Consider the following 72,089-nt stretch of genomic DNA (forward strand, 5'->3'; position numbering starts at 1 on the left):
GCTTTGCCATTGGGAGCTTATTTAGTCAACTGAAATCAACCTTTTCTCTAAGGAGCCCTGGTTCCTTTTATTAAGGAATGACACCAGAGACCAAAGATTTGGGACCAGTTGTGCTTATTGCTATTAGAATGTCATTGCTTTTAGACTCTCTCAGTTGACAAAGCATGGAAATGTGTATGTATACTAGTACATGTATATGCATATATCTATTAATATTTCTCTATGCAACTTTCTGTATCTTAGTTAAATGTGTAGTCTTACTGATTTCTCCAACTCTAGCTCATTACCACATGGATCATTCTAACATTTTCTCTTTGCTAATATATAAATGCCCAGTCCAAGAGTAAGAAAACTGCCTCCCACTTTTCACCATCCATTTACATAATTGTTCGATTGTAATATACATGTGTAGGAGCATGAGTGGGGGTGGGCAGAGAGCAGTACAAGCACTGCAGGTTCTTTCAGTTTGATGAATGCCTAATACCATATATACCCTATTACTGTATCCAACAGAATAGTTTCACCATTCTAGAAGTTCCCCATGTTTCACCTGTTCATCACTTTCTTAATCCCTAAATCCCTGGCAACCACTGGTCTTTTTAATACCTTGGTAGTTTTCCCTAACCCAGAAAGTCATGTAATTTTAATTATGTAGTATATAGACTTTTCAGTCTGGCTTCCTTTACTTAGTGATATACATTTAAAGTTCCTCCGTGTCTTTTTAAGTTTAATATCTCATTTCTTGTTATCATTGAATAATGTGCCATTATAGTGATATACATACCTGTGTATCCATTTACCTATTGAAGGACATCTTGATTGTTTCCATTTTTTATGATTATGAATAAAATGACCATAAGAATTCAGGTGCAAGGGATACAGGGGTGGCTCAGCCAGTTAAGTATCTAACTCTTGATTTTCGGCTCAAGTCATAATGTTAAGGTCATAAGATCGAGCCTTGTGTCAGGCTCTATGTTAAGTGTGGAGCCAACTTAAGATTCTCTCTCCCTCTGCCCACCCCTACTCATGCATTCTCTCTCTTAAAAAAGAAAAAAGAATTCATGTGAAAAGTTTTGTATAGATATGTTTTTTACTCAACTGGGTCAAAACCCAGTAACAATTGGAACAGGATGACTGCACTGTCTAGTAAGATCTTGCTTGGCTTTATAAGAAACTGACAAACTGTCTGTATTCAAATGTGGCTCTCCCATTTTACATTCCCATCAACAATAAATTAAAGATCCTGTTGCTCTGTAACCTCACAGACATTTCATTTTGTTCATTTTTAGATTTTAGACATTATAATAAGAATGTGGTGGTATCTTGTTGTTTTGTAATTTCTTAATGATGGATGATGTTGAGTACCTCTTTATGTGCTTATTTGTTATCTGTATGCCTTTATGATGGGAAATCTGTTCATATCTTTTGCTCATTTTTTAGGTTGTCTGCTTTGTTACTATTGAGATTCAAAAGCTCTGTGTGTATTTTCTAGCAGATGTGTCCTTTGCAAATATTTTCTCTCAGTCTGTGACTTGCCTTTTCATTCTCTTAGTAGTATCTTTTGCAGGGTAGAAGATTTTAATTTTAATATAGTCCAACTTACCAATTTTTCTTTCCTGTGTTGGTGTTGTATCTAAAAATTGATTATAAAACCCAAAGTTACCTAGATTTTTCTCCTACCATTTCTTCTGAAAGTTTTATCATTTTCATTTTATATTTAGGTCTATGATCCATTTTGAATTAGCTTTATGAAACACATAAAGTCTGTATCTAGATTTATTTTTTCTTTGCATGTGGATGTCCAGTTGTACCAACACTGTTAGAAAGACTATCCTTTCTCAACTGAATTGCCTTTGCTCCTTTGACAAAGACCAGCTAAATACTTTGGTGCAGAGCTATTTATGGGCATTTTATTCTGTTTCATTGATCTATCTGTCTATTCTTTCCCCAATACTAATGCTGTTTTGATTACTGTAGCTTTGTAGTAAGTATTGTGAAACTGAGTAATGTTAGTTCTCTAACTTTGTTCTTCAGCATGCATTGGTCATTCTTGGTTTTTGGCTTTCTATAAAACTTTAGAATCGGTTCGTTGATAGCCATGAAATATTTTCCTGGGATTTTGATTAAAATTACATTAAATCTATAGGCCACTTTAGGAAGAACTTATATCTTAACAATATTGAGTCTCCAAATACATGAACATGAAATATTTCTCCATTTATTTAGATATTCTTTGATTTTTTTCATCAGAGTTTATAGTTCTTCACATATAGATCCTCTGCATATTTTGTTAGATTTATAGTTAAGATTTTATTTTGGTGTTGATATAAATGCTATTATATATTTAATTTCAAATTCCAATTATTCATTGCTGATATACTAGAGAGCATTTGACTTTTGTATACTAACCTTGTATTCTGTTGAGATAATCACTTATTAGTTATAGGAACTTTGTTTTGTTTTTGTTTATTCTTTGGAATTTTCTACATTTTCAGTTATGTTATCTGTGAACATGGACAGTATTATTTCTTTCTATACAATATGTACACTTTTTATTTCTTGTATTACTACAAAGTTATGGCTTCCAATAAAATATTAAATAAGAGTGATGACTGGGGAGATCCTTTCCTAGTTCTGGATTGTAGAGAAAAAGCATGTAATTTCTTACCATTAAGGATTTGGTGGTAGTATATAATCCTTTCCATGTTTTGCTGAATTCAGTTTGGTAGTTTTGGTTGAGAATTATTATATCTATATATGAAATGGACATTGACTTGTAGTTTTCTAGTAACATCTCAGTTTGGTTTTGTTTCAAGATAACACTGACCTCATTGAATGATTTGGAAACTATCCCCTTCTCTTTTATTTTTTGTAAGAGTTTTGAAGGCTTGGTGTTAATTCTTCCTTAAACATTTCCTTCACTTTACCAGTGAAACAATTTACTCCTGGGCTTAGTCTTGTGGAAAAAAATGATTGCTATTACAACATCTTTATTTGTTATGTATCTTTTCTGATTTTCTCCTTCTTCCTTTCTTTCAGCTTTGTTGAAGTATAATTGACAAATATCTTACTATTTTAGTAAGTTATTTACAGTGCAGTGTGATGATTTGATGTACATATACACTACAAAAGGATTCTCCTATCAAGTTAATTAACACATCCATCACTTCACATATTTACCTCTTTTGTGCCTATGTGAGAACATTTAATAAGATGAATAAGGTCTGAGGATCTGATGTATAATGTGGTGGCTATAGTTTTAATTCTTCATGAGTCAGTTATGGTACTTCACATTTTTCTAGAAATTTGTGCCTTTCATCTAAGATGTCTGATTTGGTGGCATACAGTTGCTCAAAGTATTCCTTATAATCCCTTTAATTTCTATGATAGCAGTATTAATGTATTCTCTTTTATTCCCAATTTTAGTAAATAGATTGTTCTCTCTTTATCTTGGTCAATCTACCTCAAGGTTGCCAATTTTGGTGGTATTTTCAAAGAAGAAACTTTTGATTTTGTTCAAATTGTATCTTATATAAGGTTTCTACCTATATTATTTTAATTTTGCTCTAATCCCTGTTATATATTTGCTTCTGCTTGCTTTGGGGTAATTTGCCGTTTTATTCTAGTTTGTTAAGGTGAAAGGTTAGGGAATGATTTGAAATCAATCATCTTTTTTTTATTTTAAAAATTTATTTATTTATTCTTTTTAAGAGAATGATAGAATGGAAAGAGAGCCCTAAGACAGGGCTCAATCTTATAACCCTGAGATCATGACCTGAGCTGAAATCAAGAGTTACATGGTTAACTGACTAAGCCACCCAGGTGCCTTGAGATCATCTTTTTTTTTTTTTTTTTTTTTAATTTATTTACTTGACAGAAAGAGATCACAAGTAGGCAGAGAGACAGGCAGAGAGAGAGGAGGAAGCAGGCTCCTGGCTGAGCAGAGAGCCCGACGCGGGGCTCGATCCCAGGACCCTGGGATCATGACCTGAACCGAAGGCAGAGGCATTAACCCACTGAGCCACTCAGGGGCCCCTTGAGATCATCTTTTAACACAGGCTTCTATAGTCATAATTTTCCTTCTAAGCACTGCTACAGCTGAATCTCATAGATTTTGTTATATTATACTTCCCTTTTCATTCATCTCAGTGTATTTTCTTATTTGCTTTGTGATTTCTTCTCTGACCATTGATTATTTAGGAGTTACTGTCTAACCTCTAAATATCTGTGAGTTTCCTAAATTTCCTTCTGTTACTGATTTCTGATTTCATACTTTTTATAAATTGAACACTTTTAAATAAATTGACATTTCATATGGTATGTCCTGGAGAATGTTTTGTGTGTACTTGAGAAGAATGTGTATTCTATGGTTTGGGGTCAGTTATGCTATAGATACCCTTTAGGCCTAGTCGGCTTATTGTGTTATTCAATCTTATATTTCCTTGTTCGTTTTCTCTGTAGTTGTTCTATCACTTACTGAACGTTGGATGTTGTAGTCTACAATTATTATTGTTGAATATATATTCCTTCAGTCTGTCAATTTGCTTCACGTATTTTGAGGTTCTGTAGTTAGTTATATAAAAGAATAAATGACTTACAGACAACATCCATTGTGTGGGTTTTTTTTTTTTTTGTTAAATATTGAGTTTTGAGAGCTCTTTATATATTGTAGAAATAATACCTTTATCAGATATATGCTTTACAAATATGTTCTCCTAATCTGTAACTCATCTTTTTATTCTTTTAACTGAGCCTTTGAAAGCACAAAAGTTTTAGTTTTGATAATATCTAATTACATTTGTTCTTTTATGGATTATGGTTTTGATGTTATATCTCAGAAATTCTTGTGCAATACACCTCTTATTTTTCAAATTAGAATTTTCATGTTTTTAGTTATGGTTGAGATAGAAGACTCAGAAGACTAAGCTCAACCTTTTATTTCAAGTGAGTAAAGTGAATGAATGAATGAGTGAATCTACCTAGTCCCGTCCTCCAAGACAGTGCAAATTAAATTTCAATGTGTAAGGTTGCATTGTCTATAAAGCCTTACACATTGAAATTTAATTTGCACTGAACCAATGGGTAACCATTAGTTGGAACATATACACAAGTTGCCATTAATTCATTTTTTATGTTTATGGTTCAAGCTTAACTAGTGATGAAATTGGTATTAAAACTTTAGGAATCTGTGAAACACATGCTTTATACATATACACATAGATACATGCATATTTGCTTTTATAGGTATATGCATACATACATAACACTTAATTGAACAGGGGTAATCAAAAATCAATTATACTTGGTTAATCTCTGCTCAACTGTGTTGAACATGTGTGGGTAAGTTACTGGTATCAGTTAATAATAGTTCTTGAATGTTTAACTTAACTGATTAATGCATTCTACATCTTCCACTTGAGATTCTTTGTGAAATGATTTGCTGTGTTTGGGATTATTATTTAACATAAATAGAATATTAACCTGATTGGAGTCCTTTTACATTGCTTGTAGTTAAATATTTCTAGCTTCTTTAAAGCTCTGAGTGGTTTATATATTACTTGTTTTCTCAAGGTCTTAAAGACAAAATATGTTAGAATTATTAAACTAGAGGCAAAGAAGTTGGTAGTAAAGTGGATAATTATAACAACACTGTGTAGTAAAAGGACTGTGGTAAAGCCACAGAATCTTTACCAATGCTGCTTGCTATATCAGACAAATTGCTTTTCAATTATTATTTAAATTATGCTATTTTTAAATACAGTCACATATACCGATTAAATACCATCTGGAAATTTGGGGGGAAGTAACTACCAATCTTCTTTATATTTTTTAATTAGCATTTAGTCTGAGTGATACTTAGGACTTCATTTGTATTAAATATTTATAGATCACAGCTATTGCTGAATATTTACAGCATTGGACATCAAAAATTGGATTTCAGATGGAAAGGACAAAACTGCCTGTCCTTTCTTTGACACTAATACAATTTTAGAATTGCTTTATGGGGAGAGATATTAACTATTTTTCTAGTCTCAATAACTAATCCCAAAGTCATATTTGATCTTTTTTGTATGTTTCTGTTTCCTTGGTTTCCTATATTCTCTTGTACACATCTTCTTTAATAGCATTACTCAAAGGGCACTGCTTTATAGCACGTAAGATCATGTCTAAAGAATCAGCTTCCTGGCTTTGCACCCAGCTCTAAATCAATGATGGGTAGTTAGTGAATATCTCTATACTTTAATTTCCTTATTGTGAAGTGGGAATAATAGGATTGCTATCAGGGATAGTACACAAACACCTATACGCATACACAAACAAGGCTGTAGAATGGTCTGACATATGGTTAAGTACTACATAGATATTTGCTACTAATAATTTCTCCTTCTTTTATCATGCATTCATTCTTTTTCCTTTGATTCTGACTTCTTGCTAATTTATTTTTATGGCTGTTTTACTCCATATTTCATCCAGATTTCTACTAGAAAAATCATTTTTTATTCTATTAACTGTGAGTTCTTGTTTTCTATAATGTAAATTTTCCCTTTCAGACTAAAATACAAGAATATTCTATGAAATCTAAAATGTCTGAAGTCATAAATGGTAAATATTATTAGCTATCATTTACTTTTATACTGTATTGATTTGTCCTTATTCTGTACAATAAAAATATCAAGACTTTGGCACATAATCAAGTAGTGCACATGGCTATGAATATAAATGATTGAGCAGTCATCATTTTCTTGATTTTGTCTAAGTTTTTTTTTTTTCCTTACCATGAGAAGAGCTTTATAAGCAAACTTTCCTGATGACTAGTTCTGATTGTATTGCAATACACAACCTGATGTACAAGAAATTATCCAGAAAACTTTTGGAATCTGTTGCTCACGGCAGTCCTAGTCCATACATTTGTTAATGCGTGGATATTCGTCCTCGCACTTTGAGCAGTGTGGTTATATTAGTAAAATAAGGAAAATTCCTCTGTAGCATGTAACTACATATTTTTTTTCTTTTTACATTTACCACAATCTTACTCGTTTAGTATGTAAATGCATAAATTTTATTTCTTATTTCCACAAAATATGACATTAAATGGGCTTTTAAAAATTTCCAACCCATAGCAACTTTTGTCTGGATATCATCTTTTGGTGGTGTGTTTTTATTCTGAGATACTGTACCAATGAAATTAAGGTAATATTCAAAGATATTTAGATTATCTTGGTGACCTTCTTCACAACTCATTTGATCTAACAAAAGAATGTCTTTTTTCCTGTTAAAAAAATTATGTTTGCCTTCTTTGAGCTGGATCTTGTGTTTCTGGATGGCAGAGCCTCCTTTCAGGACAGCGTATTTATATTGCTACTCTTTTGCATTGTGTTCAGATCATCTGCCTATCTCTGCCTTCATTGTTCAGTAATTCAATTAATCCTAATCGGTCTTGTCTTTATTATCACCTCCTCCCATGGGAAGGTTCCTATTGTAATAATATATTGGATGATTTAAATTTTTTCACTGATTCTTTAGTAGGACTAATTTAAAGTATTTTATTGAAATGCAAATTTTATACATTTAAAATTTTATGTACTTGAATATTTATGTTTAATTAAAAGGTGTAGGTAGGAGGAGGAAGGGATTTGGAGACAATTATACAATCTTTTTTTAAAAATCATTTTCAGAAGATAGGGCCTTCTACATAAGCAAATAGAGTCTCATTATATTAATTTAAAAAACAAACAGAAAAAAACAAAACCCAAGATAAACTGGAAACTGGAAATCCAAAACTCCTTACTGCAATTGTTCAAGGGACAAACTAGAATTCATTCTGTTTTTTTTAAATCCTTCCCTCTTTCTTACTTTCTGCATATCTACAACCAAGAATGCAGGATACAGTATTTATATGGAATTCACATGATAACCTCAGATAGCTTGGATTTCATTTCTAAGGATTTGCAGATCATTTAAAAATTCAAGCATTACTTGCACCTCTACTAATGATGTGATAATTTGAGGGAAGATGAGATGCTTTTTGTGAATTCCAGACAGTGAGCATAATTTGAGCCTGTTCTAAAACTCTGTAGAACATTTCCTCTATAAAATAAACAATATTAGAACATCAGTCATTTTAGAGACTCAGAGAGAATGAAAGATTGTCCAGGTATTCTTTTGATGTACAGAATTAAAGGAGACAGAAGGTGAGAATGTATGGAAGGGGTTGGAAGCAGCAGCACTAGTTGGTGCTGTCACAGTAGTATATATGGAGGGAAACAAAAGACAAAAAAGGATTTAAGGTAATTAAAAGCAGATAAAGATACCCGTTTGAAGTGGCAGGGGGATGGGAGGTTGGGGTACCAGGTGGTGGGTATTATAGAGGGCACAGATTGCATGGAGCACTGGGTGTGGTGAAAAAATAATGAATACTGTTTTTCTGAAAATAAATAAATAAAAAAAAAAAAAAAAGGATACCCGTAACTTCTTTCCAGAAGGCCAGCTTTGAGGGCTTTTTTCTTAATGGCAACACTGGCTTCTGAACATGGTAATGCATTTACAGAACAGTAGTAGGCCTAGATTCACACAAATGGATAACTCTTCTGTGAGTGTAGCAAAGTAGAAAACTTGCCATAATGTTTAATTTGTAAATTCTCATGTGTCTCTTTTCATTTTTATTTTATGCCTAGTCTAGTGAATTACTGTTGGGTAAAAAGCACATTTGCTTTAAAAAAAAAATACACTAAAATGGTTTCAAATGATAATCATGTTTTTCCTTCCTTGGAAATAAGAGAACAGATGCACACTTTAACTGTTACACAAAAATTACAGGTTCCCAAACCAAAAATAGTTCCCTTAATATGCATGTGTTATATCTTCATTGCCATTTTTCTCTAAAATGTTAAGACTGACAGCTGTTATTAATAGGTAGGTTGATTGTGGGTATCTTTTTTTCATTCAGTTGAAAGATCTCCTGCTGCTTTTAAAAGAGTGAGTTAATTCTCCATATTGGGAACCCGTAGCCTTTATAATTCACACTCGAGCTTTGGGTACATTTTCTTTTACCTGTTCATGTTATTTTTGAGTTGTCTCTGTGTCCTAGTGTTTCTTGAATGTAAAATCATTTGCCCTTATGGACAAATAAAATGAAGAAACAATGTATACAAATAATTCTAGTCTCCTCCCTCAAATATAATTTTCTTAACTGTGAAGAGGAAAAATGATTGTTAATTGACATAGAGTAAATCAGTTTATAAAGAGCAATTATGTTAGCCTTAAAATAAATATTTCTGCCTATGTCATAAATATTTCCTGGTGGGTTTGGATTAAAAATAAAAATGACTAGGGGTGCCTGGGTGGCTCAAGTGTTAGTTGAGTGACTGACTGTTGATCTCAATTCACATCTTAATCTCAAGGCCATGGATTTGGGCCCAGTATTGGAGTCCACACTAGGCATGGAGCCTACTTAAAAATAAGATAATAAAATGAAATAAAATAAAATGACTAAAAATACCTTTTTTTTTTCACTTGAGCAGAAGTTTTATTACAGTTTGCTTTTAAGTTGAATACTAATAATAACTAAACAAAACACTATGTGCCTGGGGAGAATAATGAAAATGTTTTTGGTGTTAAAACTGCTTTCTTAATTCAAAGGGCAAGTAGGAATTAATAGTGAAGACTTGACTACAAGCTTTAAGAAGGAGGGGAATTGTTCTCAGCCTGTGGTGAATTCCTAGTTGTGTAGAGTAGTGTCTAGTTCAGAGTGGTTGACAATTATCAATAAATCGATTATCAATTTGGAGGAGTCAAGATGGCGGAGAAGTAGCAGGCTGAGACTACTTCAGCTAGCCGGAGATCAGCTAGATAGCTTATCTAAAGATTGCAAACACCTGAAAATCCATTGGCAGATCGAAGAGAAGAAGAACAGCAATTCTGGAAACAGAAAAACAACCACTTTCTGAAAGGTAGGACCGGCGGAGAAGTGAATCCAAAGCGACGGGAAGATAGACCCCGGGGGGAGAGGCCAGCTCCCGGCAAGCGGCGGAGCAACCGCGCACAAAATCAGGACTTTTAAAAGTCTGTTCCGCTGAGGGACATCGCTCCAGAGGTTACCGGGGGCAAAGCCCACACGGGGTCAGCGTGGCCTCAGGTCCCGCAGGGTCACAGAAGGATCGGGGGTGTCTGAGTGTTGCAGAGCTTGTGGGTATTGGAACGGGAAAGCCGGCTACAGAGACAGAGCCGACAGTAAGCTCGCAGCTCGGGGTTACCTTGAACCGGTCGCAGGCTCGCTGAGCTCGGAGCGCGGCCGGAGGTCAGGCAGACGGGAGTAACTGGGCGCTGTTCTCTGAGGGCGCACTGAGGAGTGCGGCCCTGGGCTCTTGGCTCCTCCAGGCCGGAGACCAGGAGGCCGCCATTTGTATTCCCGCCCTCCGAAACTCTACGGAAAGCGCTCAGGGAACAAAAGCTCCTGAAAGCAAACCCGAGCGGATTACTCACCCCGGCCCCGGGTAAGGGCGGTTTAATTCCGCCTGGGGCAAACACACTTGACAATCACTACAACAGGCCCCTCCCCCAGAAGATCAACAAGAAATCCAGGCGAGACCAAGTTCACCTACCAAGGAGTGCGGTTTCAATACCAAGGAGAGCAGCGAATTCCAGAGGAGGAAAAAGCCAAGCACGGAACTCATGGCTTTTTCCCTGTGATTTTTTTTAGTCTTGCAGTTAATTTAATATTTTTCTTTTTCATTTTTTGTTTTTTTTTTTTTTCTCGCCTTTGGGTAAAATTTTTTTTTTAACTGTTACCTTTTTCTTTTTTAACGATTTTTTACTAGTTTAATATATATATATTTTCTTTTTTATATTTTTCTTAGGTGTTTTCTTTTTTTAAATTCTTTTCTTTTTTTTTCTTTTTTCTTTTTTTTTTCTTTTTTTCTTTCTTCTTTTTGAACCTCTTTTTATACCCTTTCTCCCCCCTCACGATTTGGGATCTCTTCTAATTTGGTTAAAGCATATTTTCCTGGGGCTGTTGCCACCCTTTTAGTATTTTACTTGCCCCTTCTTATACTCTTATCTGGACAAAATGACAAGACGGAAAAATTCAACACAAAAAAAAGAACAAGAGGCAGTACCAAAGGCTAAGGACCTAATCAATACAGACATTGGTAATATGTCAGATCTAGAGTTCAGAATGACAATTCTCAAGGTTCTAGCCGGGCTCGAAAAAGGCATGGAAGATATTAGAGAAACCCTCTCGAGAGATATAAAAGCCCTTTCTGGAGAAATAAAAGAACTAAAATCTAACCAAGTTGAAATCAAAAAAGCTATTAATGAGGTGCAATCAAAAATGGAGGCTCTCACTGCTAGGATAAATGAGGCAGAAGAAAGAATTAGTGATATAGAAGACCAAATGACAGAGAATAAAGAAGCTGAGCAAAAGAGGGACAAACAGCTACTGGACCACGAGGGGAGAATTCGAGAGATAAGTGACACCATAAGACGAAACAACATTAGAATAATTGGGATTCCAGAAGAAGAAGAAAGAGAGAGGGGAGCAGAAGGTATACTGGAGAGAATTATTGGGGAGAATTTCCCCAACATGGCAAAGGGAACGAGCATCAAAATTCAGGAGGTTCAGAGGACACCCCACAAAATCAATAAGAATAGGCCCACAACCCGTCACCTAGGTAAAATTTACAAGTCTCAGTGACAAAGAGAAAATCCTGAAAACAGCCGGGAAAAGAAGTCTATAACATACAATGGTAAAAATAAAAGATTGGCAGCTGACTTATCCACAGAGACCTGGCAGGCCAGAAAGAGCTGGCATGATATTTTCAGAGCACTAAACGAGAAAAACATGCAGCCAAGAATACTATATCCAGCTAGGCTATCATTGAAAATAGAAGGAGAGATTAAAAGCTTCCAGGACAAACAAAAACTGAAAGAATTTGCAAACACCAAACCAGCTCTACAGGAAATCTTGAAAGGGGTCCTCTAAGCAAAGAGAGAGCCTACAAGTGGTAGATCAGAAAGGAACAGAGACCATATACAGTAACAGTCACCTTACAGGCAATACAATGGCCCTAAATTCATATCTCTCAATAGTTACCCTGAATGTTAATGGGCTAAATGCCCCTGTCAAAAGACACAGGGTATCAGAATGGATAGAAAAACAAAACCCATCTATATGTTGCCTCCAAGAAACTCATTTTAAGCCCGAAGACACCTCCAGATTCAAAGTGAGAGGGTGGAAAAGAATTTACCATGCTAATGGACATCAGAAGAAAGCAGGAGTGGCAATCCTTATATCAGATCAATTAGATTTTAAGCCAAAGACTATAATAAGAGATGAGGAAGGACACTATATCATACTCAAAGGGTCTGTCCAACAAGAAGATTTAACAATTTTAAATATCTATGCCCCCAACGTGGGAGCAGCGAACTATATGAACCAATTAATAACAAAATCAAAGAAACACATCAACAAGAATACAATAATAGTTGGGGACTTTAACACTCCCCTTACTGAAATGGACAGATCATCCAAGCAAAAGATCAGCAAGGAAATAAAGGCCTTAAATGACACACTGGACCAGATGGACATCACAGATATATTCAGAACATTTCATCCCAAAGCAACAGAATACACATTCTTCTCTAGTGCACATGGAACATTCTCCAGAATAGATCACATCCTCGGTCCTAAATCAGGACTCAACCGGTATCAAAAGATTGGGATCATTCCCTGCATATTTTCAGACCACAATGCTCTAAAGCTAGAACTCAACCACAAAAGGAAGTTTGGAAAGAACCCAAATACATGGAGACTAAACAGCATCCTTCTAAAGAATGATGGGTCAACCGGGAAATTAAAGAAGAATTGAAAAAATCATGGAAACAAATGATAATGAAAATACAACGGTTCAAAATCTGTGGGACACAACAAAGGCAGTCCTGAGAGGAAAATATATAGCGGTACAAGACTTTCTCAAGAAACAAGAAAGGTCTCAGGTACACAATCTAACCCTACACCTAAAGGAGCTGGAGAAAGAACAAGAAAGAAACCCTAAGCCCAGCAGGAGAAGAGAAATCATAAAGATCAGAGCAGAAATCAATGAAATAGAAACAAAAAAAAAAACAATAGAACAAATCAACGAAACTAGGAGCTGGTTCTTTGAAAGAATTAATAAAATTGATAAACCCCTGGCCCGACTTATCAAAAAGAAAAGAGAAAGGACCCAAATAAATAAAATCATGAATGAAAGAGGAGAGATCACAACTAACACCAAAGAAATACAAAGTATTATAAGAACATACTATGAACAACTCTACGGCAATAAATTTGACAATTTGGAAGAAATGGATGCATTCCCAGAAACATATAAACTACCACAACTGAACCAGGAAGAAATAGAAAGCCTGAACAGACCCATAACCAGTAAGGAGATTGAAACAGTCATTAAAAATCTCTGAACAAACAAAAGCCCAGGGCCAGACGGCTTCCTGGGGGAATTCTACCAAACATTTAAAGAAGAACTAATTCCTATTCTCCTGAAACTGTTCCAAAAAATAGAAATGGAAGGAAAACTTCCAAACTCATTTTATGAGGCCAGCATCACCTTGATCCCAAAACCAGACAAGGATTCCACCAAAAAAGAGAGCTATAGACCAATATCCTTGATGAACACAGATGCGAACATACTCAACAAAATACTAGCCAATAGGATTCAACAGTACATTAAAAAGATTATTCACCACGACCAAGTGGGATTTATTTCAGGGCTGCAAGGTTGCTTCAACATCAATGTGATACAACAAATCAATAAAAGAAAGAACAAGAACCATATGATACTCTCAATAGATGCTGAAAAAGCATTTGACAAAGTACAGCATCCCTTCCTGATCAAAACTCTTCAAAGTGTAGGGATAGAGGGCACATACCTCAATATCATCAAAGCCATCTATGAAAAACCCACTGCAAATATCATTCTCAATGGAGAAAAACTGAAAGCTTTTCCGCTAAGGTCAGGAACACGGCAGGGATGTCCATTATCACCACTGGTATTCAACATAGTACTAGAGGTCCTAGCCTCAGCAATCAGACAACAAAAGGAAATTAAAGGCATCCAAATCGGCAAAGAAGAAGTCAAATTATCACTCTTCGCAGATGATATGATACTATATGTGGAAAACCCAAAAGACTCCACTCCAAAACTGCTAGAACTTATACAGGAATTCAGTAAAGTGTCAGGATATAAAATCAGTGCACAGAAATCAGTTGCATTTCTCTACACCAACAGCAAGACAGAAGAAAGAGAAATTAAGGAGTCCATCCCATTTACAATTGCACCCAAAACCATAAGATACCTAGGAATAAACGTAACCAAAGAGACACAGAATCTATACTCAGAAAACTATAAAGTACTCATGAAAGAAATTGAGGAAGACACAAAGAAATGGAAAAATGTTCCATGCTCCTGGATTGGAAGAATAAATATTGTGAAAATGTCTATGCTACCTAAAGCAATCTACACATTTAATGCAATTCCTATCAAAGTACCATCCATCTTTTTCAAAGAAATGGAACAAATAATTCTAAAATTTATATGGAACCAGAAAAGACCTCGAATAGCCAAAGGGATATTGAAAAAGAAAGCCAACGTTGGTGGCATCACAATTCCGGACTTCAAGCTCTATTACAAAGCTGTCATCATCAAGACAGCATGGTACTGGCACAAAAACAGACACATAGATCAATGGAACAGAATAGAGAGCCCAGAAATAGACCCTCAACTCTATGGTCAACTAATCTTCGACAAAGCAGGAAAGAATGTCCAATGGAAAAAAGACAGCCTCTTCAATAAATGGTGCTGGGAAAATTGGACAGCCACATGCAGAAAAATGAAATTGGACCATTTCCTTACACCACACACAAAAATAGACTCAAAATGGATGAAGGACCTCAATGTGCGAAAGGAATCCATCAAAATCCTTGAGGAGAACACAGGCAGCAACCTCTTCGACCTCAGCCACAGCAACATCTTCCTAGGAACAACGCCAAAGGCAAGGGAAGCAAGGGCAAAAATGAACTATTGGGATTTCATCAAGATCAAAAGCTTTTGCACAGCAAAGGAAACAGTTAACAAAATCAAAAGACAACTGACAGAATGGGAGAAGATATTTGCAAACGACATATCAGATAAAGGACTAGTGTCCAAAATCTATAAAGAACTTAGCAAACTCAACACCCAAAGAACAAATAATCAAATCAAGAAATGGGCAGAACACGTGAACAGACATTTCTGTAAAGAAAACATCCAGATGGCCAACAGACACATGAAAAAGTGCTCCATATCACTCGGCATCAGGGAAATACAAATCAAAACCACAATGCGATATCACCTCACACCAGTCAGAATGGCTAAAATCAACAAGTCACGAAATGACAGATACTGGCGAGGATGTGGAGAAAGGGGAACCCTCCTACACTGTTGGTGGGAATGCAAGCTGGTGCAGCCACTCTGGAAAACAGCATGGAGGTTCCTCAAAATGTTGAAAATAGAACTGCCCTATGACCCAGCAATTGCACTATTGGGTATTTACCCTAAAGATACAAACATAGTGATCCAAAGGGGCACGTGCACCTGAATGTTTATAGCAGCAGTGTCCACAATAGCCAAACTATGGAAAGAACCTAGATGTCCATCAACAGATGAATGGATCAAGAAGATGTGGTATATATACACAATGGAATACTATGCAGCCATCAAAAGAAATGAAATCTTGCCATTTGCGACAACATGGATGGAACTAGAGCGTATCATGCTTAGCGAAATAAGTCAAGCAGAGAAAACTATACAATAACAAACTTAAAAATAACAGTACAGGTTGTTCCATATGATCTCCCTGATATGAGGAAGTGGTGATGCAACATGGTGGCTTAAGTGTGTACGAGAAGAATAAATGAAACAAGATGGGATTTTGAGGGAGACACACCATAAGTGACTCTTAATCTCACAAAACAAACTGAGGGTTGCTAGGGGGAGGGGGTTTGGGAGAAGGGGGTGGGATTATGGACATTGGGGAGGGTATGTGCTTTGGTGAGTGCTGTGAAGTGTGTAAATCTGGTGATTCACAGACCTGTACCCCTGGGGATAAAAATATATGTTTATAAAAAAAAAAAAAAAAACCAAAGGAAGAAATGTATCCATTAAAAAAAAAATCGATTATCAATTATATTGTCAATTATCAATAAATCGACAATAAATCAATAAGCTGTTATCACTTATGATTATTTTGTATTAGTCCTGTATAATATTGTTTATTCTATTGGGAGGAACAAGAGATTTTGCTCAAAGAGATAAAATATATACCTGAAGAGACAAAAATTTGTTATGCCATTTAGCTGTTAAAATCATATCCACATTTTCACACAATTGGTTCAATTGTGATTTAATACTCAAAAAGTGATTTGGAAGTATTCTAAGTACAGCTTAAGATGTTGATTTTATCTGTCCTCCCATGTCTTTCACTGAAGTGATATATATGAAATCACCTTATTAAAATGTTTCAAAATTATGTTTGTATTTAAAGTATCTTATGAAAAGAAGCTTAGAGTGGATCTTATTTCTGAAATGCATAAAACCTTTTTTTAAACTTAAAAATAACAGTACAGGTTTGTTACAATTTCCATATATTCTTTTTTCACATTAACAATATAAAAGTAATCAGTATGGTTTTTTTACTGTAAATATGAGAAAGTTTTTTTCCAGTTGTTCTCATGTTATTTCCAAAATTATCAATTTCTTCCTTCTAAATTTTTCTACAAAATGTGCATGTCATGATTGAGTATAAAGTAGTTGTTGATGAGCCTACTGAACTGGAAATATCTCTCTTTGTGCTTCTTTAGTTACATTAAGATTTTTTTACTTTAATAAAGCACAATATCCAACCATTTGTTTTATTTTTTACCTTCATATGTTAAATTCATTTAACATTGCAATTCATTAATCATTGAAATTAATATTGAAAACCCTTTTTACATTTTTATTCATGTCCTTTTTCTTGCAAAGTAAATAGTTTTTCAGTCTGATAAAATTATATTAAATTCAAATGTGTACATTTTTATTAAAATAAATGTAGCCTGTGTTTCTTTAGGGTACATTTTCATGATTATCACCTATATTTTTGTTTTTCAGAATGCTGTCTGAACTCCAGTGTGTGGGTTTTTTTTTAAATGCAAATAAGTGATTTTCTTTCATGAGCTATGTTGAAATTTCTGCTAACCCATCTGGTTTAGAAGCTACAGCTTGAATTTTAATGAGACAATATTATTTACTGTACTTATTCCTGCAAGTGTTCCAGTGTTTGCTCTGTCTTGGTGATTCTGTTTGTGAATGGGTCAAATTATCTTGGCCTGTCTGAACAACTTGGAAATAAGTGTTAGCACTCAATCAGTGCTTAGGATTGTGAAAGCTTAATGTTTACAAATCCAAAGTGACACACTCTAGATTTTAAACAAGGAACCCAATTTATTTAGACCATTCTACCTTTATAATATAGTGTAGATGAGCTTCTTTTGTAGTTCTCTTACTTCTTTCAAGGTCCTGGAGATTGTTATATTAAGAAGAAATAAAGAAATAAATAGCACACTTAGGCTTTACAGAGTTAATTCAATAACAATGTTACTACGGAATATATTTACTTGGTACACATTAGCTGAACTCAGCTCTTTTACATGTATCCTCTTTGGTTAGAACAGTTTAAATTAGGAGAAAATTATAATCTAGATATGTAAGATTAATATTTTTCCATGAAAAATAGGAGCTGATATAATACTTTCTAACCTGTAAGAATAATGATGCTGTGTTTGGTTAAATGTTTGTTTTGAGAGGCAGAAAAGTTAGAAATTGACTGTTGTATATTATAAGATGAGTGTTTCAGATGGGTGGCCACCAAGTTTTCTGTTGCCCTTAGAGACTTCCTTTCATAATCACACAAAGTTCAAGTCATTAAGTGAAAAGAGTAAATTTACAGAATGATATAGATTTTCAGAAGTCTTAATTAAAGCTCACAGAACTTTAGAAAATTGAGAAATGCCCTCTCTTGACACTTCATCTCCTATGTTATTTGATTATCTGATTTAAATATGTTTAATTAATTAGTATTAGTATGAAATGGCCTAGATAGGATTTGAGTGAATGTCCTCTGATTGTGAGGCAATTTTGCAGTTTTAGAGCAAGGGAAATAAAAGATTATTGACTACAGGGCTCTGGCTTTTTTTAAAGCTTCTCATCCCTTATGATACTCTCAAGACTTCACCATTCCTTGGAACCACTGAGATCAGAGAAAGCAGAAATCACATATTCCTTTCCTAGGAGTTAGCAGCTCTCTAGTATACTATAAATTACCATAAATATTGTGTCTAGTTTTCTGTAAGTAACACATCTAGTTCTAAGTGAATTTCCTAAAGCAGGGATGAACATGAAGTTGTCACTTAGGAGTTGAGTATAAAAGCTAGTGAGTAAACCAGTAGAGAAATCAGGTTTCTATCTTTAGGTCCAGTCTGACAGCCCTTCTTTGCTTATAAAGGTGAAGCTTCTTCTGGTAGCACATCTTCCAAACCAAGATGAAACCCACATTTTTTTTTTCCTATTTAGGAAAGTGTTACTGGTTCATCAAGGTATTTGGGATAAAAATGAGCAATGTCAGTAGAACTACTTAGTTAAGGAGTATGAAGAAACAAATATAGATGAGGTACCTGCTTAATGAGCCCCTTGGCTCCAAACACTAAAAATAAAAATGCTGTATATTTCATTTATATAGGGCTAAGAACCTGGAAACATTTTTTATAGAAGTCTTGTACTATTCTTGAAATTAAGATTGTTCTTTGAAGTATGTACTATAACACTGGCATTTGGAATCAATAATATACCATCTCATAGAAAAGGGCTCATTTGATCTGTTCCTATGGGGAAAGATTACTTTGGGGTTTAAATTTGCTGCTTGATCTTCTTTTCTTTTTTTCCCTTCAACAGAACTTCCTTACATTGTGACTCAGGATTTCCCTGCCTGTGTTTTAAAAGTCTGACAATTAAAGTTCTTACTCATAAGCTCAGCAGGTTTTTACAAGTTATAAGTAAATGTATATACACAGAGACACACATAATGAGAACTCACCCTCATATACAGTAGTGGTAAATCCCTTTCTCCTTTCTTTGCCAAAGTTGCAGAAAGCAAGATTCTGTTCTCTAAATACTTTGAGTCAAATTGTGCATTAGGGTGGTCAGGATAATTAGGACTCAAACAGAAGCACAATAACCTAGCAAATTTTTTGCCAAAATCAAGCCACACTCAGCTCAATCTCAGCTTCAGACTTACAAGAATATAAATATATGAGTAATGATGTTTTTTCCTCTTAGGAATATAATTTATGTAAGAGAAGGAGCTTTATTTTAAATCTCTAGTTATGATGACTGGAGAGGACCTATCAAAAACCTTTTTTTTTTTTTTTTTTGTCTTATTAGCAACTACCAGAAAGCACATAGAATTCAGTTTCCTGAGTGCATTTTGTGAGAAAGATAACTAGTTGTGCAAATACAAGTCACTTAATTTGGAAAGAATATTTAAATTGGGCCCCAAATTGTCTGTGAAATGTACTTCCTCATTAAAGGGAACAGCCAATCATGGAAAGCCTTTACTGATTGTTAATGAAAACATGTACTAGGAAAAATTAATCATTCAATTTTGAATTAAGAGGAAGGAAATTTGATCTCTCCTGTGACTATAAACAGTTACATCTGGCTTTGTGTGAGAATTTGCTTTTTACTATTGCTCAAGTTTTAGGCAGACAGACACAAATAACTGGTTCTTTTTCATTCTAGCTTATACATTATTGGGCAAAAGAAGAGAGGCACAGCTGGAGTAAGATGAGGCACAACAAACTACAGTGAATAGACCATGTGTTCAAAAGTGTCAAATATTTATTAATTACTTCATAAGCATATACAGATATCCTGTATAATCTAAAACTCCTTTATTTTCAGAAGCCCCCAGCTAGACCATAATTCTAATAACTCAAACTCAAAATTTAACTATTTTGAATCTAAGTGAAAATAACTCTTCTTCCTCTCTGGTTACAACATCTAGAACACCAGACACAAAATAGATACTTAATTTTCCTTGTGGGCTCAATAGAGTCCAGTTTTATTTGTCTTGGGACATCTACCTCATACTAAATTCTAATTAAGGAGATTTGTAGTGAATATAAAGTGTTGTAGGAAGAAGTAACTTAAAATTACTTTGGGGGTGCCTGAGTGCCTCAGTTGCTTAAGCTTTTGTCTTCCACTCAGGTCATGATCCCAGGGTCCCCTTCTCAGCAGGGAGCCTGCTTCTCCCTCTGCCTCTGCTGTTCCTCCTGCTTGTGCTCTCTCTACCAAATAAATACATAAATAAATAAATAAGTTTTTAAATAAAATAAAAAGAAGTCTTTGTTCCAGTATTAAGCAAGTTAAACAACTCTCTTGGCCTCAGTTTTATATTTAAAATTATCTTTTCTATTGCAATTATTTTATGGGAAATATGAAATTTCTTGATGGTTATCACCTTTTCAATCAATCCTTTTTTTCTCCTTCATCTTAAAAGAAGCAAAAAATGAGAAAGAATCACTAGGAAAAATGTCAGTAATGATGTTAAGAATTGTGCATGAATTATTATATGCCTTTACTAATTTGACAATTATAAGTCTTCAGACTGTAATTCCAATTTCTGAAAAATTAATCCAAAATGAACAGTAATAGCTTCAAATGGAATTTTTTTTTTTGGCAATGGAAAACAAATTTATAGCATTTCTGTTCATTTCACTATTGTATAAATGAGCTAAAATTTGCAGTATTGTTTTAAAGTGGAGACTCCCTTACTGACTCACATTTCTGTTTTACAAAACACAGTATCCTAAATGCATTAAGCATATGAATTGCTAACAAAATTCCCTATGGATCCAGTGAATCCTAATAATGCCTTTGTTTGTGGAAAAACTAGTTTAAAAGAGGTAGATGACCATCCCAGAAGTAAGATGGTTTTCAAAGACATTGCATCAAGGATGGTTGGGTATAGATGACATTTTTATTTTTTGTTTTAGAATCCATAAAATAATTCTTGAAGAATCATAGGTAGAGCTATTTCATTAACTTCTTGTGAGAACGAAGAGAATTCTTTTGTAGACATTCCATAATATCATTGATATAAAATGTCATTACCACTAATTGGAATGAATTCTTACCTTCCCAATTGTAAGTCAGTGCTGTTCAAGATTTCTTTCTGATAATGTGGCAAGAGTAGCCTCACTTTCATCTATTAATGTCATCTCTTGTGTGCCTGCAAAATTTGCCAGAACTGATTAGAGCAGATATTAAATGATAATTGGACATTTAGTGCTCGTCAAACAGAAAGTGACAGGTGGGGCACTAATTAAATTATAGTTCTGACATTATTCACAATGGTTTATGACTCTTCACTGATGACCTTCATGCATCTCTTCTCCATATTTTCTTTCTTTGGTGGGGAAAGAAGGATAGAAGGCTGATTGATAGAAAGGAAAACTATCTCTAAAAACACTGAGCAAACCTAGAGATATTTAAAATGCCTTGTTTTTAAAGCTATCTATCAAGATAAAACATTTTTCTGTAGTGAAATGAATAATTATAAAACAATAGGGAAACTTACTAGGAAGCTAATGAACTGCAAAGAAAATATCTAGGTAATCCTAAAGAATATACAAAGACAGATTATAATGACTCTATTTCTGGAAAGGGTAAATGACCTTTGTTCTTATTTGAATAAAGAAAAAATATAATTCTGGTATCAGAAGTGAGGATGCAATGCTTTTATATTAATGCCTTTTTTGTTTGTTAACTCAAGCTTGCATTACTAGTTATCTCCACCAGCTAAATGAAGAACCTTGTTGAAAAGGGGTAGAAGAGGAATTAAAAGAAATTCTAAGCCACAGTTGCTGAACCAGAACTGCATTTTCTTTTTCAATTAAAAGAGAAAACACAGTGTTGATTACTTTCTAACTTTAGTTTTTAATTTTACTCCAGTATTTAGTAGTCTTAAGAAAAAAAAAAAAAAAAAAGACCTGAGAGTAAAACCTCAAAGATTGATAAGTAGTGAACAATCCTCTGAACCCTCTGTCTAGTGACTGACCACAATTTAAATTTTAAATTATTTTATGTCATGTCTCTTTCCCATAATTTTTAGACTTTTTTTTCTGCTGACATATATGTACAGCTTTAGTTACCATTAGAGATGAAAGTATTGACTAATTAGAATATGCACATTGTAAGATGAGTAGAATATGAGGAAAGATTATCTGTTTTTACTAATATAGTCTCTTCAATGTGTAAAGGTATGAAAAAGAGAACAAATGAATGAAGAATTTATTTTAATTCTTTTATTTAAGCATGTAGTTTAGATGTGATAATCAACTAGCAAATTCAATGTAAGGGATTAAATGGAGAACACGTAGAGATGGCATTCCATGGGATCCATGGGATCTGCTATCCATGGGAACTTAGAGAATTTACTTTACCCTATAAAGCCTTACTTTCTTCAGTGTTACAATAATGTGGATTTATTAAATGTTTTGTAAGTCTTCTCATATCTTCAAGTCTCACCTTTGTTATGGATGACTTTTATGTTTTAAGTCAATAAAATCAATGTATGTCACTAACAGCTTATTCTTAAAGGAATTTTAATACAATGTATTACCAATAGCAAAATAGTTTTTGTATTATCAAAGAAATGCACATGTATTCACAAATATAATGGAAGATCAGTTTTTAAAAATTTTTCTAGTTAATAACAGTTTAGTCAGCTTTTCAAGACCTCATGGTGTTTCTTGTTTTCATGTTTGTTGTTGAACATTCAGGCTACAGCTGCAGGTGTTGGAGATGTTTGTGTATATTTCTTTAGGCCTTTTAATTAAGCATTCTTTTGCTGTTAAGATATTTCTCTATTTTGTTCTGAATAATGCCATTTGCTCTCCTGTTCTGATAACACCATTGAAGTAGAATATGAGGTTATTTGACCATAACACATTTTTTTCCAAACTTAGGCATTATATTTTCTTTACCCTTCCTAAGTGCACATTTAAATACAGAATACAGGGGCGACTGGATAGCACTGTCAGTTTAGCATCCAGTTCTTGATTTCAGCTCAGGTCATGATTTCAGTATTGTGAGTTCAAGCCCCACATGAGCTCTGGTCTCAGCATGGAGTCTGCTTGAGATTCTCTCCCTCTTCCCCTCCCCCCACTTGAGCATGGGCTCTCTTCTCTCTCTCAAAATAAATAAATAAAACCTACGTTTAAAAAAAAATAAATACAGATTGGAAACACAGAGTTTCCTCTGTAATTCAATCATTCATTCATTTTACATTTTGACAGGGAGAAACAACTAAGTCTCTGATCAACAAGTTCTAGAATTTTCTTATTTTTTTCTTACAAATCAAAGCATTTAAACTTTTCACATCTTCTGTCTCCTTTCTATTTTTATGCTATATGAGAAATTGCCAAAGAATGTTCCTGTGGTTCCTCCTGGAACTTACCTCGGTATCTTAAATGTCAATAACTGGACTCTTGAGTTAAATTAAAGCACAGGGTACTTTCTCTCCATTGTTCCACTTATTGTGGTTTCATGTTCCCTACAAACATTCAGTTTTGGTTTAAATATCATTCTTTGCAGAAAGCATGAAGATAAAATCATACCTACAGAGTTTCCAGTTTTCTATCTCTTAACATTTTTAAAGTGATGTGCTTCAGATGATTTCAGTGCTCTTTTCTTACTCTTGCCCTTATTCTAAATATGACTGAGAGAGCTTTTGTTCTCATGTTTCAGAAGACTCACTTATTTTGCCTATTAACTTACCAAATGCCATTTGGCTTGAACTGATCCAGAGCAAGGGTGATAATCTGAAATAATTCTAAACAGTAGACATGCCAAATCTTTATTTTCACCTGCAACAATATTTGAATAAAGTGCAGCTGAGCTGCAGAAAGCATAGGAATACAGCTGTGAGCAGCATGTTTTTAAGATTAAGCTAATTATAGAATATTAGAATTTTAGCATTATGTATTTAGCTCATTGGTATTGTAAACTTAAATGAATAATTTAAGTGTCAGTAGTTTGCATTATGAAATTTTTTATTTATGAATTCTTTCTTCAATATCCAAAAGACTCAGGAAGCAAAGAAATAAGACACTATCAGTGGAATCAAGAGTACTAGCAATCTCCATCAGAGAATCAAATGTTTTAGTGAGTCTATTTTCAGGTTAGAAGGGACTGTAGACATTATTTAATCAACATACGCAATTTGATGGAACTGAAGACTCAAATGTGATAAGGCTTTCCAATGGTCACAATCAATTAATGGTAGACCTGGCTCAAGAGTCTGTCTTTTGACTATCAATGTAGCAATCTTTGGATTTTCTTAAGGGACAGCAATAACTTATTTACTTAAGACTAAGGGTAGGCAAGTTTTGTTGTTTTGTTTTGTTTTTTTTTTTAGTTAAGAGCCAGATATTAAAAATTTTTGGTTTTCCAGCTTATATGACCTCTGTTGCAAATTCTTGACTCTGTTGCTATATAAAATATATGTAAAAATAAGCATGACTATATTTCAACGAAGATATATTTTCAAGAACAGATGACTGGCTGGATTTGGTTAATGAGCTATAGTTAGCCAACTCCTGATCTAGACAATTTCAAAGCAATTTATCATTTTTTCAAAGGTTTTATTTATTTAACAGAGAGAGAAAGAAAGCGTGAGCACATGCAGGAGAAACAGCAGAGGGAGATAGAGATGGAGAAGCAGGCTCTCCATTGAGCAGGGAGTCTGATGCAGGGCTTGATCCAAGGTCTCCAGGATCATGACCTGAGCTAAAGGCAGATGCTTAACCAACTGAGCTACCCAGGTGCCCCTCAAAGCAATTTATCAATTTTTAAAATCCTAAACTGTACATATAAAAATGGTTAAAAGCATACAATTTGTTCTATCTACTCTTAAGTAGATCTTCTTAATAATTCACATATCCATATTGTAACAGAGGGTTCAGTAATTGGGCACTACTTTTAAAATGATAGTGAATAAGGGCACCTGGGTACTCAGTGGGTTAAGCCTCTGTCTTTGGCTCAGGGTCCTGGGATGGAGCCCCACATCAGGCTCTCTGCTCAGCAGGGAGCCAGCTTCCTGTCCCCCCACCCCGAACCCCGCCTGCCTCTTTGCCTACTTGTGATCTCTGTCAAATAAATAAATAAAAATCTAAGAAAATAAAATGATAGTGAACAAAGGCCAGCATTAATGAAATTATTTGTCAAATAATTAGAATATTATAATGTGAAGTCAAGAAAAACCGAATGATTATAGTAGAGATTTTTGGAGAGTATCACTTAGAAGTCTGAACTCTGTGCCTGAAGAATACTGTAATGAGGCACATACCTATTTTAACAAGGCAGAGCTTAATAGGGAAACACAGTTACTAAAGAGCTTTATATTAATATGTGGTCTAATTTATACAGTTCAAAATAAAATACCTTTAATATTTATAGCATAGAGGTATTTTGGTGGAAAGAAATAAGATTCTGAAAGAAACCCAGGGTTTTCGCTTTTTTTTTTTTTCATTTCTTAAGAGAAGTCCTCAAAAGATTTTTTTCTTGGTGAATCTATCTAGATGGTTTCTTAGGAAGTTGATCATACTCACTTTTCTTTTATTCTTCCTTTACCCACATCCTTTAAAATTTGGTGAGCGCTGGTTAGATACGAGTTCCCTTCTCAAAATTCCCTTTTCTTTTGCTGTATAATCATAATCTTCCACAAGTCAAATGATATGATGGCAATTCCAAATGATATATGATAAGTGGAGTCTACTGAGAACACTCGGGCCACTCTGAAATCCATCTAAGATAATCAGCCTAGAAAAAGGTAGATTGAGGGGATGCCTGGGTGGCTCAGTCAGTTAAGCAGCTGCCTTTGGCTCAGGTTATGATTCCAGGGTCCTGGGATTGAGTGCCCCATCGGGCTCCCTGCTCAGAGAAGAGCCTACTTTTCCCTCACCCTCTGCCTGCCACTCAGCCTACTTGTGTTCTCTCTCTCTGTGTCAAATAAACAATGTCTTAAAAAAAAAAAAAGTAGATTGAAACAAAGAGGTAAATTGAATTTAGTTTTTCCCAACATATTTTTTTACGTCTTTAATGAGGCACAAGTAACATGATAATCTTCACATATTTAAAATATGTAAAAGTTTTAACATATTTATACACTTATGAAGCGATCACCACAATTAAAATAATGAACATGTCCATTATCTCCAAATTTTCCTTGTGCCATTCTGAAATCCCTCCCTCCCTCTTGCTCCTTCCTGTCTTTCTCATCCTATCCACCGTGACCCACTGATCTAGTTTATATCATTAGAAGTGAATTTGCATTTTCTAGTATTTTATATAAATGTACCCACACTGAATGTACTGTTTTTGACTGGTTCTTTTAACAAAGAATAGCTATCTTAAGATTAATCCATGCTGGTGGGTATAGCAGTAAGCCATTTATTTTGATTATTTTATATTCCACAAATTGTTTATCTTCTTACCTATTTATGAACATTTGGGTATTTTTCTATGTTTAGGGTCTTACAAACAAAACTGCTATGAACATTCATGTGCAAGTCTGTGTATGTGCATATACTTCATTTCTCATGAGTAAATGCCTACAAGTGAATTGACAAGGTCATACACTATGACACATATTAGGTAAATTTTTTCATCTCCTAATTTTTGTTTTACTCAAGTTATTCAGTAAATAAAGTTATTATTGTTTCATTTCTTATTTTCACTTTATTTGAGAAATCCTACTGTAGAGGAAAAGAAACTGGAAACATAGACCAGTGGAACAGAGACCCTGAATTTCTAAGGGAATGCTGAAAAAGAAAAACAAAATTGGGGGCATCATGTTGCCTGATTTCAAACTCTAGAAAGCTGTGATCACCAGGATAGCAGCATAAGGAATAACACAGAGGACATTGGGAGATGGAGAGGAAAAGTAAGTTGGAGGAAATTAGAGGGGGAGACAAACCATGAAATGCTGTGGACTCAGAAATAAACTGAGGGTTTTGGAGGGGAAGGCTTGGGAGGTGAGGGTGAGCCTTGTGGTGGGTATTAAGGAGGGCATGTATTGCATGGAGCACTGGGTATGGTGCATAAATAATGAATCTTGGAACACTGAAATAAATAGTAAATAATTGAAAGGACCATGTGGTTCTTCTCTCTTCTCTTATTGATTTTTTCTATCACATTGATTGATTTTTGTGTCAAACCACCCTTGCATCCCAGGGATCAATCCCACCTGGTCATGGTGGATAATCTTTTTAATGTACTGTTGGAGGCAGGCCCCTGGCCAGGGTGGCCTCCGCCATTAAAAGATGGCGTCTGGCTAGTTGCCAGGTTAGGATTGCCTCGTGAGACTAAGCGGAATGCCCAAAGAGGAAGTAAACAGCATTGGTTGCTAGCGAAGTTGCTCGTTTAGGTGCACAGCCTGATTCGCTCCCTCCTGTACCCTGCTCGCTGATTGGTCATGTAAGTGTATATAAGTGTGTAGACTTGCGGAAATAAAGAGAGAGAAGAAAGAGAAGATGCATCCGAACTGGGGCTTTTTGTCGTCCTTGCAGGCCGAGGGCGATAAATGGCGCCGAAACCCGGGAACTAAATAAAGGAATCTTGCAAGGTAATCCGCAGGAAAGCGGGGAGTAAAGGTCTGCAGGTAAGTGGGGACATTAGCCACGTTCAAAAGTGGAAATTCCGCGGTAAAGCGGGGAGTAAAAATAGAAAAACCTTGCAAGGGAGAATTCCGCAGGTAAGCGGGGTAAAACCATGACAAAGGTGGTAGGAAACTTGTACAAGACCGCAACAAGAAGCGGGGCGGCCATAGAGCCAGGATTTTCTTATCAAAACCGCAGGTAAGCGGAGAAGGGACCACGATCAAAGTGGTGGGAATCTTGTACAAGTCCGCAATAAGAAGCGGGGTGGCCTTAGAGCCAGGATTAATTTGTACAAGTCCGCAACAAGAAGCGGGGCGGCCTTAGAGCCGGGATTTAGCAAGTCCGCAATAAGAAGCGGGGCGGCCTTGAGCCGGGATTAACTTGTACAAGTCTGCAATAAGAAGCGGGGCGGCCTTAGAGCCGGGATTTAGTGGCGAGTATACGCGGAACAGCCATTAGGTTGGGATTCTAATTATGGGATCTGGACTGTCAAAGTCTAGGTTAGAGGGTTCCCTAAAAGACCTTCTAAAGGCCAATGGCACGCCATTAAAAACAAAAACTGCTCGGGCCTTTTTGAATACAGTGGAAAAGGCGGCTCCATGGTTCCTAGATGAAGGCTTGCTAAACATACCTCAATGGGACCACTTAGGGGAGGATTTGAAGAAACAGGATGTTTTAACTCTTCGCCTCAAATTTAACATAACAAAAGCACAGGCACGGGACATAGTAGTCTCCTGCAGAAATTGCGTGATCTTACTACCTGCACCGTCCTTGGGGGTTAATCCTAAGGGTTTGTTACTAATCACATATGGCAAATGGATGTCACACATGTTTCAGAATTTGGAAAGTTAAGATATGTTCATGTCTCTGTAGATACCTGCTCTGGAATAATTTTCACCTCAGTGCATACGGGGGAAAAATCCAGAGATGTTATCGCCCATTGCCCACAGGCTTTCGTGGCATGGGGAAAGCCACGACAATTAAAGACAGATAATGATCCAGCCTACACCTCACAACCCTTTAAAGCCTTCCTACAACAACTTGACATTCACTTGATACATGGAATACCCTATAACCCACAAGGACAGAGTGTTGTGGAGCACGCACATCTTACAATAAAAAATGTGCTTTATAAACAAAAAGGGGGAATAGGGGACACCTTCAGGTTCCCTAAAGATAAGCTCAACACCATTCTCTTTATTTTGAATTTTTTAACGTTGGACAAAATGGGTAAATCAGCTGTAGACAGACATGCAAGTGATGCTGCTGCTTCCCCTAAGCCTTTAGTACTTTGGATGGACATCTTCACAGGAAAGTGGAATGGACCAGATCCAGTGTTAGTATGGAGTAGGGGTCTGTATGTGTTTTTCCACAGGAAAAGGAGGCTCCAATTTGGATCCCAGAGTGGCTGGTGCATGCAGCCTTGCCTCCAAACACCAGTCATGATGCTGAATATGCTGATGATAACTCTGGGGATGCTACACCTCCTGCGGCAGACTCAAGGCAGAGAGCTGTGAGCAGTGGTTAAAGCATGGCCATATCATTTACCAGTGACTAGCTCTTCTCTCATATTCCCTCCTCTCCCTTTGATGCATGGCAGGTCTGTAACTTGCTAGGAGCATGTACTGATATCTCAGCAGTGTTCATGTTAAATGGTGGCAAATTCCTCAACTGTTCTTATATGCGTCTGGCCACCATTCCTTTTCCTCGTAACAAATGCTAGCGAGCTGAACGATAAGTTGAATTGCACTAAGAATTGCTATCTTTCCCAGTGCTGGAATGTCATGGCCTTCAAGCTGGCTGTGATTATGCGTATCCCTACCCATGTTCCTATCCCAGTTTCCATTCCAGAGGACAAGTTACCGGTGGTGCTATCCAGAAAGAAGAGAGATTTTGGTATCACAGCTGCCGTTGTGACAGCATTGGCTATATCTACAGCAGCTGCCACGGCAGCAGCAGTCTCGCTTGCTGCAACTATACCCACTGCGGAAGCTGTGAACACCCTTGCAGAAGGAACAGCGGCTGCCCTTCAAACATAGACTCAGATCAATGCACATCTGCAAGCAGAAATCCTGATAGTCAACCAGAGAGTGGATTTGGTTCAAGAACAAGTGGACATATGGGGGGCCCTATTGGGACTGGGATGTATAGTACCCTTCCCGGCAATTTGTGTAACTCTCATAGCCTATACTAATATGAGTGACTAACAGAATGTCTCCCGACAGCTCTCCCAATACTTGTGGGGGAATTAGTCCGCAGAATTCCAAAACTATACTCAGCACCTGCTACTAGGCATAACAAGGATAAATAACACCAGAGGTGAGCTTGCAACCCTCCCAGAGATAATAAAAATATTGCAAGATGTGTTAACCTTTACGAAACAATGGGCTAGCATAATTGGTCTGATGATAATCCTCGTAGTGGGCTTGATTCTGCTAGTAAAGAAACTGCAAATTTGGAGGCGACAGCAACCTAGGCAACAGCAAGCCATGGTGCAGGCCTTGTTAGCCATCGAGGCTGGAACATCCCCCCAAGTGTGGCTAAGTATGCTGGATCGGTAGTCAACGATGGGTAAGATTGGTGGGGGAAATATACCAACCTAAGACAGGATGCAGATCATTGATATCTGCCGTCTGATGACGGGTAAGGATATTCCCCACCACTGACAACCTAAGACAGGCACGATCCCTGCCATAAAAGAAAAAAGGGGGAGATGTCGGAGGCAGGCCCCTGGCCAGGGCGGCCTCCGCCATTAAAAGATGGCGCCTGGCTAGTTGCCAGGTTAGGATTGCCTCGTGAGACTAAGCGGAATGCCCAAAGAGGAAGTAAACAGCATTAGTTGCTAGCGAAGTTCGTTTAGGTGCACAGCCTGATTCGCTCCCTCCTGTACCCTGCTCGCTGATTGGTCATGTAAGTGTATATAAGTGTGTAGACTTGCGGAAATAAAGAGAGAGAAGAGAGAGAAGATGCATCTGAACTGGGGCTTTTTGTCGTCATTGCAGGCCGAGGGCGATAATGTACTGTTGGATCCTATTAGTTAGGATCTTGTTGAGAATCTTGGCATCCATATTCATCAGGGATATTGGTCTGAAATTATCTTTTTTGATGGGGTCTTTGCATGGTTTGGGGATCAGGGTAATGCTAGCTTCATAAAAAGAGTTTGGAAGTTTTCCTTCAGTTTCTATTTTTTGAAACAGCATCAGGAGAATAGGTATTATTTCTTCTGTGAATGTTTGGTAGAATTCTCCAGGGAATCCATCCGGTCCTGGGCTCTTGTGTTTTGGGGAAGTTTTTGAGCACTGCTTCAATTTCATTACTAGATATTGGTCTATCGTCAATTTCTTCCTGATTCAGTTTTGGAATTTTATAGGTTTCCAGGTATGCATCCATTTTGTCTAGGTTCCTTAACTTACTGGCATATAACTGTTGATAATAATTTCTGATTGTTGTTTTTATTTCCTTGGTGTTATTAATGATCTCTCTCCTTTCACATATAATTTTATTAATTTGGGTCCTCTCTCTTTTCTTTTGGATTAGTTTGGCCAGTGGTTTATTGACGTACTGATTCTTTCAAAAAACCAGCTTCTAGTTTCGTTGGTGTGTTCTACTGTATCTCTAGTTTCTCTCTCATTGATCTCTGCTCTAATCTTGACTATTTCCCTTCTTGTGAGTGGGTTTGGCTTAATTTGTTGCTGATTTTCCAGTTCTTTGAGGTGCAAAGGTGTATTCTGGATTTTTCAGTTTTTTTTGAGTGAGGCTTGGATGGTTATGTATTTCCGCCTCAGGACCACCTTTGCTGTATCCCATAGCTTTAGAACTGATATGTCTTCATTATCATTGTTTTCCATAAATTTTTTAGTTCTTTGATTTCCTGGTTGATCCAAACATTTTTGAGCAGGATGGTCTTTAGCTTCCAAGTGATTGAATTCCTTCCAAACTTTCTTTTATGGTTGAGTTCCAGTTTCAAAACATTGTGGTCTGAGAATATGCAGGGGATAATCTCAGTCATTTGGTATCAGTTTAGCCCTGACTTGTGACCCAGTATGTGGTCTATTCTGGAGAAAGTACCATGTGTGCTCTAGAAGAATGAGTATTATGTTGTTTTAGGATGGGATGTTCTTTATATATCCATGAGGTCCATCCGGTCCAGTGTGTCATTCAAAGCTCTTGTTTCTTTATTGATTTTCTGCTTGGATGATCTGTCTGTTACTGAGAATGGTGTGTTCAGATCCCCTACAATTAATGTATTCATAGCAGTATGACTCTTTATCTTGATTAACAGTTGGCCTACGTAGTTGGCTGCTCTTATATTGGGGGCTTAAATATTTACAATTGTTAGATCTTCTTGGAGGATAGACCCTTTCAGAATGACGTAGTGTCCTTCCTTATCTCTGACTACAATCTTTAGTTTAAAATCTTAATTTATCTGAGATGAGAATCGCTATCCCAGCTTTCTTTTGAGGCCCATTGGCATGAAAGATGCTTTTCTATCACTTCACTTTTAGTCTGGATGTATCTTTAGGTTCCAGATGGGTCTCTTGCAGACAGCATATGGATGGGTCCTGTCGTTTTATCCAGTCTGAAGCTTTGTAGTGTTTTACGGGAGCGTTTGGGCAATTCACGTTGAGAGTGATTATTGAAAGATATGTTTTTATTGACATCATGTTGCCCATGAAGTCCTTGTTTCTATAGATTGTCTCTGTAAATTTCTGTTCTATGTCATTGTTGGGTTCTTTTTTCTTTTATAGAAGCCCATTTAATATTTCTTGTAGTGCCAGCTTGATGGTCACATACTCTTTTAAACTTTGCTGGTCGTGGAAGCTCATTATCTCTCCATCCATTTTGAATGTCAACCTTGCTGGATAAAGTATTCTCGGCTGCATGTTTTTCTCTTTTAGTGCCCTGAATATGTCTTGCCAACCCTTTCTGGCTTGTCGGGTTTCTGTGGATTGGTCTGACATTATTCTGATGGACCTTCCTCTGTACATAAGGAATCTCTTCCCCCTAGCTTACCTCAGAAGCTCTTGTCTAAAATTATGACTCATCAGTTTCATAATCAAGTGCCTGGAGGTCTTTCTAGATTCATTGATCTGTGGGGTGGGGTTTTTATTTTTTATTATAAAGTTTCTTTTCCAAACAAAAGAGCTTTAAAAGCTAAACAAACAAACAAACAAAAAACACCTTATGAGATTGAAAGTGTGAGTCTCCATAGAGCACTTGTGAGATTTAAGTGCTAAAAGTCATTTCCTCAAAGTAGAAGTCCAGTGATACAACTGCATTCAATTCATTTATAAATTTGGTGCAATTTACAACATTGCAGGTAAGAAAAAAAGGCAGGCATATGGTTTAAGAAGTTGAGTCTTGACAATGTGAAGACGTTTATTATTATCAGAAACAAGGCATAACAAAACAAGACAAAAATACTAGAAGCTCAAGATATAAAGCTTATAACTTTTTAAAATTTTGGCTATAAACAATAATGTTTATTAGCTCCATATATACACAATTGAGTAGATTAGGTAGAGAGATTTTACTCACAGATGATTAGACTAACCATTTCTGCTATATTAACAACTTTCACTATTTATTGTGGCTGAATTAAACTGGTTTTAATGACTCAAATGACCAAGCAAATAAGATTTTCATTCAGTCATTTCATATCCAGTTGAAGATTGTCTTTGTAAATTCTAAACCACAGCTCTTGTTTAATCTAGAATAATAAACATGTCAAAATATGAAAGGCATTTCTTAATGCGAACACTGTATCAAGTATTTAATGAGTTTATGTTTTTAAAAGGTAAATTGCATTTTATTAATAAAACATGTTTTGATTTCTTTAGGAATAGGTCTATATTGATTGCTTAGTGTTTATAATTGGGAAAAAAGTGTATTAAAGTTGATTGGGGCCAATGACTAGCCTATGTGCTTTATAAATCAATTGACTTAACACTCATGAGAACTCTTTGAGATTAGTACTTTTATTAGCCCCATTTTATTGAGAATGTCCCTGAGGCAGAGATTGGTTAAGCATCTTTCACAAAGGCATACAGCCAGCAAGTGGCAGAAACAGGCTTGGAACCCAGGCTCTAATTACTGAGTGGAGCTCTTAAGGACTACACTATATAAATTACCTCCCTAGCTTAACTCTTATACATAAATGCAACAATCGATACTAGCTTTTTCTTTTTTTTTTTTTCTATTTTTAATGAAGGTGAGAGTACTTAAGGTTTAACTAAAATCACTGTGGAATTTAAAAAGAAAATCTGTACTGAAAGCAACAGCATGGCAAAGTCATTCCTTCCTCAATAACAGGGATATGAGCTAAACTTCTAGTTAGTTAGGTTTTCATTTAACATCTTTTTAAAATCTAATCATCACAGCAGGATAAGAACAAGCGTATTACATGTGAACATGAGGCATATCCATACACTCACTGTGAAATAATTCTTGATATGCCACAAAGATATCATTCTGTTCAGCAATGGCTTATGTCCCATTAAAGAATATCTTTCACAATGCAGTAGTCCCCCTCACCCCCCATCCATGGTTATACTTTTTATGATTTCAATTACCTGAAACAACTGTGGTCCACAAGCGTATGATCTTTCTGATGTATCAGAAAGCTGATGTAGCCTAATGCTACAATACAGTGTCTATCTCATTCACCTGATTTCATCTCATCATGTAGGCATTTTCTGTCTCACATTATCACTAGAAAAGTGAGTACAGTGCAGCAAGATTTTTGAGAAGAGGGACCACATTTACAGAACTTTTATTATAATATATTGTTTAAATTGTTCTATTCTTATTAATTTCTTACTGTGTCTAATTTATAAATGAAACTTAATCATAGGTGTGTATGTTTAGGAAAAAACACATAATGTATGGATATATAGTGTGGTATTACCTGTGGTTTCAAGGCATCTACTGGGTGTCTTGGAAGGGGAGACTACTGAACCTCCCAAATTAGATTAAGTTGAGCCATCAAACCCCACAAGAAAAATCACTTCTAGTAGTTATGGATTCTCTCTCCATAAATAAATTTTGATTTCTCCTTCAGGCCTCAATCTCTATTTTGAATCCCAAACATTTATTTATGTTTTCCCTTTCATCATTGTTGATGGATTTCACGGCATAGCTGGCATATTTTAATCAGTTTATGGTTTAGTTGGTTTCCTTAATGAGGAAGGGCAAGTGGTTAACCTATATAACTTTCTGAAATAGATTAAAAACTTGAAAAGCATCTTGATCCTTTCCCTTCAAGTAAAATAAAAGAAAAACTTAAAAAATACCTACAATAATAATAATACATTTATTTAAAAACAAAGTAGCATTAAATGTAGCAACAATAAAAACGTTATGTATCTTATCCCCGTGATGCTTTGTCACTAGATGAAAAGATGGTTTCCAGTAGCTGATGAGTGAGATATTATCATCAGTTATGAAGTTATCTATGACAACTAATGACTATTTCTAGGGTAGTGTAACATTTCAAACATATTGAAATGATACAGCAGTTGGTTTCTAGTGAACATCCAATTTGTATATGAAAATTATACATGGGTTTTACTAAAACTTCAACAGGGTAAGGTCATTAACAATTGCACATGATATAATAGTTGGTCTTTGACACATATTGTTGTGTTCAATCTTCACAACTCTTCTGCATGTTAAATGCAATTATTCCCATTTTGTAGAAGCAACTAGGGTTTCAGAAGGCCTTAAGTGAAATTGCTTTATATCACAGAGTTCATAAGAAGCAGAACCTCATATCTGGTTTAGTGGATTGGGACAGGAAGAAAAAGAGGGTGATTTGCCCTATGTCTATACATGTTCAAGTTGTTTATATATGTTTTGACACTGTTCCCTTGCTGGGAAGTTATCTGCAGACCAGTCCTTCCATCTCTTAGTCTTCATATCTTTCCCACAATTTTGTTTTCTCTTCCTCTTTCCCCAAGGGTCATATACATGGTCCTTGTTTAAAAAACAAATAAACGAACAACAACAACAAAAACCCTTATTCAACCTACCATAGGACTAAATGTATGCATTTATGCATTTTTTATTAAATGCAATTTTATTAATGCATTTTTATTAAATGCATTATTTATTAAATTTATGCATTATTTATTAAAAATTCTCTGATAAATAATGACAACAAAAGTCAGAGATTGGAGATAGCTACTAACATGTGAATATATAAACTGAAGCTTGACTTGGAGAGTGTTTTATATAGGAGAAAGATATATTTCTTTTCACAATATCTGGAAGGTTGAGTGGATGTATGATTTTCCATTTTAAAGATTCTGTGGGAATTGTAGCTGGAAGAAAATTTCAAGTTAATTTAGTCCCCGTGATGGACTGAATCATGTTCCCCCAATATTCATATACTGAAACTTTAACCACTAAGCTGACTGTATGTGGTGATAAAGTATTTAAAGAGGTAATTGAGGTTAAATGAGTTCATAATGGCAGTGTAGTAATCCAATGTGACTGGTTCTTACAGGAAGAAAATAAAGGGATACCACGTGTGTGTATGCACAGAGAAAAGACTGTATGAGAACACAGAGAGAAGGTAGCCCTCTGCAAGCCAAGGAGAGAACCAATCCTACTGGCAACTTGATCTTCAGTTTGAGTCTTCAGAACTGTGAGAAAATAAATTTTGTTTTTTAAGTCACTCAGTCTATGGTATTTTGTTAGGGCAGTCCTGGCTAACTAAAACAGTTTCTTTATATTTTACTAAAGTTAGAATTATGGCCCAAGTAAAAATAACTTGCTCAAGGACTATAATTTAATTTAAAAAATTAAAAATAATGTGCACTGGGCATACTATATATCATGTGTCATGCTGGTTCGTTTATATGTATTGTCTTATTTTAGCCTCTGCAAGACTCTCATTGAGGTAAGTTGATGAAATACATTAATCTTACATTTATTCATTTTTTTCTTCAGCAATATTTGTATACTCCAGGGATGACATATGAGGAAGGTGAAAATAGCATATGTTCTTATATATCTACAAAAAAAAACAAAAAAAAAAAAAAGAGAGAGAGAGAGAGAAAATGAAAGAAAGAAGGAAAAAAGGAAAAAACTTTTGTAATGTAACCCCTGTTTACTTTTCCAATCACATTTTTGGGCACTCGATAGTGTGCAATCCTATAATAATGGGGGGGGTTGTCTAGCCATTTGTTCTGGGTAGAATTCATTTTGGATTTGCTTTTCATGGGAGTCAAGTGTTGAAAAACAAAGGATTGTTATGCTTAAAGAGATTTAGAGAGATTTTGAAGTCCCTTAAGTCATTCTTAGGTAGGTCATTTCCTGCTGGATGTATAGGATAAAACTGAAAGGTGTTGAGCAGACATTTTTTCCCACAATATCCTTTAATTTTAATTTTCTAAGTATGATATATAAGAGAAAACAGGAAAGCACAAATAAAAAAGATATATAATTTAATTTATCTTAAAACGTGCACCAGTATAAATTTCAGTTGGTAAAGAAACAGGATATTACCTTTTCTCAATAACTAGAGAGTTTCTCCCTTGCAAAAGAACCACATTATTATAATATGGTAATTATTTCCTTGTCTTAAATTACTTTTTGCAGTTTTACATATATAATTTGTTATAATTTTACATATATTTTGAAGAACTAATTTTTTTTAAATTTTGTGTAAAGAAAACCATGACATTTGTATTCTTTTTTTTTCTAGTTTTATTCATTCAGTGTTAGGATTTTTGAGATTTAATCAGGTTTACTTATGTAGATAGGTATTATTGATTCATTTTGTTGTTATATAATATTCCATTGTATGAATATGCCATAGTTTATTATTAATGAACATTCGGTTGGAAACTATGAATAATGCTACAATGGCATTTCTATGTGCATAAATTTAGTTAGGAGTACAATTAATAAATCATAAGAAATTTGTTGACTTTCCTTGATTAGTGCCAACATAATTTCTAAAGTGGTTGTACCATTATGAACTAGCAGCAGTGTGCAAGAGTTCTAGTGCTTCTACATCCTTAGTATGGTCAGTCAATATGTATATATTTTATCTATCCTGATGGACATGTAGCTCTCTCATTGTGGTTCTAATTTTTATTTTCCTGATCTTTAGTAAGTTCAAACAACTTTCCATGAGCTTTTAGGTCACTTGATAACCCTTTTTTTGTAAAGTGTGTGTTTTCAAAGCTAATGCTTATTTTTTGGTATTGATTCTTCTAAATATGAACAATTTTTAGTTAGATGCACCACAAGCATCTTCCCCGTGAATGTGACTTGCCTTTAACCCCAATAATTAATGTCTTTTCATGAACATGATTTCTTTGCTTGAGTGTTGTGAAATTTATCAAGCTTTTGCCATTAAGGTTATTATTTCCTGTATCTTGTTTAAGGAATCTCTCTTTAACATGGAAAATATGAATATATTGTCTTTTATTTTATTTTGGAAACTATATTGCTTTGCCATTCTGATCTATAATCTACCTGAAATTGATTATGTCTGGTTATGTGTAAGATTCAAGTTCTATATTTTTTCCATATGGGTATTCAATTGAGCCACCACTAGTTAATAAAATAGCTCCCTTTCTCTGTCATATATAGTATCACTGTTATCATAAATTATGTGCAGATATATCTGTTTCTAGGCACTCCATTCTATCCCCTTGATATATTTGTATATCCTTTTATTAATATTATACCGTCCTAATAAGTGACTTAGAAGTCTTGAAGTCTGGTAAAAGAAGTCCTTCCAATTTTGTTTCCTTTTTCATGAGTGCTAGTTTATTCCTGATTGTCACATTTACATACAAATGTTATAATCACACCAAGCTAAAAGCTTAATGAGATATTGGTAATGATCAGTGTATAGAGAATTTACATAAATACAATATTAAGTTTTCTGAATAAGTATGTCATATGCCTCAATTTATATAGGCTTCTAAAATTTTTTTAATAATATAAGTTCTCTATATAGAAGTGCTGTACACTTTTTGTTAGATTTATTCAGTGATATTTCTAATGTGATTTTTAAATGGAAATCTTATTTTTTAAATCACTTTTTGTTTTTGCTCATTGAGTTTATATCCAACAACCCTAGCTCATTGAGTTTATATCCAAGAACCCTACTAAAATTATCCCTTAATTTTAATACCTTATGTGTGGATATTTTTTTATATTTTCTTGTAGATATGAATATTATTTGAAACATAGAAGTATTATTTTTCTTTCCAGTCTTTTTGTTTTTAACCTTTTAACATTTTTCTTGCTTTACTGCATTTGCTAGATCATATACTCGGTCATATAATAACATAGAATAATATGTTATATATATTATATAAAATATATAATATAATATGTTATATATATTATATAAAATACAATATATATAACATATTATATTATATAATATATATAAATATAATAACAATGTTTAATAGAAATGGTGATATCAGGTGTCCTTGTCTCACTTCTGTTAAAATTAAAATAAACCATTGTGTTTTTAATTAGTTATTCATATTAAGTTTTAAGCCTTTGTTTCTTACATATAATACTGTTTTTTGTTGAAATTCTCAACATTAAAATTTTTCTTCTTCAAATATTTTAAATACAGCCTTTTAAAAGTTAGCTAATAGAAGTAGTTTGAGCCTCTGTGTATCCTTTTCTGTTGTCTGTTGTATCTCTTTAATTTTTGCCATGTTTTCCTCTTTGTTGCCTAGTTATTTCTAAATTGTTTTTGTAGATGTATTTTTGGGAGTAATTTAACAGTTAGAATGGTACTACCTTTCTTGAGAAATGTTTTGTGTGTGATTCTGGAAGGGCATTAAGGCAGTAGTCATCTGATATCACCTTATCTTAATTTGAATGAGATGATTTAAAGTTGAGCTGCACTTGACTATTTGCTTTTAGTTTACCTTTATGTTTACTGTACAGTCTTTTAAGGCCCTTATCCAAAGTGAGCATTTAAGCAGAGCCACTTTCCCTTACTAAACTTTGGATTCCAGTATCCATTATACTAGTCCCATAAGACAGTTGAAAGTGTTGCTCAAACCAATAATCTTCAAAAATCTGGCTGATTTTAAAGCTGGAATAAACACAGGATGAGCCTGCAATATTTTGTTGTGCAGAAAAGTAAGGAATTGTTTAAAAAATGATGGGAACATGCAAAATAGATAAAGAAGCCACCTCAGAGAGGCTCCCACTTGCCAAATACTGAGCAATTTGATCACCAAAGTAATGAAATACAATATTGAATTATAAACCATTACAAATATAGGGATTCATATATCTATAACAACAATAAATACAAGTAAATAACCATTAATGCATAAAGTTAACAGGCATAAAGTTGGTCTGTTGCTTATAGTAGAATGCCAAGTGCTATTTGCTAAATGCAGACTGTGTACTTTTCAAGTATCAGATAAAGATTGGATTAGGCAAGGATCATCTACAGATTTTAAGTTTAGGAGGAAAATTTGTTAAGAAACAGGTTATCTGGCTTTTAAAATGTCAGGTTGCGTATTAGTTGCAAGGTAATATAATCATTATATAGTGGAGGAGTCATGCAACACTTAGAGTGAGGAAAATTTGTGTTACCAGTGAAGGACACATAAATGGGATAATATCATTTCCAGATTTGATACCCTGTGAAGGAAACTAAGATGCTTATATTATATTTTGGCTGAGAATATAAGGAGGAAACACCAGGAATAGAAATGAGGATAGGACTATTTTAAAAGGCTGGGAGGTTACCCTACTTTTCTACGATGTTAATATCCTAGTAGAAAAAGAAATACTGTGAAAATGTTCCATATTAAAGGGGGCTACCAAGACTTGGCAAATACTTGACATAGCTGACCTTAGATGAGATGCTGTATCAGAGGGAGCAGTGTTATACGTGATAATATTTGGTCAATGGATAAAATTAATTGAAATATTGTGTTGCTGTTAAATGTACTGAAATTATTAACTGTACTGCCATTATCGAGAAGAATGTTCATATTCTTAGATATGTTAAAGTATTTAGGGATAAAGAACCATAATATATTGACCTGTATGCAAACATCTCAAAAAATAAAAATTAGCAGGTATGTATGCAAATAATATAAATTATTAATAATAACTAAATTGGTATAAAATATATAGGAGTATGCATTGAAAATTTTTATTCTTGAGACTTTTTTCTCAGTTTGAAATTATAAATATATAAAAATGTTAAAGATTAAAAAGTTCAAACTCTCAACTACCTTACTGTATCGAAATCCACCCTATACATATCTCTAGGGAAAAAAGCAGACTTTTTAACTTTTCTTGCCCAAGCTCTGATGTCTGCTGGATTTTGGCCAGCAATATACACCCCTTTACCTTACTTTTTTTTTTTTTTTTTTTTTTCTTGAGTTCTCAAATGCCTTCAGAGATACTCAAGAGAGTTCCAAATGATCAGTCAGTACTGGAATGGAAATAAGTTTCATCCTTTATACGAACTTTTAATGAAAAAACTCAAGTACAAAGAAAAATTATATACACATAAGATAGTTAATTTGTTTGTACCCACAACTCAGGTTTTCAACTCTTTACAACTTGACATATTTTCCTTCTTTTTTAATTAGTTTTAAAAAATACCACAGATTATTTTTCCCTTATTTCCACTTTATCCTTTTTAGATATAGCAACTATCCTTATTTTGGTGATTATAAGCATGGACACATGTTTAAAGTATAGAAATGTATCTATACACAAGAGATAGAATTGTTGAAATGAGTTTAAATTTTATAAAAATGGTATAAACCTGTAACTTGATGAAATTCCTTTTTGTAATTCAAGTATAGCTGATGCAGAATATTATTATAGTTTCATATATATAACATAGTGATTCCACAATTATATACATTATGGACTGCTTACCATGATAAGCATAGTTACCATCTGTCACCATACAAAATTATTACAATATCATTGACTGCCATCTCCATGTTGTACTTTTCATCTCCATGAGTTATTTATTGTATAACTAGAAGTTTGTACCTCTTAAATTCCCCTTAACTCTTTTGCTTATTCCCCACTCCAATCCCAGTTGGCAACCACCAATTTGGTCTCTGTGTTTGAATCTGTTTCTATTCAGTTTATTTGTTCATTTGTTTCACTTCTTACCTTCTACATATAAGTGAAATCATATGATATTTGTCTTTTTGTCTGGCCTGTATCACTTAGCATAGTGCCCATTAGGTCTATCTATGTTGTCACCAGTGGCATAATTTCACTCGTTTTGATGGCTGAGTATTATTCTATTTTAAGTATGTCACTTCTAAATCTGGTCATCTATCGGCAGACAGTCAGGTTGTTTCCATACATTGACTATTATGAAATTTCTTTTTATGAACATTATATATTAATTTTTTATTTATTTATTTTAAGCATAACAGTATCATTATTTTTTCACCACACCCAGTGCTCCATGCAATCCATGCCCTCTATAATACCCACTACCTGGTACCCCGACCTCCCACCCCCTGCCACTTCAAACCCCTCAGATTGTTTTTCAGAGTCCATAGTCTCTCATGATTCACCTCCCCTTCCAATTTACCCCAACCCCCTTCTCTCTAACTTCCCATGTCCTCCATGCTTTTTGTTATGCTCCACAAATAAGTGAAACCATATGATAATTGACTCTCTCTGCTTGACTTATTTCACTCAACATTATCTCTTCCAGTCCCGTCCATGTTGCTACAAAAGTTGGGTATTCATCCTTTCTGATGGAGGCATAATACTCCGTAGGGTATATGGACCACATCTTCCTTATCCATTCATCCGTTGAAGGGCATCTTGGTTCTTTCCACAGTTTGGCGACCGTGGCAATTGCTGCTATAAACATTGGGGTACAGATGACCCTTCTTTTCACTACATCTGTATCTTTGTGGTAAATACCCAGGAGTGCAATGGCAGGGTCATAGGGAAATTCTATTTTTAATTTCTTGAGGAATCTCCACACTGTTCTCCAAAGAGGCTGCACCAACTTGCATTCCCACCAACAGTGGAAGAGGGTTCCCCTTTCTCCACATCCTCTCCAACACATGCTGTTTCCTGTCTTGCTAATTTTGGCCATTCTAACTGGTGTAAGGTGATATCTCAATGTAGTTTTAATTTGAATCTCCCTGATGGCTAGTGATGATGAACATTTTTTCATGTGTCTGATAGCCATTTGTAGAAGAATGAAACTCGACCATTCTCTTACACCATACACAAAGATAAACTCAAAATGGATAAAAGACCTCAATGTGAGACAGGAATCCATCAGAATCCTAGAGGAGAACATAGGCAATAATCTCTTCGATATCAGCCACAGCAACTTCTTTCAAGATATGTCTCCAAAGGCAAAGGAAACAAAAGCGAAGATAAACTTTTGGGACTTCATCAAAATCAAAAGCTTCTGCACAGCAAAGGAAACAGTCAAGAAAACAAAAAGGCAACCCACGGAATGAGAGAAGATATTTGCAAATGACAGTACAGACAAAAGGTTGATATCCAGGATCTATAATGAACTCCTCAAACTCAACACACACAAAACAGACAATCATCAAAAAATGGGCAGAAGATATGGACAGACACTTCTCCAATAAAGACATATATATTAATTTTTGAATGCTGATACTTTTACCGATTTTCTTATTTATGAAAATGTCAGATGTTTCCTTATTTTAGATGGTGTAACAATTAAGATGCTTCTATTATGACTAATTATGCATATGGGCAAATTTTTCTTTACAACCAAGAGTATAGAAGAATATTTACTGAGGAGTAGGAATCATGGGGTGTAAGGAATGTACACATTCATCTTAATGAGGTCTTTCCATATTGCTCTTTAAATTCCTTGCTCCTAAAGAGTAATCCTTCCTTGAGCATGTATGAGATTTATTGTTGCTCTACAGCATGCTGAAACTTGGCACTATTGGATTTTTAACTTTAGCCTGACAACTATTAAATTGTATCATAATTGTTTAATTTACATTTTCCTGATAACTAGTAAGTTTTAAATGTGTATTTTCCATTTAAGTTCTGTGATTTGTTTGTTTTAACTTTGCCCATTTTTCTATTTTATTGATTTTCTTTTCTTGATTAGTAATAATCCTTAATATATTATGGCTCTCACTCTGTGGTTATATACATTACGAATATAGTCTTCTTATCGGTGGCATGCATTTTTGGTTTATAGCACTATTTTTAAATGGGAAATTTAAAATTTTACTGAAGCCAAATTGAACTTTTACTTCATAAGATGTGGCTTTTGTGTCATGCTAAGGAATTTAGGACATTAACTTTACTGTATTTTCTTCTAAATACTTTAGTGATTTGATTTTCATATTTAAGCTTTTATTTTATTTGGGATGGTATATGGTCTAATAATCTTTTTCCTACATGGATAAACATTTATATCCAAACCATATATTGCAATCAAAATTTCCCCCAGTGATTTGTGATACTACTCTGTTTTGTTTTGAATTTCAGCTTCTCATAAATAGTTGATTGTGTTTCTGGACATTTTGCAATTTTCTGTTAGCATATTAATCAAATATAAACAGATACCATATTTTCTTAATTAAACACATTTTATAATATGTCTATCTCACTATCTTAAAGAAAATGGTCTATTTTTCCCTTATGCTAGATTTGTATAGTGCTCATTACAATCACCACAAACCCAGACCGATGAGCGGCCATCACACAGTGTTACCTCATGATTGTTTTGAACAGGGATCAATTGTCTTTCAAGGAATTTTAAATACTTACCATTAAAATAATATTAATAGATATAAATATATATTTATTGCTGTGAAACATTCTTCTGGATCTCCCCTTTCTTAAACTCTCTGTTCCTTTCTTTAGAGACTTTTATCTCAAACCATTTTATGTAAGCCTAAAACTTATGTTGCAGTGCAGGTCTGTTGGAGAAAAAATTATTCCAGTGTTTGGTGATCTGAAATTTTTTGTTTTATACTCATGAAATAACTTGAGAAATGGTGAAGTAGAACCATCACTGGTTCTTCTTCTTCAGAATTGTCCTGGGTATTTGTGAGCTTTTCATATGACATAGTTAAGTTTGACAAGTTGTTTGAAGAACTACTTTCATTTTAAAATCTGGATGGAAATTTCATTGAAATTTCTATTAATTTAATAAAAATTAACATTGTTATACATTGAGTCATCTAGAAGCCTGGCTAGAAATCTGTTCTCCATTTAAAAGCTAATATTTTTAAATTCCCATTAGAATTATTCACTAGGTACTATATGTATCATCCTTAATATATCACATTATTTAAAAAGACAATGGAATAAACAATCCTTTCTGTTAGAGTTAATTATTAATGCTATTAATAATATATAATTTAATATTTTTAAAGCTTGGATTTATAATTATATATTCTTAAATGTCATCTGAGAGAATTGCTCTCAACTTGTACCAGTGAGCAGAATGGCCTTGAATCAAATGAAATCTTCAGTCTTCTATAGTGCTGTATGTTATGAAATTTGAACTATGGCAATTGTAACTATAACATAATTACCCAACATAAAGAAAAAAAAATCTCTTGACAGTTTGAGGCAAGTAGCCATTAAGTCATTAGCCTATGAAAACTCAATTGCTATAGAGTGGAACTATAAAAACTATAAAATTTTAGGCAGTTTTCTTAAGTTGGCTATCTGAAGGCAAGTGCATTCATTTTTGTACTTAGAGTGATACTGCTACAAAAGTTACAATAATAATTTTATACAAATTTCTTAAATATGCGGTACTCAAGTTTGCATCCCACTTACTTTTCTCCCATTGAACTTATTTTTAATCCTGTATTTACCCATCTCAGTGGTTAAAAAGGAAAGGCCCAAAATCGCATCATTTAGGCCAAATCCCCAAATTGTGGCTTAATACCTAATGTAAAAATATAGTTTCAGTTTCTCCCAGAAAAGTGGTCTTAACCTATCAGTTAAGAATTTTCTGATTAGCACCAGAGAGTTTGAGTCTGTGGAGCCCTCTCTATCCCCCACAGAAAGATGAGTTAATCTACATAATAAGACACCCTCTTCTTTCCCTCTAAGGGAAAGAAACCTTGCCTGAAATATAATAATTTTCTTGCTCTATCCCCCTTGCTATAAAAACCTTCCTCTTTGTACAACTCCTTGGAGCTCCCCTCTACTTACTAGATGGGATGTTGGAGGACTCATTAAATAGAGCCAATTAGACCTTCAAATTTAGTTGGTTGAATTTTGTTTCTTGAAGGATGTATTCTCTTGATTACTAATCTATAGGCTTCTGTATTATTGCTGAACCCTAAACATTCAGGACAGAGATTCTTTTTCTCTATCTTTGATAAATATCTTACTCTCAGTTTAACTTCTCTAATAACTGGATTTATTTATCTTTTGTATAGGCATATTCAACAATTAAAGTTTTCTGTTTTTCTTCTGTCATCTTTCTTTCTCAAGTTGTTCTTGCTCATGATGTTGAATTTTATATTGGCCTTAACAATAGCTCATTTAAAAAATGGTACATAGGGCGCCTGGGTGGCTCAGTGGGTTAAGCCACTGCCTTCGGCTCAGGTCATGATCTCAGGGTCCTGGGATCGAGTCCTACATTGGGCTCTCTGCTCAGCAGGAAGCCTGCTTCTCTCTCTCTCTCTGCCTGCCTCTCTGTCTACTTGTGATCTCTGTCTGTCAAATATACAAATAAAATCTTTAAAAAAAAAATGGTGCATAATCTTTTTTTTTTTAATATTCTATTTCCTGTAGTCTTTACACTTCTGTTTAACTTTAACATTACTATTTTAAATACACCAAATTCCTTTTTATCTGTTTTGAACTCCTTTTGTGTATTTGTATTGTCAGGGAGCAAGAATTTCTGTCCCTTTCAAGGCCCTTCTAGCCAGACTAAGAATCAAATTGATCAGAGACTGGTTAATAGGAGGAAATCAAATTTAATAGCATATATATGGTGAATCCATACAGACAGGGAAGCAAAATAAGGTATATATGTCATTGTGAACTAAACAAAAGGGGATCAGGGAATGGGACTTCAGAGAAACAGAATGAAATTTTCAGGAAGATGAAAAAGAATAAACGTTTGGTAAACAAATGTTTGCTGGGCCATTCAGAAACAATGGGACAGAGACGACTTTGATCAAAATGACCTTGCTGGATTCCTTGCTGCTTACCATATCTAGTTCTTATCTTAATGTTGTTATCTATAGTGATAGTTCTCTTCCTGGAGCTATCCTCTATCTAAATTCTTTTAGGCAATTATGGGGGAGGCCAAGAACTTTACATAAATCTGCTGGGTTTTGATTGATAATCTTCATGCTAAATTAACCCCCAGTAGTGTGCTTACACATGCAATATTTTCCTGATTTTCTTTTTTTCTTTTTTTTTTTTTTTTTTGCTTTTGGGATTTAACATTTACTTTTCCTTCCCCCTCTCAGTATCTTTATGGTGGAATCCATTTCCATGTGAAAACAAAACATGGTGTTAAACCTTTAACAAATACTTTTATGCAAGTCTATCAACATGCATTCATTTCCTTTTGACAATGGTTATTTTTGTTGATTTCAGTTGAAATGTGTATTAAAAAATCAAGAAGATAATTATTTACTATTATTGATCTAGTTTACCTTCCTTTTTATGGGTCAGATACTTAAATTGTCATAAAAAAATTTCCTCTGGTTTCTCAGGTGGAGAATAATGTCTCAACAGAACCATAAATCTTATCAATATGAATAAAGTATAAGAAGATGGCACAAGAAATTACAGTCTTAACTTACTTCCCCCTTCCATTTTATTTATTTGACTATTCAATTTGGTGAAGGATGGTTTGAAGGCAGGCAGGGACAAGGGGCCCCCAGCCTAAGAGAAAACCACCCTTAAAAGGATTTAACACCACCATGGAAGGAGTCCTTTATTCTTTCCCATGTGATTGATAGATAACAAAAACCTAATTGAATGACAGGCACAGGGATGGTTAATCAGATTGAAACAGCCCTCTAACAAGCCCATAAAAACCCCTAGACTTGGAAACCCTCTCAGGGCCCCTCCCTCCCTGGGAGCTTTGTTCTATCACTTGGCTATCACTCAGTAAACCTTGTTTTTACTTCATTCTTGGAAGTGGGGTGACCAAGAACTGCAGGCACCCAAAGTAGAAAATCCTGTGACAAAATGATGTTTGAAATTTTTTCTTCCATTAAAATGTAAACTAAAGGTTTATTGTAGGATTCATATCCACTTGTATGTTTTCAATACCATTGTGTTTCCTTTTGTGTCTCATTCTATGGATATGTACTTTATTGCATTTTTTTTGAGGGGGTACCTATTTGAGTAAGTATACATTATAACTCTGGTCAGATTGATGGTATTCAGAAAGCTGTGACTTGATTCCTCTTGACCGTTTACATCATTTACCCTGTGTCATTCAATATAATGTACAGTATTTTATTAGCCTATCTTTGAAGATAACTTTTTTAAAAAGATACGTAAATAGTCCTCATTGAACACTGGCAAGAGCTAATCATATTGGATATAATCTCTTCACATATTTTGGTAATGCATATATAATTACATATCTGTGATAAATAATCATTTTCTAAGAAATCTAAACTCTTGTCTTTATTCAAACATGCTATTCTATCGAAATTCTTTCTCTATTGTCTAGTCTTTCCCTTTCGTTTTAATGTTTCCTGACCAGTTCACCAACAGGAGTGTGCCTTATTTACCATATCACAGGTTCTTTCCAAATTCTACAATGATGACTTGGGGAAAAAATCCTATCATTTTTAGTGTTTGGTAAGGCGATTATCTGATTTCTTTCTAGTATATGTCTCCTACTCTGTGCCCTTAATTCTTTTGGTTGGTAATTTACTTTCCACTACAGTGTCACTAAAATAGATTTTAAATTTTACTTAACCAAGGTTAGAAACAACATACAAAAGACAATAATGTCAAACGTACAATTTCTTATTAGTTTTTTAAATTTCATGACTTCTACTAAATCAACATCTGTACCATCTAATTGATGTATTCTTTATTTTCATATGTACTTTTTTATTTTTATTTATTTTTACAATTTGAAGTCAGGCTTTAAAGACTATTCTTTTACTCTACTTCATTCTTCAAGAGTCGAGTAATGTGTGTATTTTGAATTCAGTGTTACTTGGCTTCAAGTTTAAATTGCAGCCATGAAGTAACAAGTAGCAGTCAATGGAGTTTTCTTCCTCCTTAAACAATAAAGTGACTGGATGAAATAAGCAATTAAAACTATGATTCTTGAGTGAAGGAAATACATGAGGTGAGAGTCCCATTCCCTGCAGCTTGTTTGGGGGAGCAATTTTCAGTCCATGGTGCAGAGAAATGGAACACAAACAAGGCTTCAGGATGGGAAGGAGGTAGGGTTCAGAGCTGAGACTGCCTAAATGACTAGAATCTGCAGTACAGGATATTGGAAAAGATGGAGCTCTGTAGGGAGGGTTCATTAGTTAATGTTAGCGTACTTGTAGATTCCATACTTGTAGGGCTGGGCTATATAAGTACTGGGCAATACTCTGTGATATATTACAGAGCAGGTGATTGAAGACTGAGCACTGAAGGGCAGTGGTTGTGTGACTAAGAGGTCTTGGAGTTTTGGCCTAATCATAATACATGGGCTTTGTAATAACCTTAGACATTTAGCAGAGACCCCAGAAAAACCATGTCATAGAGATAAGGCACAATTCCTAAATCGTATGTAAGACTGAGATTTAAACCAACATAGACTAACACAATGAGAAAATAAATAAAGCCAGACAGGATCAAGAGGATTCTCTAATACTTTAGCTGCTCATCAGAACAAAAGTCAAAATTCATAAAACGAAGTTCAAATAATCCAAGCCCCAAATAACATATCATTCTGAAGTCCAGCATACAATAAAAATTTTATAGTCAAGATTAGAAGCGAGATCATAAATTTTAAAGACCAGCAGTTAATAAACACAGATGACAAGATGTCCCAGATGTTGGAGTTAATAAATAAGATCTTAAAATAGATATGCAAACATGTTCAACGATTCAACATAAAGTTGGTTATGATGAATAAGTAGATAGAAATCTTAACAGAAAAGATAAAGCCTATTTAAAAAGATACAAATAGGAATCTTAGAATGAAAAAAGTTCAGTATTCAAAATAAAAACATCATTGAGTATACTTATGGCAGATTGGACATTACCGAAATAAAGGTACATAAAATACAATAAAATTATTCAATCTAAGAAACAGAAAAGATTGGGAAAAGCCTGATCAGTTTCAGTTACCTGTGGAATAATAGTAAGTGATCTAATATACCTACTAATAGCATCGTGAAAAGAAGAAAGAGAATGGAACAGAAAAGGGGAAATTGTTTGAATAAACAATAGGTAAATATTTCCCACATTTTGTGAAAAAGATCAGTGTATTACCAAAACCCAAGTTCTGCTACCTGCCCCTGGAAAAGTCCATACTCAAGAGATGAATTTGATGGGAAAGGAACTTGAACTTTATTCAGGAAGTCAGCCACCTGGGGAGAACAAACTTTTATTCAAAGGCCAACTCCATGGGGCACCTGGGTGGCTTAGTAGGTTAAAGCCTCTGCCTTTGGCTCAGGTCATGATTCCAGGATCCTGGGATCGAGCCCCCCATCAGGTTCTCTGTTCAGCAGGGAGCCTGCTTCACTTCATCTCTCTCTGCCTGCCTCTCTGCCTATTTGTGATCTTGGTCAAATAAATAAAACCTTTAAAACCAAACCAAACAAACAAACAAAAAAACCAAAGGCCAACTCCAAGCTTTCTGCCTAGCAGGGATTTTTAAAGTTTAGGGCAGTCAGTCAGTAAAGGATGTACAATGGTCCTAACATTTCTTGATTATGTGCAGAGTTGATGTTTCCAACTACAGACATTATCTCAGTGCTCAGAAGTAGTACAAGAGGGTCTGGTTCCTTAGGGCCCTGGGGGTTGCATAAGAGGGTCTGGTTTCAGTTATATGACCTGCGGAAGTGCTCTGTTATTTCTAGGAAAGAATGCATGATCCATAGATATACAAAACAAATAAACAAACAAAAATTAATTAATCAATAACATGGGCTAAGGGTGCTTGCTCAAGCTTAAAGACTATATAAGGTTGGCCAAAGGAGCCAAGGCAGCCTCAAATGTGCAAGATACAACCTGAAGCCTCAAGGAAATAAGAAAAAACAAACAAATAAATACACAGGATGCTGAAAAGCAAAAACAAAGCAAAACCAAACAAATCTTAAAAGCCACCAGAGAAAAAAGATGCATTATCTACAGGGAAATAACTAACAATATTAAGAGCGGCTAATATCTCATCAGAAACAGTGGATTCAGGGGAATGATTGAATAACATCTTTAAAATGAAAGAACAAAAAAGAAAACCTGGTCATCTAGTTTCTTCAGAAATGAAAGTGAACTAAAATAAAATAAAATAAAATAAACGACAGAGATAAATGAGAGCTGAGAGAATTTCTGTCAGACCAGCAGTGAAAGAAATGTTCACTGTATCCTAAAGTTCAATCCTAATGTTCAATGTATCCTAAAGTTCTTTAGGATAAAGAAAATTAATACCAAGAAGAAAACTGAAGCTTTATAAATGAATGAAGAGCATTGGAAATGGTAAATACATAGGTAAATATAAGAGGCTACATTGTATTTCCTACCTTAATTTCTTTAATAAGGAACTGGCAAATAAAATCCTTCTGTGGGGGCACCTGGGTGGCTCAGTGGGTTAACTCTGCCTCCGGCTCGGGTCATGATCTCAGGGTCTTGGGATTGAGCCCCGCATTGGGCTCTCTGCTCAGCGGGAAGCCTGCTTCCTCCTCTCTCTCTGTCTGCCTCTCTGCCTACTTGTGATTTCTCTCTCTGTCAAATAAATAAATAAAATCTTTTAAAAAAATCTAAAAACAATCCTTTTGTGGTTTATAACAGAGAAATAAAATAATTGACAACAAAAACAATGAGAGGTTTAATGAAATTATACTTTTATAAATTGCTTATTACCATTTACCTCAAATATTAGAATATAAATTGTGTATGGACTGTGACATTGTAAGAATGTATATTATAATCTCTAAAACAAGTACTCAAAGAACATAAAAAAATGTACCTAAAAAGGCAAAGGGGAATGAAATGGAATATGAAAAAAATATTTGATCTGAGGAAAATAAGAACAGAAGAACAAAAGAAAGGTATAAAAGTAAATAAAAATAGATATGGAAATCAAACAGCAAGGTAATAAAAATTTCCAGTTAAAAGGGAGAAATATCACATTGGTAGGGAGGGGCATGAATATGCTATCAATCAGAGATGTAAATTGGATAGAAATACAGAAGCAGATTGAATGTAAAAATTGGAAGAAAGTATTCTGATAAAATAAATTTAAAAGAGATATGAAAATGTAAGAAATAGTAGGTCTCAGGACAATCTCTTTAAGAAATTTCATAGAGATATGAAAATATAAGAAATAGTAGGTCTCAGGACAATAAATATTATAGAGATAAGGTGGAAAATTTCATAAGGACGAGAGTTAAATTATGAGGAAGAAATAAAAATCAAACGTGCAGACAACTCATAGTGGAACAAAATATATGAAGGAAAAACTGGCAGAACTAAGGGAAGATTAGACAATACATAATTATAGTGGGAGATTTTTACACCCATCCTCTGAGATGTAACTCTGGGAGCAAGCTGATATCCTGTCCTCTAAGTAACACAGATCTACTCATCTTTACATTCTGCAGTTCAGACAACAACCTGTCAGCTATTTCTACTGAAACAGACATTCCATTAGCCTTTAATGCAGATGGCCCTCTTCCTATACCTATTTCTTCACTACTGAAAAGCCTCTCTGAGACTTTAGCTCTGGCCCAGTGAGCAGAATCATCTCTATTTGCTTGACGCTCTGAGAATCAAATGTTGCTACATGGACTGAATATTGTGGAGATTTGAGATATTGAACACATATATCCTTTTTCTAGAGTGCTGTAAAAATACCCTAGGATATGTTTGTGTGTGTCTATGTCTTGAAAGGATCTACAAAAGACCCTAATATTACAGATTTTGGCATGAAATAAGGGAAAATTTTTAAGTTGGTTTCGAAGTTTTCCCACTCAAGCCCAGTAGTGTTTAGAATTTTGTTTCATCAGCAAAGGTGAAAATTATAATCTCACAGGGAAAGTAAATCTTTGTATTAGGTAGAACACATAAAATGTAAAAACAATTGGTAATACCTTCCCTGACAGATACAGTAACAGTCATGAGGACTGTAGAACACTGCTGAAGTATTTATTTGACATTTATTAAACAGAGTTTAATGGTAGTGACATTTTAATCGAATTCATCAATTTAATAGTTTTCAGGAAAATGCTCCATTTATTTAGACGCTCTATGTATCTTTCCTATTCTCACTAATCATTTTTGTTCATTTGCTATTGAAGTAGGTTGTCTTGAAAACAGTGTATTAGAATCAGAAGAATATAGCTTCATAAGGCACTATCATTAAAAACCTATCTAGATTAAGAAGTAGTAAGTAATTATAATTTTATAAGATTATTTTTTCATTTTTCTCAATGACAGTAAATCATTAGACCTGAGAAACCATCCGTATGGATCTATAGATACACGCCAGAGGTCATCTTTGGAAACATAATCATACATTATTATGAGGCTTCAATTTATAATGAGTTTTCTTCTAAAAAAAAATCTTTAGTAGTAATCTTTTCTAATGAACATGATAAATCTGATAGTCATCAAGGGAATTTAGCTTCAAATTTCAACAAATCAGTAGAACCCCTAGGATGAAATAATAAATAGACAAATGATGTTGTTCTGCCCCTTTAGGATAAATATTTTATATCTAAGATATTTCTAGGGCTGATCTTGTAAAGTCAAATATCTAGATTTTAAAGGAATGAATCAATAAGGTTCTGGCACTTTGAAGATTTGAGTTTGTATGGATTTGGCTCTCTGCTTTGTTTCTCCTGACAGGGGGTAGAGTGGTTTGAAATCCTATACCTTTGTCCCTTTGACGGCAAGTACCTCAAGAATAGCCATAAAGAGAGGAGATGACTGGGGTGCCTGGGTGGCTCAGTAAGTTAAGCATCTGCCTTTGGCTCAAGTCTTGATCTCTTGGGGTCCTGGGATTGGACCCCACATCAAGCCCTGCTTCAGGCTCTCTGCTCAGTGGGGAGCCCACTTCTCCCTCTGCCTGCCTCCCCCCAACTTGTGCACATTCTCTCGCTCTCTCTCTCTGACAAATAAATACATAAAATCTTAACAAATAATAAAAAAATAAAAAATAAATTAATGGGTGAGCCTGGGGGTGGGTATTAAGGAGGGCACTGGGTATGGTGCATAAACAATGAATCTTGGAACACTTAAAAAAAAAATAAAAAATTACAAAAACAAAATAATAATGATTATTAAATTATCACTGTAGAATAAATTAGAATAGAAGCTTACTTATTTACACTGAGGAATGTTGCCATTCAGATAGAACAGATATCAGGTGGCCCAGTGTAACTCTCCTTTAGTGAAGTTGAATTATCAGAGTTTGAAAACAGGAAGAAGAATTCTTTTAGGGTATGAATATTGAAGATTTTTACACTTTTATATGTAAATTTTTATTTGTGTCTGCAATAAGAATAGATATGTTAGGTAGATGTAATTTTTCTATCCTGCCTGTTGGGGATATTTCTTTACTTCATCATATTTGGTGGGTTTTCCTAGTATCTAGTGTGCTCATAAATGTTTAACAAATCAGCTCTAAAGGAAAAACCATCTAAATTTGAGTGTTTGCTAATGTCTGTGGTGTATATATTATCACCATGGCCAAGTTCAAGCTACCAGTGTCACTAAGTACACAGATGGGAAGAGATGTACACAACCCAATCTCTCACAAGCCAGCATCAGCAGGCTCTGTCACACTAATGCTCTGCAGGCCTCCCAGATAGTACTTTATAAGCATTCACTATTGAAAAATTATTATTCTTCTGGGAGATATTTTCTTTAAATATATCAGATTATAATCATATCTTAATCTTTTAAAATTTGAAATGAATTTTTATATATTTTCATTCTTTTCAATTATACTCTGATTTTGTGGTTTATTTTCCAGAAGTACTTTTTTCAAGTTCTTGGCAGGGGGTGGAGTTCTTGTTGGTTGTTTCCCTGTATTGTGTTTTTCTAGTCCAGATTTTCTGGTGTATTTTCCTAATACCAGCTGGCTTGGAATCTCTGAGAAAGGACCTTTGAAATTAGCATATTAATACATTCCTCTGGAGAAAGATTGTCAAACTTTAAGAATTTCTGTTTTAAAGGACATACCTTTTCTTTAAGTGTGTTTTAACATAATACTCTGCAATGGTGAAAAGTCCATTTTAAGAGCATATGAAAATATAATCTTGATAGGCTTGACTTGAAATTAGGACTCATTTCTGGAAGTTTTTTCTTTTCTCTGGTTTTGTCATTTAGTAAGTATACTGTTTATGGTGGTAGTTCTCAGTCACCAGGTATAGCAGGATCCCCTGGTGAGGTTAAATGTGCATGTAATTACTCCATGTGATATTAATAAGCAACCAGGATTGAGAATCACTTCCAAAGGGATCCCAAGTTTTCTTGGTTCATGATACCCATAGTATCTTTTTCCTAAAACCCCTAGGTCAATAAACAAAACAAAACAAACACCTGAGTTCTATTAGTTCTGAGCATCTTAATAAATTTATATGTCTTAACAACTTGGGCAATGGCTTGAAAAATTAATATACATAAATTGAAAGAAGAAAATATTGCTATTGCTTTCTTAAATAACCAAAATTATTTACTGATGGCGCATGTGCATCTGTGGGCAATGCACAACTCTCAGAACTTGGATTCAGGTTGGAGACTTCATCCACATGAATTTTCTCACTGTACTTGCCTTTTAAGAGATTGACCGGTAAAATGAGCTTTGAAAAAGATATGGTGCCCTTGAAAGGTTATCGTATGATCATGAGCTGGTAGTTTCTATTTCTTTTGAAAAATCTAGGTATCTCAGAGAGCCCCTGTGACACCTTGGCACACAGTTTGGGAACCACAGACTCATAGAACAAATTTTATGTGAATGGGCAAAATAATGGAAAAAAATAAAAAAAGAATCTCAAACCGGAGAGATAAAGAGTAAGAAGAATTTGATGGAAGCTAGCTTTGCTTGTTAAATTTGGATTTTCTCAATTTTTCAGTTAATGATTTAAGTGATGATGATAAAAATAACTGACATTTGATGGGAACTATGTACTCATCACTACATTTTACACATTATCTCAATTAATTTTTAGTAACAAATCTAAGAGGTAAGTACTACTATTGTTAGCTTTTAGGTATGGAAAGTGGAGGATTAGAGCTTTAGATACTTTCCCAGATAGTAAATGGCACAGCTAGGTACAGAATGTGTTTTGGTTGAATATAGAATCTATAAATTCTCAATAGGAATATACCCCAGTCAGGAAGAATAGAATTGATAGAGTCCATGGTCTCAGTGCAAGCAGGCAGATCAAAAAGGTAGAGGAGTGAGATAATGAAGAATTCCTGGTATAGACACAGGTGTTATAGAACTGGATAAGAAAACCAATTGTAAAATCCCAGTAGTTTGAAGGCATGGGACCTGGTCATATGTGTGTGCATGTGCATGTGCACATGTGTGTGTATGTTTGTGTATATGTAAATACACACACACATTTATAATTCCCAGATATTATTTGGCTAGGGTTATGTCCAATTGCAAGTGAGAATTAGGAGAGGGGGTAAAAAAATGTAAAACTATAATGTATGTAGTTTATGTAAAACTAGTATTAAAAATGTAAAATATTAGAGATGAAAGGATAGATAAGTTCAGTAAAAGGGAAGAGAAGGAAGAGGACAGAATAATAACAGCAACTCCTGTCATCTTGTACCTTCCTGAGCCTATCTATCACCATTGCCTTCTACTGCAATTTAAAAACTTTTTAAAGTTTGCACTTTCAAGATGTAACTCTGTATTTCTCTTACAATAACCCCTGTGGTCAAGAAAACTGTTAAATTTAAACACAAAGACTTCAGACTAAGGACTTTTTCTTTAAAATATTCCTTTCTTCTTGGGGGCTGTATTTAATTCATCCATGTTAGGTCGGGTTCCAGAGGTTACTGGGACAAAAAGGGCAGAGTTCTTGAGTTACCTATGTACTGCTGGAAACTTGTAATGATGAGTGCTAACTTGTACTTATGAAGGAATACTAAGAAATTGAAAAGGCATGTAATGTCAGAAATATCAGTATACTTTAAATCAGTAATCCTCCTCCAGAGCCTTTAATTTAAAGCTTTTCTGTCACTAGGCTAAAAGGAATAAGAAGAAATTACATGTTGTTAACTTTCTCTTTGATTTCTTTCTTCTCTCTTCTCCCCTCCCCTCTCCTCAGTTAGACCTTACCTTAGTCATTAGGCTTTTGGGACCTATACCATTGGGCTGCACCTGTAAAGGAAACTGACCCAGGTCTAAGAAGCATGAGATTTATCTTGAGACACTTCTCTGTATTCATTATGATGCTTCATCCTGTTTTTACTGTTTGACTGGGTAGTCTTTTACCCTTCTATACCTTTGATTTGTTTAGCATAATCCCTGGTGCATGACAATGATTTAATACATATGTTTTGGATGAATTAATAAAATCCATCCCATGTAGATTTAAATTGTTGTCTAAATAGTTTCCTTAATGTATCTTAATTTACAGCTCTTTAATTGAGCCTCTGGGTTGAACTTGCTTTGCTCAGAGAGGATTATCCAATGGCTTTTGAAAGACTAAAATCATCTAACCTTTAATATATCCATGTCTAGGATCTTCCTGCCTCTATTCACTACCTCCGGTGACAAGTGCCAAAACTCTGAGCTGGGGACGCCTGGGTGGCTCAGTTGGTTAAGCAGCTGCCTTCGGCTCGGGTCATGATCCCCCGCATCCGGCTCCTTGCTAGGCCCGGAGCCTGCTTCTCCCTCTGCCTCTGCCTGCCTCTCTGTCTGCCTGTGCTCACTCGCTCTCTCTCCCTCTGTCTCTGACAAATAAATAAATAAAAATCTTTATTAAAAAAAAAAACAAAAAAAAAACAACTCTGAGCTGGCTCCGCAGTCCAGTCACAACTGACGACTTTCTCTGCTTAGTTTTCTTAGTCTAGGAGCCTCTGCTCACTTTTGTCCTTCTTCCCCTCTTAGCTTCATGTGACCGCCTGTCAAATCCCTCTGCCTTCTGGAAGGTCAGTGGAGACATGGTTTTAGTGGGGAGGAAAAATAATTGTCCTTCTACCCTTCTAGGTTCTTGACTGAGACCTCCCTGTAATGAAAGATTAATTGGCGGGGGGGGGGGGGGGACCAAAGAAGTTTAAAAACATGTGTACCTCCTGTGTACATGGGAGAGATGCAGGAAAACTGTGTAACTCCCTGAAATGGCCCAAGCATTACTCTATATAATATTCTCAGTCAATGGCAAAAAGAGATGTTGAGTGTTGGATGGGGCGTGGTGGAGGAAGCCAGTTATGGAAGGTTACCAGACAAGGCACAGTAAGCAAGGGAGTTTGCTATGTTTTTAATTTAATCCTGTTTTGAATGTAAGTCCTTGCCTTCTCCTGAGAAGAGTTTCTGGAATTTTAGTCGTCCTCCTCTTCCTGGTACAGAGAGGGAGACACCCTTATAAATGGAGATTTCTCATATAAATAATATAATTGTCTCTTACAGAGGGGTAGCATTTATTTGGTTTTCAGAGCTTCTCTTGCACCTGCTGGCTTTTTAAAAAATAACCAACTCAAAATGATCCTTATGCCAAAGAGGCATGTTTTGGGGTGGCTTATCCTGCTCTCTGTTATTGTCTCTCTTAGCCTACACTGATTTATGTGGTTTTATTTTTTTAAATTTTAAAATATATTTTATTAGAGCAAAGAGAGATCACAGGTAGGCAGAGCAGCAGGCAGAGAGAGAGGGGGAAGCAGGCTCCCTGCTGAGCAGAGCAGTGCGGGGGTGCAGGGGGGGAGCCTCGATCCCAGGTCCCTGGGATCGTGACCTGAGCCAAAGGCAGAGGCTTAACTCCCTGAGCCACCCAGGTGCCCCTGATTTGTGTGGATTTAATCATGTCCTCCTTTTTCTATAGGAGACTTTTGCTTTGATATTTCACATGCCATTTGTTTTGCCTTTTGCTGTAGATGTGTTTTTGCATGACAATCAAAATGTTTGTTAAATAAGTGAGTGAATGTTCTATTGCTCACTCTTAAGCAGAATATAATTCATCATGTAATGCTCAACTGTTTTGCTTAATAGTGTGTAGATAAATACCTGCTTTAACTTGTTACTGTTTGAAGTAACTCTCTGTGGTCTAACTGGAGAAAAATTATGAGAGCATGTCTGCCACAGTGCTAGATTCTACTTTTTTCTCAAGGACCAATGAAAGATAAGTTGTTTTGAAGGGTAATGTTACCCATTTCTTTTTTGTTTTGTTTTTCATACATATATTTTTCATATATATAAATATAAATATATTTCCATATATAAAATATATATGAAAAACAAAACAAAAAAATCAGTGGGAGATGTGTGTGTGTGTGTGTGTGTGTGTGTGTATTTTTTTTAATGTAAGTGAACTCTCCGATTCCTTTTTTTCTCTTTCCTATTCTCCTTTTCTTCTTCAATATAATCCTAGAACCATGTACATTGTTCAAATGCTGTTTCTTATGCCAGATGATGTTTGTGAAATCACCAAGCTAACTGAGCTTCTTGAATACAGAGTCTTTCTTTTTTTTAGATGTAGTTTTAGAGATAGTACTTTGTAAATAAGAGAAAATTGGAAGAGGATGTTCAATATATTGCTCTATGAGGCCCACATGGTAAAATATGTTTTAATGTAGATCGAAGTCAATTGTATCACTTGACTTGTCTTTCCACAAATTTCTATTGTGTATGACAATGCCACTCTTTGGTTGTAGAGGCATAGAGGGGACCTGAATAGGTAATGATGGTAATTTGCCTCATGCAGGAACAGGGCAAAAGTGCCTTTCTTTATTTACCACATTAGAGGAGGAAAGTGATGTGGAGTTTGCTTTAGAAATGCATGGTAAAAAGGAAAATTGATCTTTGTCTATGTTTGTCCTCTTTTGTTGATGTGGGAGCAATATTGAATGGTTTCTGACAACTACTAATCAATTGCTGTCTTCCTCCTGATAATCCTTTCTGTCATTGTTTGATACTCTTTTATCTCTTTTCTCAGTACATGCTATATTAGTACTATGCACTCAAACATTTATTGACTGCTTACTTGTACACACTGCACTAGGTGCTCTGGGGAGTAAATATAAGTACAAAAGGAAAAAAATACAGTTTCTGTTTTTAAGAAATTAGTCTTCCAACACTTCCAGCAACTAATAATGTTATAAACCCAACAACATGACTGTTTAAAGCACTTTTAACATTCCTATGAGGAATGAAATTAATATGTGTATGGTCATCTAAATAGAAATACACATAATGTCTCTAAAAGTCTACTATAAACTTATCTTCCATAATTTTCCCACTTTTTCGTCATTTTTTTCGTGATTTCTTTAAAATATAACATATTTGATAAAATATATAAAAATATATATAATTAGGGCACCTGGGTGGCTCAGTTGGTTGAGCGACTGCCTTCAGCTCAGGTCATGGTCCTGGAGTCCTGGGATCAGTCCTGCCCCATGCTCAGCAGGGAGTCTGCTTCCCCCTCTGACTCTCCACTTCTCATGCTCTCTTGTTCTGTCTCACTCTCTCTCTTTCTCAAATAAATAAATTTTAAAAAATATTTTAAAAAGTATATAATTATATATCATACATAATATATATAACAAAATATATCACATTCTTTAAGATAATGTAATGTTAACACATCAATTCTGTTATCATTAATCCATCTTAAAATAATGTGTTACATTACAATAAGGTTCTTACTCTCTTTTGAAAATATCAGTTTTGTTAAGAATGGCATTTATAATTGTGATAGAGTTAAAGTAGCTATATCTTTTCACTCCTCATACTTCCAGAACCTAAGGTTTTGAGGTTTTCCTGTTCTCCTCTGATACTTAAGAAGCAATAAGGGAGTCTGAATGAACCTCTGACAGTAACTCATCTAACAAAGACCTGAACCAGTAGGAAAAGGGCAGTGCAAAAAGCTTGGGTTGACAAGATTTTGAGAATTTATGAAATAAGAATATTACAAAGAGAGAAAGGAGGTAGTTGAAGTCAGCTCTTGTACAAACTTTGAGGAGATAAATGGGTTAAGAGGAGTTTGGGGGTATGTGTGGAATATATGCAGTATATTGACCTTGTTCCTTCTCTTTCAGTCCATCACAACATTTCTTCAAAGGCATCAACAAATAAATACATATTTAAGTTATTTTTAATACATTTCAGATAAAAATAAATAGTTACAAGGTAGAACAAAGCATTAGGGTTATTTGGATGCAGAAAAAGGGAAAGCATTTCCTCATATAATTTAAGTAAATGTCAGTAGCTTATATAATTTAAGTAGTATATAATTTCCTTGTATAATTCAACTAAATGTCTGTAGCTTTCATTACTATAATGAAGAGATGTCCTTTTTAACTTCTCTAAAAATTCTAAAGAAAACTTTGGTCAACTCTCATGAAAATACTTTTATTTTAGGGGCACCTGGGTGGCTCAGTTTTTAAGTGTCTGCCTTTGGCTCAGGTCATGATCCCAGGGTCCTGGGATCAAGTCCTGCATCCAGTTTCCTGTTCTGCGAGAGGCCTGCTTCTACTTTTCCCACTCCCCCTGCCTGTGTTCTCTCTCACTGTGTCTCTCTGTCAAATAAACAAATAAAATCTTTTTTAAAAAAAGAAAATACTTTTATTTTAGATGACTATAAAAGATATCTACATTTTACCTCTAGAGATTCCAATGGAGTAGCTGACACAAGGCACAAAAAGCTATTTTCTGAAAGCTCCAAAAGGTGATTTTAATGAGCATCTGGTAACTGGAACCACTGCTGAATACTCTGCTGGTTTTCAAGTCATGGAGATTCACCCACAGAGGTGATGATGTGACAAGGAGTGAATGTGCTGGATTGACATGGCAGTGGAAGAAGTTTGCCCATTTTAAGTAATAGTGCATTCTAACAAATATTGAAACTATTATTTGAGTGAATTTTCATTTGTGGTTTAGGTCAACCTGGGTGGCACAGTTGGTTAAGCATCCAGCTCTTGGCTTCTGCTCAGGTTGTGATATCAGTGTTGTGAAATCAAGCCCATATAGTGCTCTGCACTCAGCGTGGAGTCTGCTTGAAATTCTCTCTCTCCCTCCCTTTCCTGCCCCTCCTGCTTGTGTGCTGTCTTTCTTTCTTTCTCTAAAATAAATAAATAAATAAATAATCTTATTTTTTTTAATGTTTCATTGGTAACAACATAGATTTTGTAGAGTTCTTTTTTTTTTTCTTTTAAGATTTTGTTTATTTATTGACAGAGAGAGATCACAAGTAGGCAGAGAGGCAGGCAGATAGAGAGAGTAGGAAGCAGGCTCCCCTTGGAGCAGAGAGTTGATGCGGGGCTCGATCCCAGGACCCTAGGATCATGACCTGAGCCGAAGGCAGAGGTGAGCCACCCAGGTGCCCCACTGAGCCTCCCAGGTGCCCCTAAATAAATCTTTTTTAAAAAGGAAGAAATTGGAGAAAGACAACTATCATATGATCTCCCTGATATGAGGAAGTGGTGATGCAACATGGGGGCTTAAGTGGGTAGAAGAAGAATCAATGAAACAAGATGGAATTGGGAGGGAGACAAACCATAAGTGACTCTTAATCTCACAAAACAAACTGAGGGTTGCTGGGGGGAGGGAGGTTGGGAGAAGGGGGTGGGATTATGGACATTGGGGAGGGTATGTGCTTTGGTGAGTGCTGTGAAGTGCGTAAACCTGGTGATTCACAGACCTGTACCCCTGGGGATAAAAATATTTGTTTATAAAAAATTAAAATTTAAAAATTAAAAACAAGAAATTTAAAATAGTTTCTATGTTCCTATTTTAAAAAATCCCTTCTCCTTCTCCACAATTATGTGACTTTAACCAATTCCTCTTCGTGTGTTTCCCATGTAGTATCAGTCTGTAGCTTTGTGTGAGAACTGGGAGAAGGAGATAGGGTGAAGAAATCAATTCTAATTGTCATTACATTTGATATTAGCAATATGCTAGCTTTATGAAATGAACTGATATGCTTTCCACATATATCTGTTTGCTAAAATGTTTTAAAGAACATAAGTTTTGCCTGTGTTTTTGCTTTTTTCTTTCTGAAAGTTTTTTTTTTTTTTTTTTTTTTTTTTTTTTTTTAAGATTTTTTCCCCCCTTAGAGACACCTGGGTGGCTCAGTTGATTAGGTGTCTGCCTTTAGCTCAGTCATAGAGTCCTGGGATCAGGTTCTACATCAGGCCCCTTGCTCAGTGGGAAGCTTGCTTCTCCTTCTACCTGCTACTCCTCCTGCAAAGGAATGTGTATTAGAAATAAAGATAACCTGAGCAGGGAGCCTAATGTGGGAATGAATCCTGGAACTCCAGGATCATGACCTGAACCCAAGGCAGGCACTTAATGGACTGAGCCACCCAGGCACCCCTCTTCTTGAAAGTTTGAAAGAATTCTCTAGTAAGCCAACTGGATGGGCCTTTTTGCTATATCATTTTCAAATTTTGATTCTCTTTTTTATTTTATTTTATTTTATTTATTTATTTGACAGAGAGAAAGAGAGATCACAAGCAGGCAGAGAGAGGGGGAAGCAGGCTCCCTGCTGAGCAGAGAGCCTGATGCGGAACTCATCCCAGGATGCTGGGATCATGACCTGAGCTGAAGGCAGCAGCTTAACCCACTGAGCCACCCAGGCGCCCCCAAATTTTGATTCTCTTGATGTTCAAATGTTCTTTTTAATTAATCAGTTTTAATGAACTATATCTTAAAATTATCCATTTCACGCATATTTTCAAAACACTGATTTGTGTATATTTTCTTATTATATATTTATTTCTAATACATATTCCTTTGCATTTTTAATGTTATGTAGTCTTGTGTTTATTTTCTTTTCCCCTAATTTATGAATTTTTAAGTAGGAAAATGAACTTTTTATGTTCCTGTGATGAGATTATTATAGTCCTTGTCAAATTTGATTTATGTCAAGTTATCCTCAGATTCTGTTTGTCTGCTATTGTCTTGTAATTTCATTGCCTTTTGTTTTCTGTGTTTGATACCTTGAGATGTAATTTTTATTCAGTTGATAGTTTTATTGACCAACTAAAGCATCTTCTTAAAATTTTGATATTTCATCAATAATCTGAAAATATCACAGCTTTATATATAGCATGTCCTCAGCCTCTATCACTGTTACTTAGACTCAGTTAGTACATGTGGAATTGGTTTCCTTAGGTATAAAAGTTCCAAGTGAGACCAAATGAGAATATGTTAGAAAATATGTGTGTCAGGGGAAGCCTGGTTGGCTCAGTCAGTTAGCTGACTAACTCTTGATTTTATTTTATTTAAAGATTTTTATTTATTTATTCGACAGACAGAAATCACAAGTAGGCAGAGAGGCAGGCAGAGAGAGAGGAGGAAGCAGGCTCCCTGCTGAGCGGAGAGCCCGATGTGGGGCTCGATCCCAGGACCCTGGGATCATGACCTGAGCTGAAGGCAGAGGCTTAATCCACTGAGCCACCCAGGCGCCCCTAACTCTTGATTTTAGCTTGGGTTTTGATCTGTGGGTGGTGAAATCAAGCCCTACATCAGGCTCCACACTCAGTGAGGAGTCTTCTTAAGGATTCTATCTCCCTTTGCTCCTCTGGTTCACATCTGTCTCTCTCTCTCTCTCAAAAAAATAAAGAAGAAAAGGAAGAGAAAGAGGGAGGGAAAGAAGGAAGGAAGGAAAGGAAAGAAGAAAGAAAAGAAAAGAAAAAAGGAAAGGGAAGGAAGGGAGGAAGGAAGGAAGAAAGAAAAGGAAAGAGAAAATATGTGTATATGTGCATCTGTATATAAAACATAACAGAATTTTTAAATGTCACTAGCTGTGTCTGTGTGTCTTTTAAGATTGACTGATCTATTAGTTAAGTATGCCATCATTCCTTTATCCAGAAGAGACTTTATAAAATATATTTAATAACACTTTCTATTACTTATATTTAATTAAAGTCTCTTGAATTGAAATTTACTCATAAAATATAGTCTTAATTTCCTGGATAACTTCTACAACTCTTTTTTGCTCTCATTGTTTCTGTCTCTCCCTCTCCCTCTCTTTACCTTTTTGGTATTTAAGCTTCCTTCAGAAATTCTCACGAGAAGAAGTTATTCTTTCTGGATTAATCACTGAAGCTCCATAGTATATATAGAACATATAAGAGAAGGAACAAGTGTGAAGACAAGGTCTACAGTATCCCTTTTTGACGTCACTAAATGTTCATCTGTATTGATATTTTCCAGAATGTTGGAATTGGTTCTAATTCAGCTGCACATGTTCATATAGTTTTCAGTATTACTGTCAAAGATTTTAGCAATAATTTATCAAGTCAGAGTTTTCATCACTATAGCAAAGTATTAGAAGTTGAGAGGGCCAAGCCATGAATGTGACTTGTTCTTTGTCAAATTATCTGAGAGCCAAAAAAAGGGTTCTGCAGTCACATTGCTAGTTTTCAAAAAGAAAAAAAAATGCACATAGATATACACGTTGATTGGAAACGATAGACTATATATCCAAGCTACCAAGTTATTTACAGTTAACAGACTGACACAAATGCAGATTAAATAGAAGCACTAACAACATTCAGTTTCACAAAGTCACTTTTTCCTGATTATCAGCCAGTTAGTAGTCATATAAAACCTACTTTGTCCAAAAATAACAGATGTGAATAGGGCTATGATGAGGCGAGTTAAACTTGGTAATTGCAAAATTGCATTAAGTGCATTAAGAGCATCAGGTATGAATGCTTGCCATAATTTGGGGGGGATTCAGAATTATCTTTTGATTCATCATTTTTCAAATGCAAAATGATTGTAGGATTCCAAACTTCTAACCTTTACAAAATGTCAAAAGAGAAGAAAATGCTTTCTATAATGCCAGTAGGTGGTTTCTCTACAAATTATGTAGTGATTTGTTTCTTTACTGTAGTTCCAACCACTTTTGATAACTAACTAGATTTTCTTAAAAATAAAGCAAAAACAGAAACAACTCTTTTCTCAATTGGATTATTTTGATAGCTGTGGGAGGATAAGATTTATTTTATCTAAGGGAACCCTTTATCATGGTTTACCTGGCAAAGGTCTGGTTTATGCCAGTTTCCTGGCATGATTATTAATAATACCTGTTTCACACTCAAAAGCATACCAGTTTGGATGATAGATTATATGATCACTCTATTACCAATTCTCTCAGTCAAGGTTCTCCAGAGTAACAGAGCCAGTGGGATATATAGATATATAGGGATAGAAATCAAGATTTATTTCAAAGAAATGGCTCAAGCTATTATGGGAGCTGGCAAGTTTGAAATCTGTAGATAAATAGTCTGGAAACTGGGGTAGGAGCTGAAGCTGCACCCTTAAGGAAGAATGTCTTCTTTCTCAGGGAAACCTAAGCTTTGTTCTGTACTGATTATATGAGGCCCACCAGTATTATCAATGACAATTTCCTTTACTTGAAGTCAACTAATTGCAGATGTTAACCACATCTACGAAGTACCTTTACAGTGGTAAGTGACAAAATTCAACCATGTTATTTGAAGACTGAATTGGATTTATTAAATGATTCATGAATGGAGCTGAAGCTTGTCTGCATATAGAAAGGCACTTAGAAGAGTTCTACAAAATGGAAGGTATTTATAGATGGTAAGTGGGTGCAAGAAAGTTAGTAACAAAGAAAAGGATTGTTCCAGAGGAGGCTGTTTACTAGGGGAAAATGCAAGGGGTGTTGTTATACAGATTATCTCACATCTCTTTTGGGAGTGGAGAATACCCATGTAACACTCATTGGCAGTGATGGAAAGAAAAATTTCCTAACTGACCAGTTAAAGCAACATCTATTTTTATTTTTCTTTTTTTAAATTTATTTGACAGAGAGAGATCACAAGTAGGCAGAGAGGCAGGCAGAGAGGCAGGTAGAGAAAGAGGTGGAAGCAGGCTCCCTGCTGAGCAGAGAGCCCGATGAAGGACTCGATCCCAGGACCCTGGGATCATGACTTCACCTGAAGGCAGAGGCTTAACCCACTGAGCCACCCAGGGGTGGTTAAAACTGCAGTTAAATTGGGTATTAAGTCCTGGTTTGGGAACTTAATCTTAAAGACACCATTTTGGGCCTGTGGGTTTTGTTTTGTTTTGTTTTGTTTTTAACAATGGGGACACCTATAATAATGTTTGATTGAATATGTGGGTACTATTGCCCAGCCAAACTGACACGTAAAATCAACCATCACACAAACCATCCATCTGGCCTAGGAAAATTTGTTTTTGTTTGCTAACAGCAAATGATCAGAGAGATAAATTAAGAAAATAATGCCATTTACAATAGCATCATAAGAATAAAATATATAGGAATAAATTTACCAAGGGGGGAAAGGCATGTACACTGTTGCCCATTTGGAACAGTGATGTACAAATTAGATTGGCTATGGAAGAGGAAAACCTTCGGTTCTTTCTTCTGTATATTCCTTACATTATCATTGGAAAACCTGCATCGTCTTTTAGAGTAACTCACAACTCTCTGAGGGAAACACCTTGGCCCTCTTTGTAAGTTAACTCTTGTTTGAGGTGGCCTGACACTAGAGAAGATTGGCAGGTTTTTGATGCAGTGCATTGATGATAAAGACAGAGACAGTCTCCCACTAGTGCAAATCTTTCAGTAGGCTCTGCATAACCTGTTTTGTAGTTTGTTTTGTCTTTTATTGTTTTTATTAGCATTATAATCTGGACTAGGATGCCTGCCAGAAAAATTGTGTTCACAAATGTGTCTGACTTTGATGCTGGTGGACTAGCTGTTTTCCTTGGTCTATCTGTACCATGTATTGTAGTCCATTTGAGATGTGAATTGAAAAAAGACATAGGTGTAAAACTACTTGAAAAGCCAGGTGTAAAGTCCGTGTAAGCGCCTGACCTCCTGGTTTCCTTGCATCTAAGGGTCACATGAAAGAATGCTTGAGAGGGCAGATACTAAGTCTTACTCATAGTTGCCCTTTTGCAAGGACAGGAAATATGGTTGTTGAAAGAAGTCACCGCTTTCCAGAAAAAAATGGTGCTATTCCTCTGGATAAGGCCAATGTAAAACTGCTGTTTCATTTATATACTGTTCTCTTAAAAAATGGTGTACATGAAAGAAGCCTAGCAGCCCTGAAACCAACATGTGAAGAGAGCATTGACAAGACCACATAAAGAAAATGGTGGAGTTGGCTATTCCTCAGGAAGGGTTAAAGACAACCAAAATAGGTCCAAAGGGAGTGAAAGAATTAACATTAAGAGGGCTGATCACTTTCTACTTACAATCTAAACTGATCATAAGTTTTGATGAGTGTGACAGGCTTTTGTTTTGTTTTGTTTTGTTTGGTAAAGGATTGAAAACTATAGGAATATGTGCCTGACCTCTCCCTGTCTTTTGCCTAGGCACCTTTACATCCTAAGACTTCATGCCTTATTTGCACAATTTATTAAACTCCCTGGAAACTGACTGACTAAACCAAATCATATTAGTTTATCAAAAAGGGGGAAACTGAAACAAATTTTTTTTTTGTTTCTGTCCTCTTTGAAAACATTTTAGTTGGTTCATGAAGACAGCATGTAAAGCATCTTTTGACCATTATATAGGAACCAGTATCTATATATTTGAACATAGTAGAATTTGAACAGGATCTAAGTGAACACTAATAATTAGCTGTCTTATCCACCTGTTTCCTTTCTTTTCTGAAGTGGCCCTTTCTTTCCCATGGTTCAACCAAAGAGTGTCTAAAGAAAATCTTACGACTTATTTCAAAGCCTACTCTTATCATGAGTGTGAGATAATATTTGATATGATCAGATTTAGACAATCCATAGTCGCCCTCAACATTATGAGATTTGCCCACTTACAAATCCAGTACTTCTTGAGCTGCCATTACTTTTTCTGTGCTCAACCCTCCTGGCTTTGGATGGCCTTCTATTTTATTGACACAGCAATGAAAAATTGAGTCTTTCTTCCCCTGAGGGAAGTTTCTCAAACTTAAATAAATAAATTCCAAATAACACACTGCTTTTCCTGAAAGACATTATAGTTTGATATTTGTGCTTGAATTTTATGGAAAGCATAGAAAGAGCCATTACTACCTTAATCAGACAATGGAGTTTATTTCTATAATGAGGTACCCTGTGTTTTCTATACTTGTGCTGCAGCTCTTGCTGGGAGATACCTAATTCATATTTATTTTCAGTCATCTCTGACATAAGTAACTCTTATAAACCTTAATTTCCTTGGTCACTTTTTGCTAAGAAAAATACCACAAAAGGGAAATTAAGGGTTTTCTCTGTCAGAATATAAACTCAGTAACTGATTCACATACCCATACAAGGATCTCAACAACTGATCCAGATATCTCAGATTATTGGACAAGATGAAGTCTGTAAGTACTTGATCAGAAGAGTGAATGCTGTATTGCACTTTGAATTTACAAGGTAAAGAAAAATGGGTTGTCACTTCTTTGAAACACAGTGCTTTGAAATTCCTTGAGAATTTTCCTACAGTGTAATCTAAAACATTTTTTTCCTTGGAGTTCAGCTTGCCCTTAAAATTACAATTGTTTTTTGATGAAAAAACCTATCTACTTGACAACTTAGAAAAAGGAAAGAAAGAAAGAAAGAAAGAAAGAAAGAAAGAAAGAAAGAAAGAAAGAAAGAAAAGAAAAGAAAAGAAAAGAAAGAAACTGGAAATGAGGATGACAAAGAAAGAGAAGCAAAAACAAAGTGACTAATGTAGAATTTAGGATTTGAAGTATTGGCTCAAGAACCCCAAGTGCCAATGAAGCCAGATAATATTTATGATTCAAACCACAGTTGCAAACCAAAGTTTCATACTCTCCACTTGCATCAGCAGTCATTCTCAGTAAGATATAAGGAATAGGCTAAGATTGTAACTTAAACAAGTTTAAGATACATTTGGATGTGTTTCCTGCTAGAAATATTCTTCTCTGGGAAGAGTTACAGAATTTAAGACATAGAAAGGCTAAGAAAGGAGACAAAAGATGTTCAGTAGTATAAATCTATATTCCACACAACTCAACTACCTTTTAATGAAGTATTGAAGTATCTCCTCTTTAATTCTCAATTCTGGGATTCTGTTTCTCATGTGAATAACTTCTTTACTATGACATTTAATTTTCTAACTTGTCCTACATTGTTTCTATATTTTTGCTGTTAAATTATTTACCTAAATAAATTATGATAAATTATTTATCTCTATATTATTCTTCCTAAAGACTGTTTTGGTTCTGTGTGGTCTTCTGTTGTGAAAGCTGCAATGGCTCCACATTTCCTATAAAATAAAGTCTTTTCAGCCAAGTATCTTCCTTAATTTGAACCCCTACTTCCCAGACCTAACCTTCAACATGAGTCCTACTCTTTATTTCAGTGGTCCTCAAAACATCACTTGGAAACTTTTAAGGAATGGAAATTCTGAGAACTCATTCCAGACCTACTGAGTCAGAAGCTCCGGCTATGGGGTCTCACAATCAGTATTTAACAAGTCATTCAGGTGATGCTGATTTTCACTTCCATACACTAAAGTATGAGAACCATTGCTGGTAACTCCTGAGTGTGTGTCATGTGCTCTGACTAAAGTAGTTTCCTCATCCTCATTAATCTATCATTTCCATGTTATCACCAATTGTAACATTTCCTAAATTTTATTGATTTCCTTTTTTAAAGATCTATGCATATTCTGTGCAAATTTATGTTAAATATATTTAAAAGTGAGATTACATCAGTACTTGTGACTATTAATAAAAGTTGGTTGTAAAAATAAATATTATAGCCAGGGCTTATGGTTGTGGGGGTAGGGGTGAGAAAGAGAGGTGAAAGTAGTTACCAAAGGGCAAAATGGACACTTGTTTTGAAAGAACCATTTGTTTCCTGACAGTGGTGATAGATACATAAATCTACACATGTGATGACATTACATAAAACTAAATACACGTGTACACATGAGTACAAGTAAAACTGGGGAAAATATCTCAGGTTAGGTGGATTGAATCAATATAAGAATCCTAGTTATGAGATTGTATTATATTTTTTAGGATGTTACCATTGGGAGAAACTAAGTAAAGGATACACAGGATTTCTGTATTATTGACATTGAAGTAACAGGCTATTTCAGAAACAATACTTCTATGCAATAATAGCAGTGTTATGTGAAAACACAGGGGCCAGATAATGATCAAACTTTCAATCTACAGAGACTGAAAAAGCTCAGATGAGAAAGCACCTCTGGGTAGCCAAAAGCAGATTATATAGATGATTCCAACACATGCATATATATGCACATAACTCATCAACATTTTTGTGGAGAGTGGAGAAAAATGATCAAATCTGATTAAGGGTAGATGATATACTTGATAATGAACATAAGTTTGCTAATTATCTTCTTCCTCCCTTGAGTACAGAGACCAGACACCAAGTGAACCAATATCTTGTGTCATATGGCTATAGGCTAATAGAAAGGGAAAAAGAAAGTCGTGTGTAGTGTATTTTGCACACTGTAAATAGCAGGAAGACATTCCTTTAACTATTCAAAATCTGATAGGAAAACAATCATTGATCTCTAGCCTCTGCAAGGTTTATGGGTGTATGGAGTGTGGAGGGTGAGACAACGATGCAAAGCAAAGAATCTCTGCGTATTTCCTGCACTTGGCTGCCTGTGGGAACTCTCATGTGAGAGCCCCCACAAATGCTGCCAGGAAAGAAAGCACCATAGATTTTTCTAATTAAAAGAGCCCCTTGTTTTAGGAAGCATATCAATGAAGCCCTTGGTTTAAATTCTATTTGAACAGCTACCTTGTAATTTGGAATGCTCATCAGGAACTATGTGTCATTAAGCAGCACAATGTGACTTTGTAAAGGATCCATTTTAGAAATTACATTCCATTCTCTACTTGTCTTTTCCGGGAGGAGAACCCAGTATTTAGGGGGAAGTTACTTTACTCCTTGGATTCTGCTCTTGTGTTTATTATTAGGTGTGAGTACCAATTTCTTTTC

This window comes from Mustela lutreola, chromosome 4 (assembly GCF_030435805.1).
Source record: "Mustela lutreola isolate mMusLut2 chromosome 4, mMusLut2.pri, whole genome shotgun sequence".
NCBI lineage: Eukaryota > Metazoa > Chordata > Mammalia > Carnivora > Mustelidae > Mustela > Mustela lutreola.